The 72,089-nt window shown below is 38.3% G+C and overlaps 2 protein-coding genes across 2 annotated transcripts in view; one reads left to right on the top strand and one right to left on the bottom strand.

Moving 5' to 3' along the window:
- The window catches only part of LOC124597181 (proteoglycan Cow), a gene marked incomplete at its 5' end in the record, with an annotated part of 285,759 nt that extends 279,180 nt beyond the window's left edge, over positions 1–6,579 (top strand). Inside the window, 4 exons of the mRNA XM_047135921.1 lie at positions 1,484–1,709; positions 3,284–3,541; positions 4,554–4,691; positions 4,776–6,579. Of these exons, the coding sequence (XP_046991877.1) occupies positions 1,484–1,709; positions 3,284–3,541; positions 4,554–4,691; positions 4,776–4,894 (741 nt within the window). The remainder of the gene's footprint in view (positions 1–1,483; positions 1,710–3,283; positions 3,542–4,553; positions 4,692–4,775) is intronic.
- A 21,600-nt stretch (positions 6,580–28,179) lies between these two features.
- On the bottom strand, positions 28,180–55,050 carry LOC124619224 (alcohol dehydrogenase class-3). The gene is made up of 8 exons (XM_047145454.1): positions 54,895–55,050; positions 52,849–53,092; positions 42,058–42,155; positions 37,196–37,318; positions 35,982–36,198; positions 34,000–34,266; positions 28,819–28,957; positions 28,180–28,385 (listed from the first exon to the last, which is right to left on the bottom strand). Exons 1-8 carry the CDS (start codon positions 54,913–54,915, stop codon positions 28,361–28,363), a joined length of 1,134 nt encoding a protein of 377 aa, XP_047001410.1. The 5' UTR covers positions 54,916–55,050; the 3' UTR covers positions 28,180–28,360.
- Between the last annotated feature and the right edge of the window lie 17,039 nt (positions 55,051–72,089).

Raw genomic sequence — 72,089 nt, 5'->3', positions numbered from 1 at the left:
TCACACAATGTTTAAGTACTGTAGCTCTTTTTCTCACGGTCCATACACCAAAAGATATTCATAAGGTGAGAATAAGCAGAACTAAGTTCTTTGGTTGGTTCGTTGGTGCAAACATTCCAGTCTGTTTCCCAACTGGACACAAAGGAATTTTAGGCATAAAAATCATTAATCAAGTAACTATTTATATTTTTCTAAGGCAATTGCACCTCTTCTTGGGCCGCATCAGTAATTTCGGAATTGATACACTCACTTTGCAGTGGATGAATCTCTTGATGGTGTTTCGAGCTATTAACGACGATTATTTGCAGGTGAAATGTGTTGTACATAATTGCAGTGCACAATAATAGCATCCATGTCGACTTCGCCTCCTTATCTGGCATTCAGAGTGGGGGTTTGGAGTTTAATACTAAAAGGTCTTTACCAAGCTGCTGGCATAAATAAGGCAAAAATTTGAAAGCAAATTAAAACTTATCTTGCTAATTGCCACTCTTAGAAATTATTTGGTTTTCTAGTCAGCGACTGAATATTCCTGTCTGCAGAAAGACAACTGACATTGTTTATTGAGCACAAGCAGCACTGCTCATTGGGAACAGCCTGTTTTTCTTCCAATATGTAGAAAAGTTGTTTTGGGGTAGCCATCAGTGTAACCCTGCAAAATTCACTCTTGTAGTAATAGTAAGCAGCAGTGGTGGTTAGCAATATAAGCATTAATTTTCTTTAGAATTCGTGCATTATTTATGTCAGCCATAACTGGGGAAGCAGCATATTTTAAAGACTTAACATCCAAAGTGCTTAAAACTTTGTTATCCACCAAAATGGAATTGTTAAAGTTTGCCACTTGGCAAGAAATATTTCTATAAGCACAATTTTTTTGTAGATTATGAGGGTCATCATAAGGATGTAAGTATCACCTAAAAATAATAAAGTTACTTAATTGTCTTTTTGTTTATTTGCAAGTACACATCTGCAGTCCTAACCGACAATGAAATCCCGTGCAACAGTACTGCAGCATGCCACTAGAGGATGTTAAAACCGACTGATAAAGTGAAATACTGTGCAATAATTTGTTTTTGAAAGCAGTGTGTTACTGCTATGTAGGGTCAATCTAAGACTTCTGCAGCCCTCAGGATTGCAATATGTTACAGTACTGTGAGTGTGAGAATTGTAATGCTGTACCACAACTGCAGATGTGAACCTTCAGACAAGCAAACAAAAAGTTAATTAGTTTTTTTTATGTGATAATTATAACACACACACACACATATATATATATATCTATATATATTTAATACAACATCTGTTGGCTTTGCTTTTAAACTGCAAAAGAGGCATAATGATCAGATTTTCCTATTGCAATGTAAAGAGTAAGATAGCACACTCAATTTGTGATACAGATAATTTTTCAATAAAAAAATTATTCTTAGAGAGTCCCTATGAGTGGTTTCATTTGACACACCTTAAAAGTATGTTTGTATATTTTCAGGACAGCTACACTGCTACAAATCCCCCATATTCCGAGGATAAGGAGCGCCAGCGTGGCTACAATGAAGTCCTTGACACAAAACCCATGCTGATTCCAAGTCACACTTCATCCTGGAACAAGGAATGTCCACCATCAGCTCTGCAGGCCATGGGAAACAGACTGCTTGACTGGTTCTCAGTTGTTATGACAGAGACTAAGCGCAGGCGTTCTCACAATAGGAGCAAAGGTTACTTTACTTTGCATTAATATGTTACTGTGTGAATTTGTAATTATTAATAAGCTGAGGAACACTTGATACATGAGAAGCACATAACTTGACATATCTCACTTCACTAATAGCAGAAATGTATAGGGGTTGCACAAAAATATGGAAACACCATGAGAAACATGAAGGAAGCTCCATAAGCTGGGAATTACAGGATGAACTGAAATTGCAGAACCACTCATCAGTGATGCAAATGCCAGTAACAGAAAATCATATTGCTGAAGGCATAAAACCTGGGCTGTGGGGAATGAAGACTGCCATTTTGTTGGTTCAATCTTCTTTCAGACTATTTCCAATGTTTGGCTGTGTTTACATCCCAAGGGGTCTGGTGATGCTTTGGGCAGCCACAGCATCATATTCCGTGGTCCCATGGGTATTCTTGCAAGGTCACACCACTGAAACGGATTATGTGACCATTTTGGCTATCATGTCTATCCCTTCATACAATATTCGTTTCCCCATTGTGATGCTGTGTTCCAGGACAACAGGTTCCCTGTTCACACAGCTCACCTCATGCAGGACTGGTGCATTCGAGGATGAGGATGAATTGTCACATCTCCCTTGGCCATCACAGTAACCAGATCTCAATATTATTTAGCCTTTGTGGTTGACTTTGGAGAGAAAGGTGTATGATCAGTATCCACCTCCAACATTGTTACCTGAACTTGTCATTATTTTACAGGAAGAATGGTATAAGATTCCCTTGAAAACTGTACAGGACTGTATGTACCCAGTCTGAGATGACTGGAATGCTAATGCTAATGGTTTTTCTGTGCCATATTAGACATGATAATGTGTTAGATTTTTGGTGTTTCCACATTTTTCTCCATCTGCTGTATCTCCCACATATACCTTAAGTTCTTAACTCTGGTTTTGAACAGTAATGGTAAAATAAATAACTTACAGTGTGAAGGCACTGATTTTCCTAAAATGTGTTTCACTGCTAATGACAACAAAAAATGGAAAAAGTTTTATTAAGATCCAGACCGTCACTCTAAGGCGGATAGTCATGCACATTTAACAGAATTGTAAAATGAAGTCAGAGAGAGAAAGAGAGAGAGAGAGAGAGAGAGAAAGAGAGGGAGAGGGGAGAGAGGGGGGAGTGGGGGGGAGGGAGGGGTAGAGAGGGAGGGAAATAGAGAGGGAGGAGGGGCGAGGGGAGAAAGGAAAATCAGGAACAAATTAGGGATTGTTAGTAAAATAGGGACTTCACCAGAGACTTTAGTTGGGGGCTGTTTCTACACTATGAAGTTCTGAATGATGGTACATGGGCATAGTGCAGGAGCCACCACCAACTTGCTGTTATTTCACAAGAGGTACACTTTAAAAGTCGTGCACTGTTGTTTATTTACCTGAAATGAAGCTGCTGCTAGGGAAAGTTAAAGAATGCTTTCTTTGTTCTTTTAGATTTCAGTGTGGGGAACTATTTGTTGTAATTAGTTCTGATGATATTTTCCTATTTGTTGCTTTTCAAAATGAATCTGTAGCTTTTCTGATAGTAATAATTGCAATAACTCTGCTCTGCATTCTTTCAGCACATTTCCCCAGCTCATGCAAAACAGAAGTTCGATGGATGTTCCAACATCTTGATTTGGATGCCGATGACCAGCTGTCTCTCCAAGAACTTTATGACCTTGAGCATGATCAGAGTGAACGCTGCATCAAACCATTCCTAGATGCTTGTGATTCTGACCGGGACATTTTTGTGTCACCCAGGGAATGGTGTCACTGTTTTGATAAAACTGATCGGCCATGTGCTGCTGTGAAGAGGAGAATAAGCCCCGATTTACTCGGTAAACTTATGACCTCTTATTGGGTATATCTGGACTTGTTAACCTATTAAACTGTGTAGTTGCTGTTTATTGTTGTCCAGTTTGTTTTTATATGTTTTGGAAAATTAACAAATTGTTTAATAATCAATTGATGGGTGCACCCACCCCCATACAAACACACAGGGGTGTGGATGGATTATTTTATGACTGAAGATGACCATAGAAATGTTCAGATTGAAATATCAACAATATTGTGAAAATAAAAGACTGTTACATATGAGGTTTTGGCCAAAGCCTTCTTCAAAAAAGGAATGAACACATTCACACAAACAAGCACACCTCACATGACCACTATCTCCAGTCACTACGACTATACATTCTGTCCGTAGCAGCTGGAGGTAGCAGTTGTGTGTAAGATGGGCTTGCTTTTTTTTGTGTGTGTGTGTGTGTGTGTGTGTGTGTGTGTGTGTGTGTGTGTGTGTGTCCCCTTTTATGATGAAGGCAGCTTTGGCTGAACGCTCATGTATAACAGTCTTTTTGTTGTGCCTGACTGCAAACTCAATGTGTCATCTTTACAGTGAGTAGCAATGTGTCTTTTTCATAATATTGTTGAGGCCATAAAAAGTTGACAGTGGTTTTTCTTGTAGTTAAAATACTGAATATATATATTCAACACAATTTTTGGAAATGCCATTTGGTTTGTCTCTATTGTCGAACTGAGATATAAGCTTGAAGAAATGGTGAGCATGAGATAGCTGGGACTTTCAGGTATGCACGTCATTACGTGTCATCTACCAGTTGTAGGTGAATGACAATAATAGTTCACAAAAATGAATAATCTGTAGCTGAAAGTTCTTCTTTTCAGAGGGATTTTTCTTATAAGTCTTAATCACTAACAATTTTCACAGAGAATCTCCAGAAGGAATTCTGTAAAATTTTAAAATATCAAACTTGCTGAGATATATTATTAATATCAACTATGATTGTATTGTACGTAGCATGGCATTAACACTCATTCTTTCATTCATTTTAGGAGTTTATATACCAGATTGTGATGATGAAGGCTATTATCGCTCTACACAGTGTCACACTTCAGTTGGTATGTGTTGGTGTGTTGATAAACATGGAGTTGAGAAACCAAACACTCGTACAAGAGGAAAGCCCAGTTGTGGTAAGGCCTCACCTATTTACAACGCACTGGAGTACAAGTTGTATTAGGTGCATCTAACTTAATTTGTCGTTCATTTATGTGCAGAACCCCCAGTGCAGCGAAACAAAAGCAGTCCGACAGAGAGTGAAGATGATAATGATGACGAGGATGATGACACAGAACAAGATGTTGAAGGAAGTGCTGACCAGCCACTTGATTTCTAGACCTGTCCTACTGCACTGATGACAGGCAAACTCAATCATACATGTAGCACAACACAAATGTATAGAAGCAGTTACATACTTCAAGTGTATTTAAAACAATTTTGTGTTATAAAGAAAAACTATATTGTGGTGGTGCCCATCATCATAGATCTGTCTTGAAGAATCATCCTTTTTTTCCAAAATGAGAGACTGTCCCTCACTCTCCCCTTTAACTGGGACTTGTGCAGCACTACTATATAACTTGCTTTAACACACAGTAACAGTACCAATAAGACTATGAGAAACTGTTTGTATTTGCTCATGATGTAATATAAAATGAATATTTGCTTCTGAAAATATCCATTTTATAACAGTAACTTGAAAGTAAATCTTAACCATAGCTCCGATGAGAAATTAACACATTTACACAAAGTACGTAAACAGTAAGCAGGCTTCTGCACAGGGAACTCAGTTGTTTTGTGCCACTGAGTCAGAGTTGTGGGTACTCTGCAAATGTTTTCAGAGAAACCTTTTTTTGGAAGAAGAAACACACATAGGAAATCATTCACATTATGTTAACAAAAATTATAAGAAAGCTCTCTATATATGTGTAAAATTTTCAAGCTTCAAGCATTGTTGCTCTGAGTAATGATTATGTAAATGTATGGTATACAATACTGGCATTTATTCTAACACAATTTGTAACTCATTGTTGTGTGTCTATAGATTTGTCTTTGGTAGTCATATCGTGAAAGTTTGGGTAAAAGAATGGAGAAGTGTTTCTTTCTTTGGCTTTTGATCAGTTCATGCACAATACCTAATACATGAAAACCAGAACATGAGGCAAAGGTCTCCACTTTGTTCAAGGATTACTTTTAAAAAATCAGAACTATTACTTCATTATATACCTTAGTATCATATTTTCTTACCTGTGCTCAGTTCCAAATATTTGGGGAAAAAAGTATTTTCTGTACATGGTATTAGGAAAAAGATGTGATAATGAAGACATACTTTGATCATTTAGTTGGAGTTCTTCATCTAGAAAGGAAGGATATGTTAATCCATTATATAACATTTTTAAAGTGTAATTATGTTCAAACATCTTCACTTCTAGTGCATTTGTCTTAATAGAGTAGACACAATTTTTATTGTTTGTTTATACTTTAGTTACCTAAATTTATAACAAATTCTATTATTTCATAGCTTTGAAACAAGTCTTTTCAAAAAGTTGCTTAGGATGTTTATACTGTGTAGGTGGCAGTTAGAATATGAAGTGTAAGAGAAAACTATTATTATGAAACCTTCAAACAGAAGTGTTTTTATGTCTTAGAATAAATGCTACTTGTTCCATGTAAATAACCCTTGAGAGAGTCTGAACTGCTTTTTGTCAAGCCTGAGAATATTTCTTTCTGGTAGGTTGCCATAATATTATAAGACTAGTGTGAGTAGCAACTAAGTTAGACATCAAATTAGGTTGAGTATACTGAAAGTTTAAATTATACTATGTACTCATTTTTACATTAAAAACATTACTCTTTAATTTTTATCAAACTGATGCATTTACAAAATTATTTATAAGCTGTGAAAGAATTATCTGGCAATAAGTCATCAATATCCAGCATCTATTTGTCCATGCTGAAATAGAGCTGGCATTAATTAACTCATGTATATGTTTTCAAAGATAACAATAAAAAGCCTTTAAAACATTCAGTTATTATTTCTGATAGAAATTGAGTATGTCATTCCAGAATGAAATCATGTTTTTTCCCATATGATGTCCTTCATCTAAACTAATACATGATTAAAAAAAGCTCTGGATGGGAACTGTGTAGAAAGTTCCTCACAAATGAGTAATCCTAGCTGACAGTGCAGCTGTTACATATTATATACCAGATGTCACCGGTTCCAGGAGCCTACCTTATATCTTCAGCACTCACCTTTAAGCTGCAGGTGGCAGTAAATGAGCAGCACCTTGTAATGATTCAGAACAATCAACTGCTTCTATGAGATTTCTGCTGTTTAGCCAGAAACCATCACATAAAGGAAGTAAAGCAGGATGCAGATTTTCTGAATTAAATTTTAAGAAATTATTTTTCTTTTATTATACTGCAGTCTTCATTTAAATTACAACACCTATCATATATAAAATGGAAGCGGAAAGTCCAGGCTGGAATATAAAAAATTATGAAAAGAACAAATTGCGTCACAGTTCTGCCTTTAGGCATATTTAAAAGTAGGAAAAAATATTACCTAGCTTTTGGAACTGTTAAATCTATTCCTCTTTCATCCATGAGGGGAAAGAAACTAACAGCTCCAATTGCTGTGACATAAATGAACAGATTATGCAGATACTGAAGATTCTGTACAGGGTTATGATCACACTTACTGTAATTAAAATGTCTAAAGATATGGGGACATAATAAAAGAGGGTCTGCATGTGTTCCTTTGGAAAATCTTTCCAGGAGGTTTGCAGCACTTCTACAAATCATCAGCAGTTGTCACTGAAAGGCTGTGACATACAAGTTTCTCAACAATAGTGTCCCAGATATGTTTGTTTGGTGATGTCAGGCGACAATAGAAATCAAGGAAGCAGTGGTAAACTGACATTCTTTCAAGAGAGTGTGCATATTTCTCACTGTGTGTGGCTAGTCATCTAAAATATGGCATGAGAGCTTCCCTGAGGGAGGTTTAGTAACTTAGGCTCTAAAAACCCCTAAGGTAATAGTTGTTATTGTTTAAAGAGTGCCCTCAGTACATGGACCTCTAACTCACATTTTTATCCAGGGGCACTCCAAGAAACCGAGTGAGGTATTACAGTGGTTAGTACTCTGGATTCGCAGTCAGAAGAATGACGGTTCAAACCCGTGTTCGACCATCCAGACATAGGACTTATATGATATTCCTAAATTGCTCCAGGCAAATACTGGGATGGTTCCTTTGAAAGGACACGGCTGATTTCGTCCCCCATCCTTTACACGAGCCGAGCTTGTGCTCCATCTCTAATGACTGCATTAAACTCAATCTTTCTTCCTTCCTTTGCACTCCATTTATTTTTATACATAGATACATATTTTTTCAGCACATATCAAGGAGGGAAACCTGTTTGAATTTCAGACTGGGTTTTCTACGCAATTGTTTGCACTGTACAATAGTTCCAACAGCTTCGGAGAATTTGTGTGTGCTACAAATTACATAACGTTTTATGCATGTAATCGTATCCTCAGGTGTCTTTATTTTTCTGGGGACATCATTTTGCTTCTCGTCATCTTCCCTTATTTCTTCGTGATCATCTTCTGTGTTGCAGATCTCTATTGTCCGCCCCCAGTAGCTGAGTGGTCAGCGCGACAGAATGTCAATCCTAAGGGCTCCGGTTCGATTCCCGGCTCAGGGACTGGGTGTTGTGTTGTCCTAATCATCATCATTTCATCCTCATCCAAAGTCACCGAAGTGGCATCGAATCAAAAGACTTGCACCCGGCGAACGGTCTACCCGACTGGAGGCCCTAGTCACACGACATTTACAGATCTCTATTAAATCTGTTGCTGAAGTAAAAGTGGGCTGAGTTAACAGAAAGTCATCACTTCAAATGTAGTCATCTGCACTTTGTGAAATGTTTGGAATTCTAATTAATTTAGCAATTGCCGCTACACTTTTCTGACCATCTATGGTCACAGAAGCACTTTGTTCTTGTTCTCCAACCCCATTTTGTTGAAGCACTTGGTAACAGTTTTAGGTTTTATTTCCCTTACTGCCAATCCAGGACAGAAACTGGCTGTACAAGAGCAAATGCACTTTTACATTCTTCAACACCTATAATGGGATTTGAATGTGTAAATAACCCCCTGGTCCTTGGATCGTGTTAGGCTGGTTGAACATGGAGGAACCAAGACAGTTTCAGGTTTGATAACTTGACTTTCAGGTGGCAGGTTGCAGTGTCTTCGTAAAGAACTTGGCGATTTCCTTTTTTTCATATTGGTGCTGAAGGAACCCAGCCATTCTTCCTGAAGACCACTTACCAGCCATGTGTTTTAATTGCTTCAGGATGTGATTAGAAGGAGCTTACTGACACCTACAGTTTTGAAGCAACACAGTGTTGTTGACTTTCCAATCGCCAGTGGCTTCTCCGCTTCACCTAGTATTTTTCCACACGGAAGTACAGTGAGTCCTTCCTTGATCATTTTGCTGCTGGTGCGCTTTTCACCTTGAATTGCTAAATATTTTGAAGGAAATGCGTAATAAAACAGTCCCATTTCATGAACACTCAACATATCTTTCAGATCATAATTTGCAATTAGGTTGTACACTATTGTCTAACATTTTGTTGCTACACTTTCCTGCACATCCCTAGCATCCCCACACTCTTCACTCCACACGATGTTGCACCTAGCTTTCAAACTGTTCAGCCATTCTGTGGATGCTTTAAACTCAGTATTTCCAAGCTCTTTAGCTACTTTCAGAGTCTCACTCTGCAATATGAGTGCAGACAAACGTAAATTTTTGCCCGCACACTTATGAACCATTCCCACATGATCTCATTAATTTCTTCATTTCCTGTCTTCTTCATCTTTCTTTTTATTTGCCCATTCCCTTTTACCCTGTATCTAATCCTGGTTTCTTAAAGCAACATAAATTAGTGTTTTACTGCATTTGAAATGCATCATTATTTCGTGCACTCATCTTGATTACGTTAATCTTTTCGTTAAGTATTAGTGGCACATACTTTCTGTTTATCTTGTTATAACTTTAAATGTTACTAGTCACTGAAACTGGCAGAAAACAATGCAGGTAGTGCATGTTTTGGAATGCTTGATCTTGCTAGGTAAAACCATTGTTTAACAAAACAACAAACACCTTTTTCGATGCAGATTGCAGCAGAGTGTTCGTAGGTGTGCAACAATGTTTCAATGTGCAGCCACTTTAGAGAATGAAGTTATTCTGTTTCACTGTGGATTGTACAGTATTCAGATGACCTTAAATGATGGATACCACTTTATGCAGCAGAAGTATGGGCATGTACGTTCATCCTAGGTATTCTGAAAAACTTGCCAAGCAATTTATAGAAACTCAGATTTTCTAATCAAGACTCTTTGTTAACTACAATGTTGTTCTAGTAAAATTATGCATCTTTGGGAGCAGAAAAATCAGGGCTACAAGACAGCGACACCAGATTTTCGAAATGATTATATTCTGATCCGAACATTTTCGAAACCACTAATTTTGAATAAAGATAATTTTTTAATTACATAGTTTTCAGAAAAGAGCAGACGTTCTTTAGAAAGGAAAAGAAAAAAAAGAGGGCTTTCTGATAAGACATGTCAGTCACAAAACAAACAACTGTTAGGTAGGCCAAATTTTCAAGGGGATGTGGTTTTCACATCAATCTTTCATGAAATAAAATGTTTCTATATGAGTTCTTCATATTATTAACATAAGCAGTGTGTAAATTACACACTGAAACACCGAATGGTTAATGTTCAGAAAAATACACCGGATATTTTGTATGAGCTTTATTTATGGAATAGACAGCAGGAAAGCTTTCAAAATAAAGCAATGTACTAACAACAAACCATATGCCAAATTTAACATCTGTGAAACAAGAAATCCTCAATGACAGCCGTCATTAAACAACTCAAATTCACCATTTTATGAACAGGACCATTTTATCACAACACAAGATACAGGAATGTGACAATCTAACACTCCTCTACAAAGAACCTCAGGTGACTACTTCCTTTAATGACATGGGCATTCTAACTCCAGCCTTAACTCATCATATGATGCACAGCCACAAGCTAGTAGATAAAATAGCAATCAACATGTAAGGAAAAAATATAAACAAAGGATGTGAACCAATCTGATATCACACTTCGTTTGTTACCAGTGTTTGTGAGGTACCATCACTGAGACAGACTATGATCATTCCACTGTTATGGTTGGGTTCCCCCTCCACCAATTCCATGTGGCTAGTGTTGATCTTTCACATCTCATTTTAAAATGGTTCCGTTAATATAATTCCATATCTGAGGAGTGCAAATGACACACTCAAATTCTTATGAGCAAGTTTCCAGGGATTTCATTTCACAGTATGTATCTACAAGAGTATTACCGAAAAGGGGAGATTGTGACCTTTGGATCATGAATTTACTTCAAACTATGTGCATATCTAGTGGTATTTTAAGACAACAGAATGTACGAGTAGTAAGGTGTACTACTTAAGCAATTTCGAGAAAATAGCAAGAGAAGTCATCAAATATGTACCGATGTGTTGTGACTTTGAGTGCGAGATGGCAGCAGTCAAGTCATTACCATGCAAGCTTCATAATCAGTAGTCTGTTGGATCATGTCCTTCAAATCATTTTTGTTTTTTTTCTTCCCCGCAACACTGATCCTATTATCATACATTTATGACATTTTAAAGATATAAGAATGAAAACACATGGATATTTGCATGGACTTTTATTGAATTTTCATTGGTATTTGGCTGTTTACTAATTTTAATTATTACAACAAATATTACATTTGCAATAATCAGGAAGTAAACAACCCAGTGCATAAAGTTTTCCTGAAAATGTATACCTGTTCAGATCTATAAAATCCCTTGTACCTGCAATCGAGTAAGGTCTACAGAATTGTTTTACACCTGGATGCTTCAAGCTGCAGATACAGAGACCAGCCCCATTCAGCAGTTAACATGTGTAGCAGTGAGACATTGTTAATGTGGCACGATTTTTTGAAAAATCATATAATTTACATTTTACTGCAAAAATGGAGGTGGCTCCCAGCTCTTCAGATGATGAATGCCATGAAGATTCAATGCATAGCCCATTACAGTTGACACAAGTCAGTGAAAAGAAGTGTTCATGTTCTGTGATAGTTTTCTTCAAGAAGTGGACCTTATTGATACAGAATCATAAGCAAAAATTTCTGCAATGCAGTGGCGACTGAAGAAAAACTTTATCAGTCTACTGTCTAGGACAAAAGCCACTTATTGAAGCGGAAGATTTTCTCGATGATGAGAATAAGCAGGATACATTGCACTGGAGACAAAAATAAAAGGAGTGAGATTGGCAAAAGAACAACCCTTGCGGCATCTACAGACTCTACAAAGTTCATGCAAAAGATGTGCTTTTTCATTTTTATACTTTTCAAATGTCATATGTGAAATAATAAGACCAGTGTTGAGAAAAAAAATATGCATTTAACAAGAGAGAGAGAGAGAGAGAGAGAGAGAGAGAGAGAGAGAGAGAGAGAGAGAGAGAGGCAGCATTGAGAGGGACTTGATCCAGCGATCCACCAATTATGAAGCTTTAATGGAAATCACTTGAATGCCACCATTTCGTGCCCAAAGTTGCAATGTACCTGCCGTATAATCAATGTGCAAAACTTCTCTTGCAATTTTCTCAAAATTGCCTAACTAATACACCTCACTACTTGCAATTTATGTTGTCCTAATGGACTACAAGTAGTGTACAAAGTCTGAAGTAAATCTGTGATCGGAATGTTGTGGCCTCTTCTTGTGAGTCACAGTCTTTGCAGCACAAATTGCTTCTGTATATCATGTCATCTAGTGCTTTGCTTTGCAACAGGATTGAGCGGTCTCTCTCACAGTACACTTGTTGGAGTATGGCACTCCACTGATAAGCACAATGATCTCAAACATTGTGAAGTATAGTACTGGCCATTAAAATTACTACACCATGGAGATGACATGCTACAGACGCGAAATTTAACCGACAGGAAGAAGATGCTGTGATATGCATATGATTAGCTTTTCAGAGCATTCACACAAGGTTGCCGCCGGTGGCAACACTTACGACATGCTGACATGAGGAAAGTTTCCAACCAATTTCTCATACACAAACAGCAGTTGACCGGCGTTGCCTGGTGAAACGTGATTGTGATGCCTTGTGTAAAGAGCAGAAATGCGTACCATCACGTTTCCGACTTTGATAAAGGTCGGATTGTAGCCTATCGCAATTGCAGTTTATTGTATCGCAACATTACCGCTCATGTTGGTCGAGATCCAATGACCGTTAGCAGAATATGGAATAGGTGGGTTCAAAAGGGTAATATGGAACGCTGTGCTGGATCCCAATGGCCTCGTATCACTAGCAGTCGAGATGACAGGCATCTTATCCGCATGGCTGTAACGGATCGTGCAGCCACGTCTCGATCCCTGAGTCAACAGATGGGGACGTTTGCAAGACAACAACCATCTGCACGAACAGTTTGATGACGTTTGCAGCAGCACGGACTATCAGCTCGGAGACCATAGCTGCGGTTACCCTTGACGCTGCATCACAGACAGGAGTGCCTGCGATAGTGTACTCAACGACGAACCTGGGTGCACAAATGGCAAAACGTCATTTTTTCGGATGAATCCAGGTTCTGTTTACGGCATCATGATGGTCATATCCGTGTTTGTCGACATTGCGGTGAACGCACATTGGAAGCATGTATTCGTCATCGCCATACTGGCGTATCACCCAGAGTGATGGTATGGGGTGCCGTTGGTTACACGTCTCGGTCACCTCTTGTTCGCATTGACGGCACTTTGAACAGTGGACATTACATTTCAGATTCGTTACAACACGTGGCTCTACCCTTCATTCGATCCCAGCGAAACCCTACATTTCAGCAGGATAATGCACGACCACATGTTGCACGTCCTGTACGGGCCTTTCTGGATACAGAAAATGTTCGACTGCTGCCCTGGCCAGCACATTCTCCAGACCTCTCACCAATTGAAAACGTCTGGTCAATGGTGGCCGAGCAACTGGCTCGTCACAATATGCCTGTCAATACTCTTGATGAACTGTGGTATCGTGTTGAAGCTGCATGGGCAACTGTACCTGTTCACGCCATCCAAGCTCTGTTTGACTCAATGCCCAGGCGTATCAAGGCAGTTATTACAGCCAGAGGTGGTTGTTCTGGGCACTGATTTCTCAGGATCTATGCACCCAAATTGCATGAAAAAGTAATCACATGTCAGTTCTAGTATAATATATTTATCCAATGAATACCTGTTTATCATCTGCATTTCTTCTTGGTGTAACAATTTTAATGACCAGTAGTGTAGTATTGCTATTTGCTTCATTGTGACAAACTTTTCTTTAAACATAAATCTACTTGCTTTTAAGACCTGCATGTGTGAATGTGTCACACTCATCAACAGTTTCACACTTGGCCAATCAAAAAAGAAACCATATATTGCCTACTGTCTTCATTCAGAAGATTGGTATAATGCAGGTCTTCACACTGTTATATATTGGGCAAGCCTCTTCATCTCCAAATAACTACTGCAAGCTACACCCGTTTGAATATATTTACTGTATAATATTCTTATACAACCTTTAGTCACCCTCTACAATTTTAACCCCCCCTCCCTTTCTGACTCCATATTAAAATCTGTTCCACAATAAATAAGGAAGTCTGTCAGATATTTCAGAACACTTAAGATTTGATCAATGCTCACCTCTTCGCCTGGTAAAACATACAGCAGATCGGTTCATTGACTGTCTTCAGTTCTGTTATGCAAATATAGGTGTGGCATACTGGAGTTTGTGCACGACAACCAACTGACACTGGTAGGTTGTCTTGCAGTAGTAGTAGTAGTAGTAGTAGTAGTAGTAGTACTAGTACTACATTTCCATTTGTTGAAAGGAATTATGCCGTGACTTGTCCTCTCTCCCAGATAATATTCCTCCCAAGGATGCATAATCCAGTGAGGTCACTGTATGTACACTCCAACTAAAATAACTCTGACATTTCAGTGCATAGAATGGCGTTGAGTGGTGGTAGTCAGCCAATCTTAGATCTTTTCCGAGCACTATGTGCTCATTGTGTTGCCTGTTTTGGAGGGTACATGCAGAGCTTTGTATAGCATTTCTGGTGATTGCATGATGGTAACGAGAGTATAATGGGACTTCACACAATACTAAAGAATGTGTCAAAATGTGTACCACATGTTCACTGCTGCTTCCACCAATTCATTGCTAATTTCCTCAAGCTCTTATCCCTGGTAGAATATCGTCCCTTTCAAAGACAATATAAATGAAGGGTGGTAACCTGAGCGAACTGGAGCAGTGAAGAAGTCTGTAGCTCAAATATCTAATTTGCTTCAGCACCCTCTTGCTCACTTGTAGTACTTAGTACTGCAATAGACAGTGAATTTAGTAAGTTTATCACAAGTGGGGCAAAACACAGTCTCATCAAGGTGGTCCCCAGCTTAGGCTCACTAGTGAAGACTTACTGCATTGTTGTGGTGCCGAATTATGACACTGTAAAATATTTTGAACTTATAATCTTTAGTACACTGTAATTCTGTCAGACACAGCAAAGGACTTGCAAGAACAGTTGAAGAGAACAGAGAGTGTCTTGTCAGGAGAATGTAAGATGAGTATCAACAAAATCAAAACAAGGGTAATCGGATGTAATTGAATGAAATTGGGTGATGCTAAGGGAATTGAGTAGGGAATGAGACAATAATAGTAGTAGATGAGTTTTGCTATTTGGGCAGCAAAATAACTGATGATGGATGAAGTACAAATGTAAAATGGATACTACATCTACATACATTCTCCGCAAGCCACCAAAACAGTCCATGGCAGAGGGTGCCCTATACCACCACTAGTCATTTCCTTTCTGTTCTACTCACAAACAGAACGGGGGAAAAATGACTGTGGATACGCCTCCATACAAGCCATAATTTCTCTTAACTTGTCTTTGTAGTCCTTATGTGAAATGTATGCTGGCAGCAGTGCAATTGTTCTACAGTCTGCTTCAAATACCGGTTCTCTAAATTTTCTCAATAGTGTTCCTTGACAACAACATCGCCTTCCCTTCTGGGATTCCCATTTGAGTTCCCACAGCACCTTTGTAAGACTTCCATGTTGTTCAGACCTGCTGGTAACAAAAGTAGCAGCTCACTTCCGAGTCACTGTAATGTCTTCCTACAGTTCAACCTGGTGCAGATCCTACAGCCTTGAGCAGTACTCAATAATGGGTTGCACCAGTGTCTTATAAACGGTTTTCTTTGAAGATGAACCACACTTTTGTAAAATCCTTCCACTAAACCAAAGTCAACTATTTACCTTCCCTACTACAATCTTAACAGGGTCATTCCATTTGATATCACTTTGCAATGTTATGTCTAGATATTTAATCAATGTGAATCAGGCATCATACAATCAATGCTGTATTCAAACATCTGCATTAAATTACATTTTTCTATGTTTAGAGCTAGTTACCATTCATCACAACAACTAGAAATTTTGTGTGCCATCTTGTGTCCTCCTACACTCACTCAACAATGAAACCTTACTGAACACCACAGCATCATGAGATTTCTGCGCACCTGCCAAATCATTTGTGTGTACAGAAAATAACAGCAATCCTATCACAATTTCGTGGGGCACACCTGATGATACCCTAGTCTCTGATGAACACTTGCCGTCGAGGACAACATACTCACTTATTTTAGTCTTTGAGCCATTCCCATATCTGGGAACCTATTTCGTAAGTTCGTTCCTTTCGTGGCAGTCTGTAGTGCAGCACCGTGTCAAATGACTTTCAGAAATCTAGAAATATGAAATCTACCTGTTGCTCTTCATCAATGCTTCACAGGATATTGTGGGAAAAGGCTGAGATTAGCACAAGTGATGCTTTATAAAACAATGCGGGTTCATGGATAGAAGAAGGCTTTTTGTTTTAAAGAAATTTATTACGTTCAAGTACAGAATATGTTCAAGAATTCTGCAGTGCAACTGATGTTAAGGATATTGTTTGGTAATTTTGTAGGTTTGTTCTTTTACCCTGTGCTGTTTTCCACTCACATGGGATTTCATGCTGGGAGAGAGAGATTCACGATAAACGCAAGCTAAGTAAGGGGCTAATGCCTTAGTGTATTATCTGTAAACACACAATGCGATTTCATCCAGACCTGGCAACTTATTTGCTTTCAACTTTGTCAAGTTGTTCCTCTGCACCAGGGATGCTTACTACTATGTCCTATATGCAGAAGTCTGTATAATGGTCAAATGACGGCAATAGTAAGAAAATTTCTGAAAAGAGAAACTTTTGACATCTAATACAAATATAAAGGGTCGGGAAGTTTTTTCTGAAGGTATATATATGGAATGTAGTGTTGTACCAAAGTGAAATGTGGATGGTAAGCAGTTCTGGAAAGAAGACAATAGGAGCTTTAGAAATGTGGTGGTACAGAATGCTGGTGATTAGACAGGTATATCAAATTGATATTTCTGACACAACTTGACCAAAAGAAGGGATTGGTTGATAGGACATATTCTGATATATCAAGGGAATACCAATGCACTGATGGAGGGAAGAGTGAGTGGTAAAAAGTGTAGAAGAAGACCAAGGTTTGAATACAGTAAGCTGGTTCGAATGGATCTAGGTTGCAGCAGTAATGCAGAGATGAAGAGGCTTACAAAGGATTGAATAGTGTTGAGAACTGCATCAAACCAGACTGAAGATAACATAGACAGTACAATCTTTCATGTATTCTGTTCAATAATTTTGGAGGGAGGAATTTGTAGTCTTAGGTAACAACTAACTTAGGGTCTGTGGAAAGTACCACAAGATCTGCTTTGGTGTGGAACCAGATGCTGTTATTTCTTGTGAACAATTTGTGAAGGATGCACTTGTGGGTGGTCACTCAAGAAACAGGGATGAAATTTACTTCAGATAAGGGCCTTTAAGTCTTGTGGCTCTGCAAACTTCCCGGCGTAGTAATTGATGATATTCATAACGTCGTCTTGACACAATATTTTGGCAGTGCACCCGGCCACCATCTTCAGATAAGTTAGTTGTTGCATTAACGGCTTTCTTCTCAGTCTACAATAACAAATGATGACACCTATTGACATATTGTGATTAATCTCAGAACCAGACAACTGGCTGATACTACTTTGGCAGTATTTGAAGAGGGATTAAATTCTGCCCCTACACCAGAAATGTTCCCACTACAGAATTCATTTCCACGCTTGAAAAAGCAGTGTCCAGGTTCCCTGAGGATCTAGCATTCTAGCTGATGAAGTTAGGCGAGAGATCTTGCATACATTACATCAGGTGCCATCCCTGCAAAGCAACATCTTGCTTGACAGAGCACGATCTGATTCATCAGAGAAGACCAGGATTTAGTAATTCTACCAGTCAACAAGGGCAATTCAACTGCTGTTCTTTCACGAGACAATTATTTGGGTAAAATGGATCTTTTACTTGCAGATTTGGCATACTGAAGATTATAGAATGACCCAACTCAACGTGTAAAACTCAAGACATTTTCACTTTTAAAGAAGAGTTCATTACCTGATGATGTTCTTAAAAAAACTTTGACCTGGTGTTGCAGTCCTGCCGCCATTATCAACCTTGCTTGAGATACACAACTAAGGGGGTTACTCTTCAGCTTACTGTTAGCAGTTTGGGTGCTTCTACTTACAACTTGGCCAAGTATTAAGCATTCATTCTCAGTCCCCATGCCAGAAAATGCGAACATCACATTTCCTATTCTCTGGTTTTTACTCAGCATTTGAAGTCTGTGTCTCAGTCCTATGGATTTGCTCGTTAATTTTGATGTTTCACTTTTCACCAGAGTTCCTTTTTAAGATTCCTTGTAACTAATTTATGAAACATTGGATGAAGAAACAACTAAGCTTTTTTGTCATGTGGTGACTTTGACATATTTTTTTTAATGATAAATACTTCGAAAAAACTGACAGAGTGTCTATGGGGAGTCCCATGATCCCCTATTGTCGCCGACAATATGTTTATGGTATGGCCACATGGGAGGGGTGCTCTGGATAGTTTCCTAGATCATTTCAGTTTTCTACACCCCATTATTAATTTCAAGATGGGAGTTGAAAAGGATGGAAAACTTCTGTTTTTCGTTGTCTTGGTCTACAGGAGGGATGATGGGACATTAGGCCACAGTTTTTATCATAAACCTTTGTATACGGACCAATATCTTCACACATCTAGTTGTCATCCTTCATATCAACACAACGTGTTGCTACATACATTGGTAAAAAGAGCTTATGCCATCTCAGATACAGATAGTTTGACACAAGAACTGGATCATCTAAAAGCAGTGTTCAAGCAGCAGAATGGTTATACGGACAATCTGTTCCATCATGCTCTACAGACTGAACCTTAGCAGGAACCAATGGAAGATACAACAAATCGGTGGTGTTCTTACCTTTCACAGGAAGCACATCTTCAAAAATAGGAGTTTTAAATAGATTTGATATTAAGAGTGTATTCTGTCCACAGCTAAGGCTAGAGTGTTGCTTGCCTCAGTTAAGGATGATTTGAGTCTGAGGAAGCCCGATGTCTACAAAATTCCCTGCCACTGCAGGAAAGCCTATATTGGACAAACAATTCATACGGTTCACGATCAATGCGTGGAGCACCATGACCACATGCTTTTATTCCAGCCAGAAAAATCTGTGGTTGTGGAACATTATCTTACTGAAGCACACAAAATGTTGTATGATGAGACACAAGCGGTTGCCTCTGCATTGCATCAGTGGGACTGTGTAGTGAAAGAAGCTATTGAAATCCAGTTGACAGTATTATAGACAGACATATGGGGTAGCCATTAAGTAAGAGTTGGAACACTGTATCAGTTGACATTAAAAAATAATGGTCTTTGTTTCAGTCATCAAATGGTGTCAACGGTGTCTGATATTGATTTACCATTTCTGCGAGTTTTCACCACCGGTGCGCTGAAGTGGACAGTGTGCGCTGAAGTGCTTTGCGCTAGAGTGGGGTTATGTCCACAGATGCGCAGAGGACCTACAGACAGTGTATAAAGGAACTGCTGCTGCAGATTGATTTCACTTTCAGCGAGTGACAGCTTACTCAGCCGAAGATGGCGGCCAGATGAACCGTCGAAATATTGTGCCGAGATGACATCATGTTCCGGCTGGAGACCTGATATGAATATCACCTTTAAGTCTTTATACACCATGAGAAATTGCAGATGCACAATAGTGCCAGCTTGCCAATTTTGGCACAGAATTCGACTACACAGTATTTTAGTCACTTGAGTCAGAGAAAGCCTTCAGTGGTACCATGAAACTGATTGACATTCAATGTTATTATGAGTTATCAGTCACTGTTTACACTGTCCACTTGTGTGTCCAATTTATTTTAGCCAAACGTTAGAAGAGGTTAGCCTGTTACAAGTTAACTGAACTCCAAATAGATGTGCCTATTGACACACAAGAGAGATCATAACTTCATTTATAATGCATATGATTTCCATCCAATCCTGTACACTACACGGAACAAAAAATGGGCATGGCTGAAACAGGAGCCCATTATATTACTGAATGTACATTACTGGCTGCACTATGCAGTTGAGAACCGTTGGGGCCCCTTAAATGGGGGAAGCCTGCACTATACATTGGAGGCTGCTACTCAGGAGGCTGACAATGTTGAGTTTTTACACCCTCCATCAAATCCAGATGACAATAGCTGAAGGAAACCCATGAGTATCAATGCACGATCCAAAGAAATGCTTTAAACAGGTGCCAGAATTCGAAGCACTCATGAAAAACAGTGAAGCTCACATAATACTAGACATAGAAAAAGCTGGTTGAAACCTGAAATTTATAGCAGTTACATATTTGGGAAAATTTAAATGCATATCAAAAGAACAGGTAAATAGGAAATGGAGGTGGTGTATCATCACAGTGCACAAGAAATCCACCAAGATAGAAATCGAATCTGCATGTGAGATTGTTTGGAGAAGACTCAGTCATTAGGGGTGAGCATAAAATAATAATTGGATCCTAGTATCACCCACCACTCATCTCTTGATGTAACCGAAGACCTTGGAGAAAACCTGTTCCCCAACCAGTGGAGACCTTAATCATTCAACAATTAATTGGGAAAATTACAGTATGCCTTCTCTGAGAACTATCTCGAACAGATAGTTAGGAAACTCACTGCTACTGGAAATATATTGGTTCTAATGGCCCCACATTTTTTTCTCAGAATATATTTATTGTTAAGTCACAATTTGGTGACAATATATGTCAACATGTCTTGTCCATGTCCTATTTTTCTACGTAGTCTCCATCACTTTCTATGGCCGTGCATCAACGTTGCAGAAGAGCATGTATTCCATGCTGGTAAAAGCTCTTGTCTTTTAAGCATAGCCATGTTTTCACTGCATGACTGACATACTCGTCATCTTCAAATTGTGTTCCCCGCAGATAATCTTTAAGCTCCAACAACTCAGATGAAATGGCCTTTCTTTGAATCTTGTGGTCCACTTTGAGCATTCATGGAAACCATCGTGAGCACCTCTTTGAATATCCGAGTCTCGATCATTGCAGATGCACTTCCACTGCTGACCAACAACTGTAGAGCCAATTGTCAAGTTGTGATGTGCCGGTCGGTACACATAATGGCATCTCCACGATTCAGCATGTCTGGAGCAGTGGCGGTGACAGGACGTCCCAAATGTGCCTGATCATGAAGTTCTTTTTCTGCATTTCCTGAGGCTATAACTTTCTTTACTCATCGCCCAACTGTTCTATCAACTGCAACATCGCCACACACAGCACACAAATGTTAATGGATGTTCACCATGGTCACACAAGAATTCAGTAACAGTACACTGCTTGTAATGTGAGTATATGTAGACACCATTTTGATGTACTATGGCTCTGCCAGAACGGTTTGGAACTTCACCGGCGCAAAGAACAAACATCAAATGTGAAGTACCAACAAGGACATTTGTCTATGTCTATTAACGCCTTTTTTAAAAAGTGTGGGGCATTACATATTGAACAACCCGTGTGTGTGTGTGTGTGTTTTACAGTAAACTAGGAAAAAAATCAGTAGTGTCATATCTCAGTGAGGAACTTGAAATTTTCAACACAGGGCGGGAGCATTGAGAGGAACTCTGGCTCAAGTTTAAAAGAATAGTTGACCACATGCTGGACTGATATGTACCCAATAGAACAATTGATAATGGGAGGGAACCTCAATAGTATACAGTCACTGTCTAAAGAAACAGATTGCTGCGTACTGTGTGTAAAACAAAGCGTATGGCTATAGATACAGATATGCTGAATGAAGCGCTTTGGCTGCCAGGGGAGAGATGAGTGGTGCCTTCAATGAACTATCATAGCAGAATATTGTCAAGTGATCTTTCCACAACCCAAAGAAATTTTGGTTGTATGTAAAGGCTGTTAGTGGCACCTAAGTTAGTGTCCAGTCCCTAGTGAATTAGGCAGGAACTGAAAGTGAGGGCAGCAAAGCTAAAGCCGAAATGCTTAACTCCCTTTTGAAATGTTCCTTCGTAAAGGAACTGCCCCAATGTAATGTTCATGCCACTGAATATATGAATGAAATAAGTATTAGCTTCAGTGGTGTTGAGAAACAGCTGAAATTGTTAAAATTGAGGAAAGCTCCAGGGCCCAATGGAATCCCTGTCACATTCTATACCGAAACTGCAGCTGAGTAGGCCACTCTTCTAACTACAATCTATCACAGATCCCTCAAACAAAACCCCATGCCCAGCTCTTAGAAAGAGCCACAGGTCACACTCATCTACGAGAAGGGTAGCAGAAGTGATACACAAAACTACTGTCCAATATACTGAACATCACTTTGTTGTAGGATCTTAGAACATACTCTGAGCTCAAACATGATGAGATATCTTTAACAGAATAGCCTCTCAATGCCAACCAGCACGGATATCGAATCGTCGATCATGTGAAACAGAACTCGCATGTTTCTCCCATGACATACTGAAAGCTTTGGATCAAGGCAACCAGGCAGATGCAGTACCTCTTGATTTCTGAAAAGCACTTGAGTCAATACTAGACCTATGCTTATCGTCAGAAGTACGATCATACAGGGTACCAGGTGAAATTTGTGACTGGATTGAGGAGTTTTTGGTAGGAAGGATGCAGCATGTTATCTTGGATGAAGAGACACCGTCAGATGCAGAAGTACTTTAGGTGTGCCTCAGGGAAGTGCGCTGCGACCCTTGTTCTTCCTGTTGTACCTTGCAGACAATTTTAATAGTAAAATCAGGTCTTCTGCATATGATGTGGTTATCTATAACTAAGTACTACCTGACAGAAGCTGCATAAATAGTCAGATCTTGATAAGATTTTTAAGTGGTGGAGAGGCTGGCAACTTGCTTTAAACATTCAGAAATGTAAAATTGTGCACGTCACAAAACTAAAAAACATTGTATCCTATGAGCACAATGTTAATAAGTAACTACTAGAATTTGCCAACTCTTAAAAATACCTGGATGTAACATTTCACAGGGATATGAAATGGAATGATCTTATGGGTTCATTGTAAGTAAAGCAGGTGGTAGACTTCAGTTTATTGGTAGAATACTGAGGAAGTGCAATCAGTCTACAAAAGAGATTGCTTACAAATTACTCATGTGTCTGGTTCCAGAATATTGCTCAAGTGTGTGGGGCCCAGACCAGATAGAATTAACAGGGGATATTGAACATATACAGATGAGGGCGGCACCAATGGTCACAGATTCATTTAATCCGCGAGTGTCGCAGAGATACTGAAGGAGCTGAACTGGAAGACTCTAAGATAGATGTAAACTACCCTTTGAAAGTCTATTAAAAGTTTCAATAACCAGCTTTAAACGATTCTAGGAATATACTACAGGGATTATGAGGACAAGATCAGAATAATTACTGCATGCATGAACTTCTGCATAGACCATCAGTTTTCCGTGGTGAAGTGTTGAAGTTGGTCTAGTTTGGCGGACCGTTGCTTTTGTTCGCATCGATTCTGCACTATGCTCCCTAGCAACTAGTGTGGAGAACTTTCCACCCCATGACGTTCTCACCTACTGCACCTTTATGATCAACCAATCCTGAGCCAATCATTCTTCCCACACTTCCTATATAAATTGAACAGGAAAAAACTCTAATGCGATGTACTCTCTACATGCACCTCATAGTGGTTCACAGAGTATAGATGTTACAAATCTTCTAAAACCCAACAGAAAATTTGCTCAGAGTCATTAGTAGAATTTCAGATGTGAAGAAGACAAGTTGAAATCAAGGGCAGAACAGTAACAAATGCCAGAACATTACCGAACACAGTATACCAACTTTATACTTCGGTGGTGTACTTACTGGACTGATAAGCAGTTGCACGACAGCAGGATTCGGATTGAATCCCTCTTTTGGCAGTTATTTTTGTTTTACTGTGTTAATTTGTTTGATCTACAGTAAACACAAAATTAACAGACTGGAGAGTTGACAGTTCTTAAGATTTTTTTTGGATCCCTCTTCTTCACCACTTAATACCCTATTCAAAAATATTTCACTTAAATGACTATCTGCATCCTGTGAGGAAAGGAGCCTATAAATTAATAGATCTTATTTTCTGCCACCTCCTCCTGAGCAGCTAGGGTGACATTCTGAAGGTCACCACAGGTCCTTGGCACAGGATCAGTCCAGTTTTTTCACATGGTCTCATACGTTTTCAATGGCGCTGAAGTCCATTGCAGAAAGAGGCCAATCAAAAAGATAAATTTAATTCTATCCTGCCAACCATTTCAGCACCATAGCCAACAACTGTACTCCCTGTGAAAACCTATTAATTGATCAGGATATATTGGTCTCTCGGATGGGAATATAACTTTACTCATAATTCATGTGAAACAAGCACCACAGTCGACAGGAACACATCCAGAGCAGAACTGCCACAGGCAAATGGCCACTATGAGATGGCTTGTGAATATATTTTTGGTAGAAGTTCACACCATGCAGACTGTACATTCTTAATGGAGCATCATTATTTGTCAGAAAATGATGATTTATGGAAAATATTACATTCTACCAGTCAGAATAGACATTTCCCTCAGTAAACACTAATTAAAAGAGTCAATGTCCATCACAGAGCTGTGATTTGATGCCTAGATGTTTGTTTCTAAGTCCAGCATTCTGTAGCCAGAGCCAAATCATGTTGGTCCTGGCCAGGAAAATGCAGAAATGTGTTTCAGCAGCATCACAACTAAGAAAGGATTTTGCTGTTATAAGTTTACAAGTTAATTACATACCAACCCAGGTCTAATGGGTTCATAGCCTACCCATGCTGAAGTTTTTTTTTTTCCTCTTGAATAATTAAACAAATATAAGCTTAATCTTACCTATACTTTCTGCACTATTTAAGGAATAATATAGGTAATAATACAATATTCAGTAAAATATAAGCATTATGATTATTGTTTTATATCTTTCCAAGCACTTTCTTACTGTTAACTAATTGTGCATGGAGACACTTTCATGAAAATAATGTAAGTTTCTAACTGAAGACTATTACACAAAACATGTGCATGTGAAAAATGTCTTTTAATCAGTACACATGGTGCAGAAAATTTGTGTTCTGAATGCTTTAATGACATTTATCCCTTGAAGCAGTATCAGGACAAGATTGCCTAAACGATAATATAAAAATACAAGCATTACTGTTATTTCTCAAAAAAGGGTCTAATGAGTTGAACCCTTTCATAAGAGTTACTTTTGAGTGATTCCCAGTCAGCATGTTAAAGGGCATTGAAATTGGAGGATCATCAGATGCAGTTTCCCCTTGTTGGAATTTAGTAGAATGATCATAACACCTCAGTGTGTGTGTGTGTATTATGATGATGATGATCCTCTGTAGACTGGATAATCATCTTTTAATCTTCGAACTTCGGCTAGACTGATGGATTTAATTACAAGTATTACTGTAATTTCATGAGGGAGCCCGAGCCAACCCATATGGGTTACCTAACAGTAAATGTTGATGGTTTTATCAATTTGCCACTGCAAGTATCTTCACTGATTTACAGCCTAAAAACTGTCACATCTACTATGCAAAATTCACTGTATATCATTGGCACAGAGGGATCTCGACTGTTCATTTTAACTTAATGAGGGACATTTACGATACAGAATTTGTTATGGTATGGGGAAAAAAAAACCTCAATTTAACAGTAAATTTAACCTCTGCCCTTTATATAGAAAGCATACAGCTTTATCATCCCACTACAGCAACGTTCAGTAACAATGTTTCGCTTAAGGGCTACATAGTGTGTGTATATCATACCATCCCACTACACTGACATTTAGAAAAAAAATTTTCAATTAATGGCTATGTAGTGTATCTGTAACAGCACATTTTCTTTATAGGTATGGAATACAGACAGGACCACTCTTCCATAATATTTCAAGTAACAATTCTTCTTCTATATGCTGCATTCCATTTGCACAATTGTTCTACCGGCCTGACCAGCTGCAATTTTTGTGCTGTGCTGTGCTGTGTAGTATACGGTACTGTACATATTACTTTGCAAGCCACCATACAACACATGGCAGAGGGAGCTGCATTCCAATAGTGACTTTTTAGACCATTTCTATCTACATATGGAGTAAGGGAAAATAATAATTGTCTGAATCCCTCTTCTCACTGGTTCTTGCAGTTCCTGTATGCAGTCCACGATCAGCACAACCGCACTGTACATTGCTTCAAACAATTCACATCTAAGCTCTGTGACCATCTCCACTTTGCGTGTGTGTGTGTGTGTGTGTGTGTGTGTGTGTGTGTGTGTGTGTGTGTGTGTGTGTTTCAGAACATCTCCCTAAAATTTTAGGAAACAAGTTGGACAAATCACAAATCCCTAAAACTCTCACCACATTCATTTGAACATTACTTATAATAGAGGGCAGATATGTCAGAAAACCTATCGCTGCCCTCTGATCTGAAAATAAAACAGTAAAATGTGCTGCATAGTGATCTGTACGCCAGCCTGTTCTGCTGTCAGAGCAAGAAGCTGTGCATCATAGGGCTGTGGGCTATGTGAAGATGAGTAAGGAGAAACATGCCCCACCTGTGTGGTGGAAGGAGGTACACCACAGCTGCAGTGTGGGCTTTACTACACGGAACTTATTGTCCATCACTTCCAGCGACTCATCTTCCCACTGACATGAAACTGTACCTCAATTGTGAAACAATATCATGTAGAGGGATGGCACACTGAACTTAGGATTACAACACATCTCCTTAGCTGCTATATCTGCCCTTTAGTTCCCCGCAATACCCATGTGTCCTGGTGACCAACAGAAAGACACCTCCTTGCCAGACCTCTAAGTGGAGAAAGGCATCCTGAATGTCCCGGACTACTTTCTCAGTTAGCTACAAATGTTGCAGATGCTGACAAGCACTCAGGGAGTCGGTACAGATGAGAATTTAGCAGGCATGGTGTATCTCATCTGCTCCAGCACCTTCAAGATCATAGACAATCTGGCATCAAAGACAGTGAACTGTTGACAACTGAAACTTGAGGACACAATCCAGGAAAACAACATATCAACCCAACAGTCCCCTCATTTAGATCCATCGATAAATATGGCTATATAGTTGCGGTGCTCATTCAAAATGTCGGAAAATATCGCATTAAAAACAAAAGCAGGACTGAAATGTTTCTTGTACTGTACCAAATCTGGGCCTCTGCAGCAACTAGAGTGGCAGTCAGTTAAAACCCTGGATTTGAGCCTGTACATGCCCCACACCAAGGGACTCCCATACACATTTCGCACAGATCCCAAATGCTCTTGTTGCCCGTGGACAACTGGTCACGAGACATTCCATAGCTGCGAGAGCAATGGTATGGTATGCCGGTGATTGGGAGTAGTGAGGAATGTACATGCCTGAAACACCATGAGGAGTTGCCATCGAATGGTAAGTGGGGGTTCACCAGCCTCAGCACAGACTGGTTATGGGGCCGGTCATGTAAGCACCAATGGCGACCCTGATGCCCTCATGGCGTACAGAATCAACTATCTTCCGGTAAGAAGGTCTCCCTGACCTATACGCTGTGCAACCACAGTCCAGCCGTGATTGCACAGAGGCCCTATAAAACTGGAGCAGACACATCCTGTCCACTCCCCAGGACATGTGGTTAAGATACATCTACATGTTCAGTGCCTTCTAAACAATTTTGCCTTGAGGTGCAGTAATGACAATGGCAATTTTGCATAAAAAATAAAGGCTCAGAAACCCGACAGCATCTTCAAAAGGGAGAATAGTGTCCCCACATATGCATACCAAGTAGTTCAAACATCACACAGTCATAGAAAAACTGATCTGTGAAATAAATTATAACAACATGTCCCTTGATCACACACTTGCTGTTTACCTTTTCAGTACAAAATATTTGAGCTTAAAACAGGTTTTTTTTTTTAAATTCAGCCACCAATGTGTGCATTTACATCTGTCATTAAATACATAATCAATTAAATGCATATCTTTATTTGGCTTCTTTGTATCACAAAATTGTAAACAAGTACATGCAAGTGTTATAAAAGTAAATGCAATATCCAATATGACACCAATATATTTGGAAGCACATTTGACTGAGTAATAATCTCTCCCAAGAGATGCAGCACCGGAAGTAGGTATTCACAATCCTAGTCTTCAGAACTCAACAACAGTTCGAATGCTGGAAACAGAATTACATCCCTATAAAAACAGTTCCATAGATTGTCAAGAAACAAGGTAAAGAAAAAACAGAAAATGTCACTTTAAATTGAACAAAATTAATAAAATTTTAAAATTAGTGACTGCTCATAATGACACACATTCACAGATAACCATCTACAGTTTTTATTTGCAGCATGAAGAAAATGTTCAATATTCACAGGCGTGTTAAGTACTAGTTACTTTTAGTTTTATTTGATTGAACACACTGAGGACACCCTGGAGGAAACACTACACACTTAACACTCTCAATGACAATGAACTGAAACTACAGAAAAACAATGGTGCAATATTCCATTCTAGTCAATGATCGTAATATTGCACCAATAGAGCTTGACAAAAGCATTCTACTTAGTAGCAAATACCATGAAAAGCAGAGATTAACAGCCTCTTACCTCTTTCCAGCATGTAAAAGATCAAATGCTTCATTGATTTTTTCAAATGGCAAGTTATGAGTAACAAATTCATCAAGCATAATTTTCTTGGCCAGATAGTCTTCAACAAGTTTAGGAACACTGTCCCTGCTCTTAAATCCTGTGAAATAAAAATGAGCTGCTTATAAACCTACATGAAAAAAAAAATGGTTCAAATGGGTCTGAGCACTACGAGACTTAACATCTCAGGTCATCGATCCATTAGAACTTAGAACTACTTAAACCTAACTAACCTAAGGACAGCACACACATCCGTGCCCGAGGCAGGATTCGAACCTTCGACCATAACGGTCGCGCGGTTCCAGACTGAAGCGCTTAGAACCGCTCGGCCTACATAAAAGAATCACTGTCCAAACATTTCAAATTGATTAAAAAGACTGGAAAACAAACTAGTGTAAGATAGATACTACAACATGGAGAAATGATCTTTTATTTGACTGACATTGGCACCCAAAACAGACAGTATGTATGCATGTTAACAAAATTCTTATTTATAATACTTACTGACAAAATTTGTTAATCTGGTTAATTGCCAGCAAAGTTTCTTTTATTACTCTTCAATTTTCCATGCCCTTGTTATAAAAGGAATCAACAAATACATAAAGCTTTTTGGTGAAAATGGTTTGGTAATTGATGTGCCACCAAATGTGACTGATCAATTTTATGCTTTCTGGAGACCAGACAGCATTCACACAATACAGCTGCTCAAAAATTCCTGAAGCTACCAAACTCAGTCTAAATATTTCACAGAGAATTGGTCAACTCTGCTAAAAAACCCAAGAGCATGTCATCATTCAATCAGGCTGAAAAAGTCTACAAAATTATAACAGCAGATTGGTTCGTGTTACTCACCATATGAACCAATCAAGTAGCACTGCCCTCTTCACTTACATTTAAAAAATTTCATTTTCTACAGGGACACTGACACTTGTCTACTCTATTAGAAAAATAGCTTATCTCTCTGCTGACGTCACGAGCGATTTCTGCATCGGTATCTCATTCCTCTGGCTCTAAAAGTGCCAGTTGGCCAACTGCCTCTGCTAACCAGCATGGGAACCAACTTCTCACTCCTTACTCTGCCCATACTGCAGCACTGATACACTCACTTCATATAAGTGAAATAGCAAAACTGGAAATAACGAAATTAACTCCTCTTCTGCAAAGAAGGGGCACCTTACAAGCTGCTTCTCTTTTCTCCCAAGGTCTTTTAATCTTCCTATAGGCGGTATCTGTCCCTCCCCTCACTATACATGCTTCTAAAGCTTTGCATTTGTGCTTCAGGCATTCCTGCTTAACTTATCATAACATTTTAATTACGGTCCAAGTCCATATATGCTCTGGATATGTTTTAACAGTTTACAACCTGGTTTCAAAATCTGTCTTACAGTTATGTAGTCTATTTGAAATTATCCTGTGTCTCCAAGGTCTCTACCACATATGCAGCCTACTTTCGTTAATTTTAAACTAATATTAATGATTATTAAATTATGATAAGTGCAAAGTTTGACCTGGTGGGTTCCTCTCATACCTTTCCCACAGTCCCTGTCGTTCCACTGATTTTACTTCTCTTCCAATTATCTAATTCCAGTCACCCATCACAAATTTTTCCTCCCCCTTATCTATCAGAAAAATTTCCTTGATCTCACCAGACAGTCCTTCAATCCCATGATCTGCAGGACTAGGTTGCATACAAACTTGTACTAATGTGGTAGGTGTTGGCTTCATCTACATGACTAGTCTGCAATTCACAATTAAATGCCTGACACAGGGTTCACTGAACCACCTTCAAGCTATTTATCATTCCACTTCCTAACAGTGCGTAGGAAAAATAAGCACATAAATATTTTTAAATCTATTTGTTCGAGCTGCGATTTCTGTTACTTCATCATGATGATCATTTCTCCCTAGCAGTGGGTGGAGGCCAACAATACTACTGTATGTTTGAAATTTCACATGCAATGAAAAGCACTTTCATTTTAACGATTGCCACACCAATTCAAGTATCATGTCTGTGGCACTCCCTCCTCTATTTCATGATAATACAAAATGAGCTGCCCTTCTTTGAACTGTTTGGTGTTCTCCACAGATCCATCGGATGTGGATCCCACACTGCAAAGGAATACTCCAGAAGAGGTGGCATGCAGTCTCCTTAGTAGACCTGTTGTACTTTCTAAGTCTTCTGAAAATAAATCATGTTCTTTAGTTTGCTTGCCCCACAACATGATCTATGTGATCATTTCAATTTAAGTTATTCATCACTGTAATTGCTTAAGTATTTCGTTGATAATATAATGCCACCGCTTGGTGAGTATATTTTTTACCTATCCATTTAAGTTACATTATCAATAATTATTAATTATTCAGTTGAATTTACAGGCTTTAGATCTGTGTGATTTATCACTTAACTGAAATTTAGCCAATTTCTTGTGGTACTCATGTGGATGACTTCACACTTTTCCTTACTGAAAAGCAACTGTCACTTTTCGCACAATAAAGATATCTTGTCTAAATAACTTTCCAATCGATTTTGATCTTCTGATGACTTTAAAAGATGGCAAATGACAGCATCATCTGCAAACAATCTAACAGGGCTGCTAAGATTGTCTCCTACTGTAGCAGTGCTCGCCTGCTTTTTTTCCTTTGGCGATCTTTTGTCATCCTAGGTGTCAATGCACTGCATTGCTACACTGGCTGAAAAATGGGGTTTGTAATTTGGACACTGACTACGGTAAATAATGTAGCCGACAGATGCATAGTTGTGTTTCACAGTCTTTTACTTTCACTTTTCACAACCACCAATAATACACTATTGATTAACCTTCGACATGGCTCATTAATAGGTCGTAGGTGAACATCCACATACTGCTACAATAGTTTCCTGTTGAACATCTACAAGCAGTAAAGCCTAATCACAAAGTTCACAGTTCTTGAAGAATAATCAGGTATGTATTGAGCAGACACTGTCACTCTTTTAACACACGGCCTAATTGTGCAACACTTATTACACTGTTAAGTTGATGCACTGTTGTCATACTAGCCAACACAGCTTGTCTGAAACTCGGCCATGGACTGACTGTGTCAGGACCAAACTCCGCGCCCTTATATATCCTTACAATAATAGGTGCTGAACTTACACACTGTTCGAAGTTTAATTTACAGAAATTACAATTAAAACTTAGCTCATTCAATTAACTGACCACATCGAAAAATTCCATCTTTTCAACAGTTTCTTCTACAACAGGGGTTAAGCAGAATTATTTGCTTAAATGATGAAATCAACAAATATAGTTATGTAAAGAATACTTTTTACAAAACTTAATTACTTCAGAATTAATTAAGGTCTGGCTTTGCTAACATGTTTTCGAATAGAGCCAAATAAATACTTTAAGAATACTATTAATTGTTCCTCCAAATGTTTATAACTAGTACAGAATTTATATTTGTTTATACGCCAACAATAGAATTTAAGTTATGAAACCATTACTTATTTCACCCTATTACAAAAGATATTAACTAGGCATAATCGAAATAAATTAGAAAATATATTACATAGGTAAAACTAGGCACAAAATTAGATCTGGTGTTATATTCTTTAAAACTATGGGCCAACCTTTCTCTTATGAAAATGCAGATTACACTCATGTATGTTAATGGTAATTCATTCAAAAATTAAAAACCTAATCTAAGTAGGAAGACAGCAAAACAAGAGGGAAGTAAAATTATCCTAGCTTGCTTAGTCACACTGTGTCGTTTATGTGGATCAGGATCCACTCTGGGAATACCAGATATTTCTGTTTACTAATTACTTTCCATCAATTACTACGAACTGTGATCTTCCTGATGGGAACTCGTGGATCCAGTCGCTCAATTTAGGCGGTACTCCATAGGCATGCAAACTGATTACGAGTCGCCTGTTAGAAACGGTGTCTAAAGCGTTTTGGAAATCAAAGTATAGAATCAATCTGACATCCCCTGTCGACAGCAATCATTATTTAATGTGAATGAAGACCTAGTTGTGTTTCACACAAACAATATTTTCTCAATCCATTCTTACTATTTGTCAATAAATTGTTTTCTTCGAGATAATCTGTAATGAATGAAAACAGTATATGTTCCAAAATCCTACTGCAAATCATTGTTAGTGATATGGATCTGCAATTCAGTCGAGTACTCCTTTTCCATTCTTGGGTATTGGTGTGACTTGTGGAAGTTTACAGTCTTTAGGTGCAGATCTTTCACTGAGCAAGCAGTTTTAGATGATTGATGAGTATGGAGCAACTTAATCCTCATCCTCTGAAAGGAACCTGACTACTATACAAATCTAGACTGGAGGTCTTGCCTTTGATAAGGGATTTAAGCTGTTCCACTACACTGAGGACATCTACTTCTAAGTTACTCATGTCGGTAGTTCTCTGTTTAAATGCTGAAATATTTACTTCACCTTCTCTGGTGAAGGACTTTCGGAATACCATGTTCAGTAACTGCTTTAGTGACACTGTTACCAGTGACATCATTGTTATCTCGCAGTGAAGATATCGACACCGTCTTGACACTAGTGTACTTCACTTATCAGAGTGTCTTTGGATTTTCTGCCAGCTGTAGTTTCCTCCTTGTTTTCAGCCACTCACAGTACCAGCACAACATGGCCATGTTGACTAAGGTTACAAGGGCAGATCAGTCAATTATGCAGACTGTTGCCCTTGCAAACTAGAGAAAAGGCTGCTTCCACTCTTCAGAACAACTCTCAACACATACCCCTCCATTGTGGTTGCACTTATGGCATAGCTTTCTGTATCCCTGAGGCATGGAAACAACCCCACCTTGGCAAGGATCATAATTACTGGAGTGAAAGTAGCACAGATGCAGGCATTATAATTAAGAAGTGTACCATTACTTCCAGTACATGATTAGTGTACACTTATTTTAAGATATTACATGTGCATACACTGGGAACATTTCATAGATAACTGATTTCCCCCCCCCCCCCCCTTTCAGAGACACACACACACACACACACACACACACACACACACACACACACACACACAGGTGGAATCGGGGAGGTGGTATGTATTGTATGGGGGACATATGGACAACTTTTAAATGTTTTTTTAGAAAATACAATTATGGTGAAAGAATTACCTCCAAATGCAGTTCCTTTCCAGGTGCGGCCAGTTACAAGCTGGAATGGCCGTGTGCTAATTTCCTTTCCCGCTGCAGCAACGCCAACAATGGTTGAGACTCCCCAACCTTTGTGACATGATTCAAGAGCAGCACGCATCAAATCAACATTACCAACACATTCAAATGTATAATCCAATCCTCCATCTGTCATTTCAATCAGCACCTCCTGGATAGGCTTCTCATGTTCTTTCGGATTCACAAATTCTGTGCAGCCAAATTTCTTTGCTAAAAGGAAAATTGAAGACTATTAGAAAAGTAAGAAAAACAGAATCAAGTATTTAAGGGGCTGATTACTATGGCAGAGACGAATCTCAGCAGAACAGCTACAGCACCTTCAGTGATACTGAAGCAGGAAATTGAGTTCTTAATAGCACAAACCTCGAGAAAAGCGAATTAGCACTTCCAGTGAATACACAATATGTAACTTTCCACAAGTAATTATGTGCAAAAAAATGCTGTCAGTTTTGGAATGGAGGTGACAATTCTTATGCCATTACTTCTAACATCATTTTCATCAAAAATTTAAGTGATAATAATATTTCTTATTTAAAAATGGAATCTTAACATCAGCTTTGAAACTCTGTATTACATCTTTCAGTTACACTTTTGATAGATGAGAAAACTTATGGCATAGATACCTGAAGCATTTTTTCCCCTTGGTTAATGCTTTCACAACTTTAACAAACAGCAGCAAGAAATGTAGAAGTCACAAACACTTTGAGTCCACTTTTACCCTTTTTTATTTTCCAACTATTTTCTGAGGGCTACAATACTTCTTTAAGTGGTACCCATGACTTACCCAGATCAAATTTATTTTCAAAGTATGGTCCTCTGATGATTTTTAACAACAAATTCACCAATGTGACAAACAACCAGTACAATTTTTACAACTACAATTAACCACTGTCCCTGACACATGTATTACCAGATAGGAAAATGAGGCTACCCAATGAACAGCTGTAAATAAAGAAAATGAGCCAAAGAGCTTATCATAACAGTTATCTTATATCCTAATCAGTACTAACACTGCCACTGAAAATTCTTCAAGTTCATGGCAGTTTAAATACATCTAACTGAAATCTTTAAAAAGTACTCTTTAAAATATTAATTTTCAGTGCAAAAAGCTGCAGGTGACAATTTTTTGCATCATATTAGGACAGAGCACCCTAAAAACCAGAAGTACACTTATTTGTTGATGATAGCCTGTTATCTTTCTGTAGCCCTAACAGGAAAGTAGTAAAGGAAAGTAATACTATGTTTCACACACCTACATACACACTAGATTTTAATATTTGTATGGTATTAAATGACGCAAATTATTTCCGTCACAAACTTTTGTCAACACGTATATTTAATGGATTGAATTGAACTTTGTTAAAACATTGTGCTCTTAACATTTATCATTTCAGTCAAGACTATTGCCAGGTCATCAATTTTCCAGCTCAGAATAATTACAATAGTATGAAAAGGATAAATTACTCACCATATAGGAGAGATGGTGGGCCACAGAGAGGCACAACAAAAAGACTGTCAAACAAGTAAGTTTTCAGCCCAAACGGCATTCATCGGAATGCAAAAAACACACACACACACACACACACACACACACACAACCTTTTTGGCTGAAAGCTTACTTGTTTGAATCTTCTTCTTGTGCCTATCGATACTCAGTATCTCTGCTATATGGTTAATAATGATCTATCCTTTTCATGATATTGTAGTAACTCCATCCTGGATTTTCCACTGTTCAATTTCCCAGCTCTTTATCTAATGATAGAAGTACTTGTAGGTCATCTATAGTGACAAACAAAATGGGCAACAATTTCAAAACTCATTTCCCTAAACAAAGTTTTTATAGTCTACAAACAAAACAGCTATAGCAATATATCAGGTGTGGCAATGAGTTCAGACAAGTTCCAGAGTAAGCAAACTTTACATACCAATTTCAAACTTTGATGGGTTTATATCAATGCCGATAATTCTTTTCGCACCAGCAGCACGACAGCCCATGGCGACTGCAAGCCCCACGGCCCCCAGGCCCCAGATAGCACAGTTTGAGCCAGCAGTGACACCAGCGGTGTTAAGTGCAGCACCGTATCCAGTTGGCACTCCACAGCCAAGAAGGCAGATTTTATCCATTGGAGCAGATTCGTTTACCTGCAGCACGAGTGAGCAGTCCATGTCAAGTTACGTTACACAACTTATCAATGCAAGAAGGAAATTCTTGGCAAATCACCAATGACTGTTTTGTACATGCGTACAGTTATTTTTCAACAGGACCTCATTTAGATCAATATATTTTGGCCAATGTGTTTCAGTCAGGAGATGCCATCCTTGGAAAGAGCAAACTCACCTACACATCAACTTCGGATACATTGTTATTAGCAGTAATCTCTCCATGACAAGTTTACGACGGGTGACTATTCTAGTTTATCCATTTGAATGAAATACACTTTGCATGACGACTCTAACTATCCTATAAACAATAGTATTACACAGATTAAGTTGGCACTTTAGTTAAGGAGCAAAATGTATCAACACAGAAAAAATTTTATCAGTACAAATGCAATATCTGTGCTACACCAAGAATTATTCACCTTATCCTCAGACACAAAAAAAGTCTCTAGAATGATATTATAGCCCTGATGAGGCACAACAAAGCAACTGAAAAGGAAAAGTGTATGCTTTCAGAAATAGCACACCATGGTCAGTGGACCAGTGCATGACACTATTTTGGAGATAGTTGGCAATTAAGTGATACTTCAAATTCTTTCACTGCTACAGTTTCAGTTTCATTTTTTTATGCTGTAGTAAAATTGGCATGAAGTGTGGTAAATCTGAATGTTGCAATAGGTCTGAAATTGGCATTTGAAAATTGGGCGTTGGTGATTGCCTGGGGTGACTGTAGCAAGAGGAATAATGAAACACACTATGAAGTTCTGTCATTAAGCTGTACCTTATGCACGTGAGAAGAGTGTCATTGACATGAGGACTACCTGTGATCTCCAGGAAAAATGTTGTACGTGTATATGTAGATTTTCCCACCATAAACAGATAAAAACTCTTCAGGGTTTCAAATTTTAACAAATGGCATTGCAACAAATATTTTAATGGTCAAAACATACAGATGTTACCATAATCATATAAACAATACCTTGGCAATAGATATCTCTGCCACTACAGTGTATTCACTGAATGTTGAGCACCCCATGAAATGGAACAGAGGTTTTCCATTGCAAGTGAATCGTGTTGTTCCATCTGGCATTAAACCTTTTCCCTGAAAAAAGCAAATATAATTAGCACAGAAACTGAAGAAATAAAACAATTAAGTCAATCTCACCCTCACTTACTTAGCCCCCCCTTACACACACACACACACACACACACACACACACACACACACACACACACAGAGAGAGAGAGAGTTTATTGTAAGGATTGGCAGCAACCATTAAGCGATACTGTAACACCCAAGTTCTCTTTCAAGTTTACATTTTACAGTGTACAGAAAGTCAATGAGCCAACGTCTAATAAGCTTGTCACATCAATTGGGGAAGTAAACTCATTTTTTAACATCTGTTTCTATAATCACGTCTATCCCAATTTCAATTTTTTGATGAGCTTTTACTTGCTGTTACACATCTGCTATCTTTTTAAGAACTGATGAAATTCATTACCACAAATCATTGTATAAACACTGTACTGTACATTTAATTGCCTTCACATAGATTTTATACAAAGATTTTCCTTAAAAGGCCTATTTAAGACAGAATCATGACTGGCGACTAGTCTTGGGTTTCCTACGCCTACGCAGAAAAACACTAGCACAAAATTTGTGTGTGTGTGTGTGTGTGTGTGTGTGTGTGTGTGTCAGGAGGATGGGTTGTTCATCATACCTCCTAGCTCAACCAACAAAAATAATACACAACAGACACCTTTTGTCAGCCAGGAAGATTACAGCCACTCTCTCTCTCTTTTTTTTTAAGAAACTAAAGCACTTTCTTTGTGGATTTTAGGGAACATGAAAGAAGCTAAGTACTGTGGGACAAAGAATATCGAGTGATCTGGTCTCGGGATTACTGGTTTGTGTTCTGTATGACAAAGCTTGACCACATTGCTTAGAAAACAACATTTCTGCCATCAGCTCTACAGCACCTCTTTATACACATGTGCCTTGGCTCCCAAATGCTTCAACTCCAGTAAAGAAATTGAAATTGGTGTCATGGGCCGGCTGCAGTATCAGGCAGTAGAATTTTATGCAGAGGACATGTGTTAACCCCTCTGAGATATGAAAAATCTCTTAAATATGAATTGTGATAAGGTCTAGCAGGAATGCAGATTAGGGATTTTCCTAATACTTTTCTTTATTTCATTATTTTATTTATGCCCTAATTAAGATTACTTTCTGAATAGCCTCCTGTGTGTCTCCACTGTTGGAAGTCTAAACCAATGCTACACATTGAATTTAAACTCTTTTCAGACACATTAGAAGCTTAGTTTCATCAGCCATTATGTTTAATGAAACTGATTCACTCATTTCTATTCTCCCATTCATTTCCTCTGCTGTACAGCTGCTCGTTACCATTAGCTGCCCTGCATACAAAAATTTGTCAACTGGTTCTATGGGCACATAACATTTGATTTTAGTCTTATTCTGGGTGATTGTCTGGCTTACTTTCAAACTTTCTGCATTAAATTAGTTGTTGAATTTTATCTGCATTAGAGGCAAATAAAATGTCACTGCAATTGTTCTGACAAATTTCTTTCATATGCATTCTTTTTTTAATCTTCCGCATTTAAGGATCTGGAAACTTCCTTTTGTGACTTCCCTATCAATCCTGAACTTCAAACTATTCCGATCAAATTAAACTGTAGCACTGACACTCTTCTGTATACTGACATAGGCTACACCAGTACCTCATTTCTCAAGGGTTGTCAGAACAGATTTGTTGAAAGGAGAGTTAAACGCTTTCTCAGAATCTAAATATACAAGTTAAAAAAAATGGTAATTTAAACTCAGTTCTCTAATCTGCATTTTATTCAACATGCAAATGGCTCTTTGTGATGTATTTATAAAATGAAAAATTCAACAGAGGAAATTATTAAAAATCACAGAAGAAACAGGATACCTGGTATCAACTTAAATTTAGGAATGGAAACTGAGTACTGCCAAGAGAAACCATTTAAAATAGAAATGAGTACTCTTACTTACTTCAGTGGCAAAGGGGAGAAGGTTGGCAAAGGAAGTAGCTAATCCAGAATTTAGGCCAAGTGAGATCCAGTTATCATGGGAAGGAAGGGCAGTAAAGATCTGCAAGTTTGATTAATTTCTTGAATTGCACAGAAGTGCAAAGAAATCTTCAAGTGGATGTCATTTACTGCGAAACATGGCATTTTAAAAGAAGAAATGCCACGAGATTATCAAAAGGGAAAAAATTAACACTTCAATTTTTCACTATGAGCTCTAATTACTCTTATTTTATCATACTTTTGATGGTGGGAGTCACAAAATATTTTCACATTTAGTGGAGAGCTGCCAACTGAAATTTTGTGAAAAAATCTCACAGCAATGAAAAATGACTGTTGCAATGATTGCCATGCCAACTCCTTGCCATGTTCGTGACACTACCATATTTCATATACGAAATAAACACCTCAAAATACAGTCTTTGGTTCCCCACCTGAATCATTTTCTATTTGATGGCCCTGGTTTATGTTATTCATAAATGAAATATCTAGATATTTAGCTGCACAGACAACCTTTAAATGTTTGTGATTTAACATGTAATCAACATTAAATGCAATTTTTTAAATGTAATCTTCTACAGGATGTGAGGACACATTGCTGCACCTTGACCATCAAGAAAATAGATATAGCCTCTGTGCACTCCAGCAATAATGTGGTTAAACCTCTCATCATTACAATGAGATTTGAGTTTCTCGTTTCTTAGCATGCAACGTGGCAGTAAAAGTTGCTCAGAGTCAGCCAGCGTCATTTTTGGCAGAAGCATTAGCAAGTAGTGATGAGCCAGCAAAGTGGTTTTATAATGTGTGGGTGGTTGCATACACAAAGATTAGTCAATAATCAGCACAAGAGTCAGAAGTTTTGTCCATGACTGAATCATTTATGAATGCTAGGTGTTATTAGAATCTTTTGGTATGATATTATTCTGATTCCTACTGATGCTGAGAAAGGAAATAATAAACCAGTAGCAGCACCGTAGTCTGTTGTACTTTCTGAACTCCCTCCATCCATAATTAAATGTCATTAATTAAGGAATGTCAGTGTTGAAAAGGAGATGTGTAATTCTCAATACTGTGAGGCAAGTGGTGCTTCACAAGGAAGTCCCTTTTTACTGCTCAAGGTCAACTCTAACCCTTTGCATCATGCAGATATCTTGTCTAAATCATTTTGTAATTTGTTTTGACATCCTCATGATTTTACTAGATGGTAATTGATGGCAACATCTGCAAACAATCTGCTAGGGCTGCTCAGACTGCCTCGTAAATAATATATACAGATTAACGCCTGCAGAGAGCCTACGATGATTCCTTCGGGGAATTCATATTGTTTTAGCTTGTTTACCTTATCAAATTGTTATACCTGTAGTACCTTCTCACATCCCTTGATGACATTTCTGAGAAGTGGTACTTACTTCAGCAGATTCTATTCTGTTCCTATTACAAATTGTTTTAAAATCTTGCCCTCTCTCTCACTGGTCAATTTGGTCAACGTGACGTTTCCTCCTAACTTTTGTTTTGATACCTGCAATTTCTTGTGCTGTTTATTAAATTTTTGCCCTTTTCATCTAACTATAAATTTTCAAAGATTAACTGTTGGTAATCTTTCAGTCCATTATGCTTTCAATTTAAAAGTAATTTAGGACAATCACATCCTGCGAAAGTCCTTTATTCTTTGATAAAATAGAGTCCATTTCAGTTGTTGGACCTTCCTAAAACCATATTCATTTTACAAAAAACCAATTGTCTTTCTCAGGTACAGGTACACAAGTTGCCAGGTATGTACCACAGTCAAAAATTTCTTTAGTCGACTATTATCACTATTCTTCCACTCAGGTCAGAATAATGACACTGAATTCAGAAGTAATGGTATGGTCTTTGGCAATGGCAACCATGCTACACATCAGTCTCCCATACCCTAAGAATTTGCTACATTTTGGCTGAGCTATACTTGTTGCAACCACATGCCAAGTCTTACCTGAGTCAATTTCAGAGCCTACGAGTTATTAACATACTAAAGGAGTCCTCAAGTCTCCAATGCAGCCTTAACTACAATATATTTATTGTTTTTTATCAGTACAATTAACTGCTTGACTGTATCACAGTCAATATCTACTTCAAACATTGCCAACAAATGCAATATTTCAAACTTCTTTTTTTTTTATCTGAACCCTATTTACTGTAGAGATGAAAACTAGATGATAACTGCATACGAAACTTGGGTGCTGACACAAAGGTGTATTTCAATGGTTTACTATCTCTTGGCATACAGATTTTTGCTCCAAGCAAGGAATATATCCTGCAGTTAACGAAGTCTGGCACAAATTCTTTGTCTTTATTTACAGTTTACGATCATTGTATGCATGGCAACAAAAGGAAAGTTGAAACCAGTAAACAATTTCATATAGAACGATGATATTTAACAGAATTATCTCTTCTGGAGTATGAAGGATGATGTGGATATAGATGCAGCTTGCCAAAATTACTACACTTATTACTCAGTTTTTTGCAGAAACGTTCTGTAACTTCAAGGGAGTCTTTCTAATAATATACACATCAGATAATTTTAATGTACAACAGTAACCTTGCAAACAACAAGAAAGATAACTTAAGTATTTGCGTAATAACTGCAATTAACTGAACAAGTGCACTTTACATAGTGCTATCCACAATTTTCTTTGAGGCCACCTCCAGCATCATGACTTATGTAACCGTGACCAAAGCAAATTTTTAAAATTCTTATTTCACTAGAAAAACAAAAAAAATTAAGTTTACCTGTGTCAAGCGTATTTTTGAGCACAGATTTGTCCTTGGAGAGTTACAGAACTTGCAATCTTTACATTGTGGAATGTACAGGGGCACTACATGATCACCTGAAATAAGAGAAAGATTTCTTTCCAAATCATTGCCTTAACAGACAATCTGGAGAGCTAATGAGAAACTAACTAGCTGCCACTGTATTAAGTCACTTCACAGCAATTATATCCCATGTGTAATTTCATCCTCGCTTTCACATCAAAAACTGATGTTGCTGTAAGTTTTAGTGGTCCTTCAACTGCAATACTGTAAGACACAGCCCCATAAAACAAGTATGAAAGATCTTATCTCGCTTACTCTGTCTTCTGTAAGAAACACAAACAAAACGAAGCTAAAATTGCCAACATGTTCCATAACAGTTTCCAAATTTATGGAGTTTACATTGCGTAGTAAGATTTAAGAGTGCCATGTTGTAACAACTTGGGATATGATAAATCTGTCATATCCTGCATAGATTACACTGAACCAATGGATAGAGAAAAGGTGAATACAAGAAGATTATGCAAATTAGCTTGCAACAAAATTGAATTATCTATAGTGTAGACTAGGCAATACATAAAATATAAAAAACAGCAGAGAGATTAAGCTGGTGATATATTCCTAGAATGTGTTCTTTACTTGTGTATTCTTTCTTTCTTTCGTTTGTCTTTCCAAAAATGCCAAAATTCTAAATTTAATTGTTACATACTGAGTTATATCACCACTGAAACAATTATCCTCAATGTCAAACACTTTTCAAGAAAATCATAAACACTGACCACAAATGTAGTAGTGTACTATGCATTAACAGTATTGCAGTTGTGTCTTAAGTTGCAGGGGATTTTTATCTAGTCACCAACACTAAATTTTTATCAAAGCGTCAAGTCTTTTACTTTTTCAGACAAAGCCTGTGTGTAACATGCGACATGGCCAAACCGGCTGTCCCCAAAGGAAAATTATTTAAAGCGACGTATTCAAGTTAGATATCTAAGTTACTCATCTGTCAACTGTCACCCTTGACCTGTTGCATAAACTGATAAAGAGGAGCAAAGCAAACAGGAGTATGATTTGTGTAAAACAGCCAACCAGTTGCAACAAGATTTAAAATCTTGTTGAATCCGGTTGGTTGTATTATACAAATCATATTATTGTACAGTTGCTGTCTCACAACCTGTTTAAAATTGTTTGAAAACAGGAATAACTGCAATGAAAAAGTCATGTTAACATAATCATTACATGCTGTTATGCAATGAAAAATTTATAAACAGAATAAAATTATTGTAACACAAGACTAATTAATAAATAAAATAACATACAAAATCATAGCCTAACATGAAAGGTTCTTCAACTGTTTCGATAGAATTACTGATAACTGGCAAAAATATACATGTTCTGGGCTACAACTGTGTGTTACTTCCAAATAACAGTATATAACAGCTTAAGAGAACAAAACTAACAAACACTGCCCAAAGAGGCCTTGAAGGCTCAATGGTATCAACCAGCCACTGCATCATCCTCAGCCCTTAGGCATCAATGGGTGTGGATACAGAGGGCATGTGGTCAGCACACTGCTCTCATGGCCTTTGTCAGTTTTCGTGACCAGTGTCGCTATTTCTCAATCAAGTACCTCCTCAATTGCCCTCACAAGGGTTGTGTGCACCCCACTTCCCAACAGTACTCGGGAGACCCAGATGGTGACCCATCCAAGTCTAACCGTGCCCAACAGTGCTTAACTTCGGTGATCTGGCGGGAACTGGTGTTACCATTTCGGCAAGGAAGTTGGCAATAGTTTATGAGACAAAACTAAAAGCCTGAAGCCATCTGTTGAGACGTGGAAGAGCCTCGACAGTCAACTGAATGTGTAGCCCTATGTCAACAATACTGAGTCTGCCACTTGCTAACTACTGAAATTTACTTTTTACTATTATTACATCATGATCCCATTGGTGTGAAATCAGTTACCACTATGTCCAAATGAATTACATCAAATACAATGTATGTAAAAAGTAACTATGTATCCTGGCACAGCATATTTGCAGGTGTACCAGACTCTACATGATACTTCTGCTTCTTGCAGCTACAGCGGAGTCTGTTTAACTACTAGTATCCCCTGAGGGAGATCAGTTTATGAATAAAAAAATATTATTATTAACACACACCTCCTGCATATTTCAACGTGATTTCATTGGGTTACCGGCTTACTTATTTTGAAACTTTTTATTGTGGTGATAATCTCTGTACTAGAAATTATGAGGAAGGTCTGTACTGAACCAAACACATGCAGAACAATGTTTTAGCTGCTACAATGTACGGCTATGGTAACGGCAATTTTTGAATTTCATTTTGGAAACTGATCTTCCTTCTTTTTGTCCATCATTTCCCACTCATGCTTGTATGCTGTTACAACTCTAAAAGTGAAATGTCAAGTGACACTGGATAAACCAATAAGCAAATGTGCGATTATGTCCATCAGAATCACTGACAGTTTCTGCAAAACATACAATATCAGCACATTTGTGTACTCATCCTGCTGTCTGCCATGATTATTACAGATGATATTTTACACAGTTTAGCAATTAATAATGTCTTTTACTTAAACATGCTTCCTATACAATGAAAAAGTCCTAATAGAGGAATTACTGGTAGTGGCATTTGAATATGTCTCTCTCTGTATCTGTTATAGTTATTTAGTTACTGCCACTGCCAAATAGTGCTTTACTTCTTTTACAGTATTTTAAGAAAATACAGAACATTATTAGTTACATATGAACTGTATTAAGAATCACCTATTATAAAGAAAACACATAAGCAGTAAAATGTGCAACCAAATGTTTGGGTAACATATAAGTTTCTGAGAAACAGCCAGTGAAACAGATGAACATAGCCTTACTTTTATATTTGTTTAGTATCATTTAACTTGCAGTGACACACACAGACATTGAATCTGCTGATGACAGTGAAACAGAACTGAAGCAGTCATGCAAAAAGAATAAATTGTGTTTTGTTCAATGCATAATCCTGCAACATATTTTTTTCTTTGATCTACTTTTTCCATTAGATTAATTACATATTCTGGAAGCACGACGCTCGTTCAGACTACAATCACAATGGAAGAGGAAGGCTGATGGGAAGGAGAGGCAGTGGAGAGAGGGGGGTTAACATTCTATTGAGGATGAATTCATTGAGAAGGCACTCAAGTCCAGATTAGGGGGAGTAAGCTGCCTGAGCCCTTTTTCAAGTAAAAATCCTGCCATTTGGAATAAATGATTTAGAGAAACCACAGAAACCTAAATCAGGGTGGCCGCACTGGGATTTCAACCAATGTCCTGAATTCAGCTTCAATTCACTAACTACAGTATCACTTTATTAAGTAACAATGGCTGTTGAGGATCTCAGAAAAAGGGACATACAACTAAGGTAAATCAGTATATAAGGACATAATGTTTGTTTAAATCTTACAGGTACTGTGACTTCAGACAGGGGCAAAATATTTCAGTCTGAATGAGGGAAAGTGACTGCAAATAGTCTCCAATTTACTAATTAAAATCAAATTTTGATGGCAGTCTTAATAAACACCAGTTGCTGGATCTGAAAAATAATCTATATGTGAAGCAAAGCTGCAACATTTAACCAAAGTTATAGAACATTTCTGACATTCCTGAAGTACAGAATTTCACGGCAAGACAGACATCAGAGAAAATAAGTGCTATTATTGATCCTGTACATCCCATCAAGGAGTACAACAATGAAGGATGTGGAACGAACCAAGGTACACACAAGCAAGAGAAAAGCAACATTTAGAAGACAATATTTAGTGCAGGTGGTACCCCACAGCTCTTAAGTATTTGTGGAGATTCATTAAATCACTCCTGCTGCCAAAATTTATTTCTGACCTCTTATCATTAGTAGTGCATACACAAAAGTTACAAGAAATAAATTTCTTATTTGAGCAATATTTCATTCATCTTCAATATTTATTGCATAATATATCAGCTGCTGGTGACAACACAATATTTAGTTCCTATGGAAATCAGGTGATGATGACGGAATATGTTAAGAAATCAGACAAAATAGATGGGTTTTGCTATTTGGGGAGCAAAATAACTGATGATGTTCAAAGAAGAGAGTATATCAAATGTAGACTGCCACTAGCAAGGAAAGCATTTGTGAAGAAGAGAAATTTGTTAACATCGAGTATATAGATTTAAGTGTCAGGAAGTCTTTTCTGAAAGTATTTGTATGGAGTGTAGCCATGTATGCAAGTGAAACATGGGCGATAAATAGTTTACACAAGAAGAGAATAGAAGCTTTCGAAATGTGGTGCTACAGAAGAATGCTAAAGATTAGATGGATACATCTTGTAACTAATGAGGAGGTAAAGAACAGAATTGGGGAGAACAGGAATCTGTGGCACTACTTGACTAGAAGAAGGGATTAGTTGATAGGACATGTTCTGAGGCGTCAAGGGATCGCCAGTTTAGCACTGGAGGGCAGCGTGGAGGGTAAAAATTGTAGAGGCAGACCAAGAGACGAATACACTAAGCACATACAGAAGGATGTAGGTTGCAGTAGGTACTTTGAGATTAAGAAGCTTGCACAGGATAAAGTAGCATGGAGAGCTGCATCAAACCAGTCTCTGGACTGAAGATAACAACAACAACATGGAAACCTTATAGCCTAAGAAACACTCCTGATTTATTATACCTGCACACCATGTTAATGTCAAAATTTAATACTTTACAGAATTTATTTACAACTAAACCAGCGTATTTGAAAGCCACTTTTCAATGAACATTTTACTTCTTCAAAAAACTTTATACTTCAAAAGTTATTCATACTGTGTTTAAAATTTTTGGATCTTAAACTCTTGCCACTTAATTCTTTTCAATATCGCATGCGACAGTTTCGTAGCCCTGGTTTTTCTGTTCCTGAAAATGCGTATTTCCACTAAAACAATCTGTTTGTTTATTACTCTGATTGGAAAATTTCACTTCCTCTAAACTTTTTGGCGAATGTTGGTTATCACAGTGGACATTAACATGGCTCTCCCATGAAATAATAATGTTAATTTTGTCATTTAATAATTATATCAAATTCACTTCCTGGTTGGTTGATTTGGGGGAAGGGACCAAACAGCCAGGTCATCAGTGTCATCGGATTAGGGAAGGATGATAAAGGAAGTCTGCCTGTCCCTTTCAAAGGAACCATCACAGCATTTGTCTGAAGCAATTTAAGAAAATAACTTCAAACCTCAACAAGGATGGCCAGATGTGGATGTGAACCGTCGTTCTCCTGAATGTGATTCACTTACTGCCTGTTCTTACAGCAGGACCTTTTAATTTTCCTGGCTTTTATGTTAATACCTAAAGTGGAATATCTTAGTATTTTACTATTTTAAAATTTCTGTAATACACAAGTCTATAAATAGGGGTTGGGCACATAGCATCAGGTAGCCACTAAGTGTCAGCTTTTAGTAGTAGTAGTAGTAGTAGTAGTAGCAGCAGCAGCAGCAGCAGCAGTAGTAGTGCAAAATGTCACGTCAGTCATGCTTGCATGGCAATAAGAGCATACAACTCTAAGTGAATCTTTATTATATAAATTTCATTGAATCTCAATACATGCACAAATGATTCATTGATTTTTGCCACTTGTGAAAATATTGGACATTCTACAAGGCCATGTAGCTTACAGACCTTTGCAAAGATATAGACGTCTTATAGTTTTAAAAGCTGATCATCAAAATAAACTGTGTCAATAAACAAGAAGAGAACCACCACCAAGATTAAAGCAGAATATCTACAAAATGTGCGAGGCAGATGTTTGTAAAGCAGGTCGGTAAGTTACAAGTGGTGTCAAATAAAATATAAGCCATCCCGCATCAATACCATCAAAGGGAAACACAGCAAGGAAATTGGACAGGAGTTTAGCACTAGCGAAGGGATGTGTGCTGAGAGGAGGGGATGGAAGGACAGATGGAACAGAGAATGAGAGTGACAGGAGAGAGAAAAGTGAGAATGCAGATTAAGACTCGGGGTCAGTAAAAACTGAGGCAAAGAGGACTGTGAGATCAAATGACTATTCGGGGAAGCGTTGGGTATGGGGTCCATACAGAATGGAACATGAAGAAACCATCAAAGCTTTAAGTACGGTGTGTTCAACAGCTTGTTTTGCCATTGGATCATAAACTTTGCTCTTGACATTCATTCATATGATCAACTGTTTCTCAACTTTATGTTTCTGGAGTACAGCCAATAGCCTTTTTTTGTACCACACACACTTTTTCATGTTGTCACCAGCCAGACATCTTTAGGTGATATGACAGATTAGTCAACTCTTTGTCATTAGAATATTGATAATCAAACTTCTCGTCAAATGCCTTGAAAAAACCTTGATGAATATAAGAAATCCTATGTGTTTTAGTACACTCCACAATAAAATTAAGCGACCGTCAAGACAGATCTCTCCACAAACAAACCACAAATTAATGTCGGGGGCAAATTGTTAGGGGAAGGTACAACACAGACCCTACAGCGTGACTCGAAGGAACCTCAGTCCAAGTTCAATTTTCACATTTCGACAGCTTAGTTAATTTTACTAAAACAGTATTTTGCTCATTGCAGACTGGGCTCTCAGTAACAGATGTTTGTTTATCCCACATAATAGCCACTGTTAGTCAAGAATACTACACGGTAGGCCTCACAGCAGATTGTATATACGTGAGGATCTGCATGTTATATTTTTTGGGTGTATATCACAGGTTTGCTAATGTGGATAATCTGATTTACAGTCCGCCCCGGTAGGTGAGTGGTCAGCACGACGGAATGTCATGCCAAGAGGCCCGGGTTCGATAGCTGGCTGGTCGGAGATTTTCCTCTGCTCAGGGACTGGGTGTTGTGTTTTGTTATAATCATCATCATCATCATCATCACCATCATCATCATCATCCTCATCGACACGCAAGTTGCTGAAGTGGCTTCATCTAAAAAGACTTGCACCAGGTGAAGAGTCTACCTGTCGGGAAGCCCTAGTCACTCGACATTTCATTTTCATCTGATTTACACATTGACACTAAGCTAGGTTTTCCCTAGTGATGGTATGTTCAAACAAAAAGCAAAAATCTTGTCACTGTCATTCAGAATGGGAAACTGATTACATTTTTACCCAGGTAAAGGACAGATGTATCTGTATATTGTGACACGCATGTGTATGCATACTGTGCTATGCAAGTGCAAACTTCACTTCAACACCTTCACTCAGGGACTGAACAGGAGTTCCCACAGGATTCTGCTCCAATTAAAGATGTAAAGCAGCTAAAATCCAAATTTAATGCTCAACAATCAACTTTTTAAAACCACTGAATTAGAATGAAGCAGCTTCTGAGGAATCATTCTGAGCATCAACAATTACTGCACAGAAGAAACCATAGGAAGATGGTGACAATCAAAACTTCATATTCATCATTTGATAGTTTCAGAAATATGATTTAATTAAAATTCCATTTCACTTTTACTAGAAATGATGGGTGATCAACAAATATAAGATTTGTTGTAGTGTTGTTATTTCTATCCCAGTTTCTTTTGATAGGTCAAAGTATGATTTAAAAACAGTATGGTAGCCCAGAATCTTCAGAAGTTTGGTGACCACTTGTTTACAACCATTGCAGATGGTTCTAGACAGAAATTATGATTGTACTTTTAATATAGGTGAAACATTATTTTACTCGGGAATTATACATGCAGAATAATTTGTGGCAACTTATCCCTGGCTACAGAACACTTTGAGAAAGGGGGGGAAGAGGGGGATGCGATGGGTGGATGGGAGGGGCTGATACAGTTTCAGAGAATAATTTAACATTTCTCAACAATGTGGTCAAGTGAAAACATACTTGTGAAAGATACTATTATAACAACAAAACTTTACCTGCTGTCAACCAATGGAATTTACCAAAGAATGCTCACCTACTAGGTTAGACCTAAATGATGCTACGAAATGAGCAACAGAGATGGTGCAACATATGTGCCAAAATATGTCAAAGTAAAAAATCATCTCTTGTGCAACTTTATGAATACAATAATTACATGCCCTCATGGCAGTATAGATATGTCTCAAATTTTCTTTAGATTGGATATTGACATTTATGCTGGAGGAGGTTTTTTCACGATTTTGTGGTTTGTGTTGGTAGTTGAAGTTCGTATTTACTAGTTTATGGTGGTGGGTATCATGGAGGGTGTAGTAGTTATCTTGGTCTTGTTAGGTTTTGATAAAACTTAGTTCTGCTACTTGTAAGTTGTTTATGTCGCTGTCTTCATTTGAGTTACATAGATCAAGTGAAATTTGTGGTGCTGTGGTTTCTAGTTGGTGCAGGTTCCTGGTATAATTGTCTTTGCGTGAGATGTATACATCGCGCGAAATGTGCGATACCAACCGAGTGTTTTTTTTTCTCTTTTCTTTTTTTTTCCGCTGGGCTGATTGTTTGCACGTGCACCCTTTCTGAGCGAATATTTGTGTGGAACGGTGTTGTGATTGTTGCTGTCACATACATAGTTTGCTCCTGAATCTAACCCCCTACTTCACACAGTTGTCCAGTTACTTTCATTTTATCACTTTAATTAAATATTCTGCATGTTGCTAATGTTTGTTCATGGGTGTAATGAGTAACGTTGTAGTCACCACATTGAACATTCTTGAAGTAGAGGTGTTTGCCCTCCGGATGGTGTCAAGTCAAAGCACATGGGTGGTATCCCAACTTTCAGTAATCCTTTACTCATTCCTCAAGTTTCTGGTTTTAGCTTATACACTTAACAGTAAATAAGCTCTCATTTAAAACCCATTTGTAAAGTTTACTACACACACCCCTAAGTGCATTTTTACCTTTTTCATTTCCTTTAGCCACTGTAACATTAACTGTCTACATACGAGAGCAGTTCAATAAGTAATGCAACACTTTTTTTTCTCGGCCAATTTTGGTCGAAAAAAACGGAAATTTCTTATAGAATATTTTCAAACATTCCCGCTTCGTCTCGTATAGTTTCATTGACTTCCGACAGGTGGCAGCGCTGTACGAAGCTGTTAAAATGGCATCTGTAACGGATGTGCGTTGCAAACAACGGGCAGTGATCGAGTTTCTTTTGGCGGAAAACCAGGGCATCTCAGATATTCATAGGCGCTTGCAGAATGTCTACAATGATCTGGCAGTGGACAAAAGCATGGTGAGTCGTTGGGCAAAGCGTGTGTCATCATCGCCGCAAGGTCAAGCAAGACTGTCTGATCTCCCGCGTGCAGGCCGGCCGTGCACAGCTGTGACTCCTGCAATGGCGGAGTGTGCGAACACACTCGTTCGAGATGATCGACGGATCACCATCAAACAACTCAGTGCTCAAATTGACATCTCTGTTGGTAGTGCTGTCACAATTGTTCACCAGTTGGGATATTAAAAGGTTTGTTCCCGCTGGGTGCCTCGTTGTCTAACCGAACACCATAAAGAGCAAAGGAGAACCATCTGTGCGGAACTGCTTGCTCGTCATGTGGCTGAGGGTGACAATTTCTTGTCAAAGATTGTTACAGGCGATGAAACATGGGTTCATCACTTTGAACCTGAAACAAAACGGCAATCAATGGAGTGGCGCCACACCCACTCCCCTACCAAGTAAAAGTTTAAAGCCATCCCCTCAGCCGGTAAAGTCATGGTTACAGCCTTCTGGGACGCTGAAGGGGTGATTCTGTTCGATGTCCTTCCCCATGGTCAAACGATCAACTCTGAAGTGTATTGTGCTACTCTTCAGAAATTGAAGAATCGACTTCAGCGTGTTCGTAGGCACAAAAATCTGAACGAACTTCTCCTTCTTCATGACAACGCAAGACCTCACACAAGTCTTCGCACCCGAGAGGAGCTCACAAAACTTCAGTGGACTGTTCTTCCTCATGCACCCTACAGCCCCGAACTCGCACCGTCGGATTTCCATATGTTTGGCCCAATGAAGGACGCAATCCGTGGGAGGCACTACGCGGATGATGAAGAAGTTATTGATGCAGTACGACGTTGGCTCCGACATCGACCAGTGGAATGGTACCGTGCAGGCATACAGGCCCTCATTTCAAGGTGGCGTAAGGCCGTAGCATTGACTGGAGATTACGTTGAAAAATAGTGCTGTGTAGCTAAAAAAGATTGGGGAATAACCTGGTGTATTTCAATGCTGAATAAAACAACCCCTGTTTCAGAAAAAAATGTGTTGCATTACTTATTGAACTGCCCTCGTACTTTACTCCTTGCTATTTTTGTCCACCTTCTTTCAAAAATCAATCTCTCAGACACAAACATTCTCCACGCCACAACTTGGCACCACATTTACTTGCAATCTACACACTGAAAGCCACTGTGAAATGCATAACAGATGGTACGTCCCAATGTACGAGTTGTTATAGTTTCTTCTCATTCTAGTCACGTATGGAGTGCAGGAAGAATGTTTGAATGCATCTGTGCGTGCTATACTGATTCTAATCCTTTCCTGACAATCCCTATGTGACCGAGACATAAGGATTTGTATTATATTCTTAGAGTCACAATTTAAAGCCAGTTCTTTAAACTTTCTCAGGACACTTTCTCGGTATAGTTTATGTCTATCTTTTTTCAGATTATCTCCTGCCCCCTTGGACACAACTTTGTTACATTTAAATTGTACAGTTTGGTCTGGATATAAGTCGTTTGTTAGTGTTTAAGTAAGCAAAAGAAAATAGGAGGATGAAAGAGTTGTCATGAAGAATCCTGCTTACCTGGCTTTACAGAGGTCACACCTTCACCAATGCTTTCCACAATGCCTGCTCCTTCATGTCCAAGAACACATGGAAAAGTGCCTTCAGGATCATGACCATCAAGAGTGTATGCATCTGTGTGACATATCCCTGTTGAAGTTATCTTTACACGAACTTCACCAGCTTTTGGAGGGGCTACTTCTATGGTTTCAATAGACAGTCGTTTCTTTTCTTGCCAAGCAACAGCTGCTCGGCATTTTATAACCTACATAACGAAAAATTTAAGTGAAACTTGAATAAGTGGAACAACCCTATTTATTTAAAAAGTACAGGCAAATGAAGTGTTAAAATGAATATGATACATTAATTAAAAAGAAATATTCAGTTGGTTCGTTTTAATTTTGTAACAATGTTAACATTTTAGTCACACTACACTGTACTGAAAACCTTACAAATGGGTACAAGTACTAAATACATAAAATGTTCAAGACTTAGTGACATTAACAAGAAATGGATAATCCACAACTAAATATACATTTTGGTCAACTCCCACTGTTTCTATCTGTTTTTCTACAACCGCAGCACTTACTAAGAATGATAAAATGTTTCCTCCATAGTGTGCCCCAAGGATTGCTCGAGAGGTATGAGGGCTAAAACATCTATTGTTAAACTTTTCTACTGATGCCACACCTTTGATAGAAAATTAGAGACTTAGGAAATTCATGGGAAACCAAAAGAAAAATGGCTCGACAGGCACTGAATCACTAACTGTCTGAAATAGTGATTCCTTAGGCCACTGTGCAGTGTCAATTGCTGAAACCATTCCAGTATTTTCCATCAGCCATGTACCCCAGGAAGTTGATACTCCTTCATTCATTCACAGATTTTATCTTAAGCAGTGCACTGTAACAATATGCAGGGTACTTCTCAGAAGTCAAAACAAGTAAATTTGCATTTCCTAAACAAAGTAAACAGAAACATACTTTCCAAGCATAAGGCAATTCTGCAGCAATACAATGACGTTACACTGTACAACTATTTGGACAGTTGGTCTACTTTGATACTACCAGTCTTCGATGCACCACACACATTTTCACGCAGATCACGCATGATACACTATTTTTGTGTAGGCCTTTAGTAGTTATTCAAAGTTTCTACACATTTTTAAGAACTTGAAACTGAATGCACAGAAACTATGTGCACTTTTCAAGGACAGAGGAGCACAATCGGAGCCAGGTGCAATAATGTAGGTACTGGAAGGGAAATGTAATAATAAAACTTTATTATAAATGGCGAACATAGCTGCAAAAAGACAATTATGATAGGTATTTGTGAATTGTTGCCATTTCTACTAATCACTTCCCTGTGCTATGACCATCAGACAGCACATTGCTTCAGTTAGTTGCTGAAAAAGTGCATGTAATGTGTGAGATTTCTCTGGGAGTAGAGAATCTACATTTTTTTTTGTCAGGTCCTACCCAATATTTATGGGGTTCCTCATTTTTACCTTAAAATTGAAAAAGAATGGGTTTAGTTTCATCAGTATATCAATTGCGCGTTCCCGAGAAAAAAGTAATTATTTAAACAACCATTTTCAATGACCACAAGAGAAATCATATTCGCTGCATGTTGTCAGGCCATAGAACATGAATTTTAAACGCAGTATTTCAAGAGGCTAAGGGGAATGCTGCTTGCATTTTTCAGTAAATATTCTTTGAACCGTATTCTAACACAACGCACCATAGCAACCGTGAAACGCATTGCCGTTCTAGCAATCATAACAATTAAATAGAAACAGAGGGGGGGGGGGGGGGGGGCATATTTCTCCACTGACGGAATAGTGTTGAATCTAATCTCCAAGACTTTGTTTCTCTTTGCTGTAGGGGCATGGAAGGTTTTGAATTCCCAAATCAAAACATGGTTTTCACATTAAATTCACTGATCTACACAAACTGCTTTTTTTACTGTCTTGTTGTTTTAATAGTTAAGTACACTTATTTATGAAGAGCCGGTATGTGTCTTGACAGTTATCACCAACGGTTGTTAGCAAAATTGCAGGCTCTTTACCTGTCCGGCCGTCGATGCCATTTTCAGACCACGCGTAAAGTCGGTGGATCGATCTATGTCCCGCTTAATTCAGCACTCTCTTTTGCTTTATCATTTAATACAAGACTACAAGTACTTCGTCAAGGTTATCGCACAGGGCACCAAGCATACTCATTAACAAACCTTGAAAGATATCACACTACGGAACTTCAAAGTTTTTGTCCAACATCGCTACTAGCGCCACTATATATACTCTATGACTGGCGCCATAATTCATGATACTTTCTTCAGATATTTACGTTTTGTAGGCTGATGCCTCTCTTTCCTTTGTTATACAAACTTTTAAAAGTCTTTAATGACATACACTTGCAAGAGGAATATGTAAAAAGGTCTTATACCTAACAGCTTATATAAAATTCTTTTTTATGTTTCTTTTACAAGTTAAATGTGAATGTTATATTACCTTACATTAATAAGGATATATAACAATTTGTATACCGAAGTATAATGAATACCTACACATGTGAGTAACATGTATTGTACACTCGCAGCTTTTATGAACAATTAATGGGATTAAGTTACATATTTTCATGCACAAGGCACCGTGAGACAGAGGAAGCAGTTTTGTAGCATGTAGGAATTCATAGATTTTTTAAGCATATGCCGTAGTTGAGAAACACACACGTCTGACTAATCGGTTGTACTGTTTTGTTCGTGCATAGTACACTTTTTTTTTCGTTTTTGCACGTACAGTCTCTGAAAACCATTACTGTACGAAAATTAGCACAGGGTTTGTTTTGCAATTGGTGACTGAAATTCATACAGTTGGAAATTCGGTTGATAACAGAAATTAAAGAAGTCTTTTAAAAAGAATTGTATCAGTTAATTCTTACCAGTTGGCCTCTCCTGCCTGTCATTACACGTTTCAGTAGTATGTGCCTGTGCTTCTCAAAGTCCCCACATTCAGATAATATGTGGTTCAAATTTTGGTTACCTCCTGTGCATGGACACATGGCCTCATTGGTTAATCGGAATCTGTGATATTAAGACTTCAGTTTCCCATGTCCCATTAACATGGCTGTGAAATTAAGAGATAATGGTAATTTGATCACCACTCTGGCGTACTATTGGAAAATATACTTCTGTAGTGATGCCCATTTGTTCAGAACTACTTTTGTGAGATGTGATTCATGAAGGTATTAGGATGTTTGATTTTTGCTAACCCTCCTGTGATCTTGATGCCTCCTCTGCCAGCTAGTCTGCAAGTTCATTTCCATGTAAGGATGTTTGAGCTTTAAGGGAACTTGCAGTGCTTTATATCAACAGTGTTAAATTTTGTTACTTCACTTCCCTGTATTTCAACAACATCTGTAGCAATGAAAATGACTCCTTCACAGGTCATTACATATTATGTTATTAGTGTACTCAAATAAACTTATTGCATTTTAGCCACTGGTTTGGGAAATAAAGTTCATCAACCATACGGTTAAACTTTTAAATGATTTTTTGTACTTTCTCCAAAATAATTTCAATTGTACTTACCATTTTGTTTTTCTTTTGGTTCAGTCGACTCAGTACATGTATGTTGCAAATCCCTGAAAACTTCAATACTTAACTCCAAGTGGTTCCTGAGATTTAGAGAAAAATGAAACAGAAAGTGTAGTTTTGTCAGAAAGGGCTCCTCTAGTTTGAAATGACTAAAACTTATTTAATATACAGTATGTTTTATTTTTACTAACTGAATAGCACCCTGTACCATTATCTTGATTATTTTCCAACACTTTCACCCTCTTCCCCTTGTGGGCTCCCTAATGGCCATCTCTGCTGCATACTGTGCTTTGTTGATGTGAACCTTGTCCATATGTTGAAGTTCTCTGATGCAGTTTACTCCAGGATTAATTCCCACACATTATATCACTTTCACCCTACCAATGTAGCTGTCATTAAAAGCAATAACAGCACCATAGACTCTGCCATCCCACTTTAGTATATTCCTCCTGAAGAATCAAACAATGGAAAATCCAGAATGGAATGTAACAATATTAGAGAAGGAAAGTTATTACTCACCATGTAGCGGAGGTGCTGAGTCGCGATTGGCACAACAAATAGATTCACACAATTATAGCTTTCGGCCATTTAGGCCTTTGTCAGTAATAGACACACATTCACACACGCACACACACACTCAAGCAAACACAACTTGCACACATGTCTGCAGTCTCAGATAACTGAAACCACACTGCGAGCAGCAGCACTAGTGCATGATGGGAGTGGCGACTGGGTGGGGGTAACGAGGAGGCTGGGGTGGGGAGGGATAATATGGTGGGGGTGACAGACAGTGAAGTGCTGCAGCTTAGACGGAGGTCAGGAAAAAGGCGGGGGGGGGGGGGGGGGGAGGGGGGGAGGGGAGGAAGTAGCGGAAAGGAGAGAACTGACGGCTGTGTAGTGCTGGAATGGGAACAGGAATGGGGCCGGATGTGTGAGGACAGTGACTAATGAAGATTGAGACCAGGAGGGTTACGGGAATGTAGGATTTGCTTCACCTGGTCCTACTCAACCCAACAAGCCACCTTCCTCAGAGATGGCTACGTCAGTACCTCCGTCCATATCAAACCCACTGATCACCAGCAATACCTCCACTTTGACAGTTGCCACCCATTCCATACCAAGAAGTCCCTTCCATATGGCCTAGCCACCCATGGTCGTTGCATCTGCAGTGACAAGCAGTCCCTCTCAAAATATACCGAGGGTCTCACTGAAGCCTTTACTGACCGTAATTATCCTCCCAACCTTGTACAAAAACAAATCTCCCATGCCTTATCTTTCCAGTCTCCCACCACCTCCCAAAGTCCCCCCAGTCTGGCTACAGAGGAGCATTCCCCTTGTAACTCAGTACCATCCGGGACTGGAGCAACTGAATTACGTTCTCCGCCAGGGTTTCTATTACCTCTCGTTGTGCCCTGAAATGAGAAATGTCCTGCCTACTATCCTTCCCACTCCTCTTACAGTGGTATTCCACCGTCCACCGAAGCTTCACAATATACTCGTCCATCATTTCACAACGCCTGCTCGCAATCCCTTACCTCATGGCTCATACCCCTGTAATAGACCTAGATGCAAGACCTGTCCCACACATGCTCCTACCACCACCTACTCCATTCCGGTCACTAACATCACCTATCCCATCAGAGGCAGGGCTACCTGTGAAACCAGTCATGTGATTTACAAGCTAAGCAGCAACCACTGTCATGCATTCTGTGTAGGCATGACAACCAACAAGCTGTGTGTCTGCATGAATGGCCACTGACAAACTGTGGCCAGAAAACAAGTGGACCACCCTGTTGCTGAACACGCTGTCAAACATGATATCCCTCATCTCAATGACTGCTTCACAGCCTGTACCATATGGATCCTTCCCACCAACACCAGCTTTTCTGAATTGCGCAGGTGGGAACTTTCCCTGCATTACATCCTACGTTCCCATTACCCTCCTGGTCTCAGTCTTCGTTAGTCACTGTCCTCACTCATCCAGCCCCATCCCTGTTCCCATTCAAGCACTACACAGCCATCATTTCACTACCACACGCAGCCTTTTAATTTCTTTTTATTTCTCTCCTTTCCGCTACTTCCCCCCCCCCAACTTCTCTCCCGCCCTCCGTCTAATGGTCGAGCGGTTCTAGGCGCTACAGTCTGGAGCTGCGCGACCGCTACGGTCGCAGGTTCGAATCCTGCCTCGGGCATGGATGTGTGTGATGTCTTTAGGTTAGTTAGGTTTATGTAGTTCTAAGTTCTAGGGGACTGATGACCTCAGAAGTTAAGTCCCATAGTGCTCAGAGCCATTTGAACCATTTTGAGGCCTCTGTCTAAACTGCAGCACTTCTGTGTGTGTGTGTGTGTGTGTGTGTGTGTGTGTGTGTGTGTGTGTGTGTGTGTGGTGTTTTTATATATTACCGACAAAGGCCTATTGTGTGAATCTTTTTGTTGTGCCTATCGCTACTCAGCATCTCATCCTGAAGAAATCATTTTTTCATATGTGAGTCCTTATGAGATTGTGGAAAGACTCATTTGGAAACAAAGTGTGCCCATGTAGACACTTCAATAATTCTGGATGTGCTAGGTCTCTGCAAATGGGCTTTATGACTTCTACTAATACTGCTAGAATGGAATGTTAATGGCTCTGTGAAGTGGCTGAGTACTGTACATTGTGATACTTACACCGTGAATATGTTTTGGGATGGCTAAGTTCATTCCAGGATTGGATTGTCATCTGTTGACAGTTTCTGGAGGAAAGTATCCTGCATCATTCTCAACAAATCATCAGTGTTTTCCTGACAGCCATCCCATAGTGCTGTTGTAATTCATCAGTAATTTTGGGCTCTAGATAAGCATTATAATTTTACTATCTGATTGTTTCTTTTTCCTCAAATGTAGTTTCAAATTCCTCAGTCTGGTGCTCATTCTCTTCTGGACATGATGCACATATTCCAGTTTTGTGACAATCTTATCACAGTAAGACTGAGTTGCTGCTACAATGTTGCATGATTTTGCATCCCCATCATCTAAGAACTTAGTGTAACAAACAACAGTTTCATTCATGGACTGACTGAACTTGTTTTTATTAGTTGCAAAGGCCTTCATATCACCACTTGTTCCTTCATAGTTTCTATCAAACATATAATATAAAAAGTTATGATACTATTTTCAACACCACCATCAACAGACATAATGTTATTTCGCATGTACAGTACTGTAACCTGCAGCCTTCTATATAAAAAATTACTGACTTCATTTGATCCTAAAGTAACACATGTAAAATTTTTAGAGTTGTAAACAGATGCAGATGATATTTAAAAAGTAAAAACAAACACTAGTTAACAAATGATTTATATACCATTTTATCAAACAAATTGCAAATTTTATAACAGCATTGTTAAAGTTTCAGGATTGGCGAGGAAGGGAAAGCAGTGTGTACCCCTTGAGGTTTAGAAGTCAAACATGTTTTAAGAGCATGGTTGTTTAATGCAGTGACAAAGAAAGGCAGGCCTAGAGAAGCCGCCGAAACTGAATGGGCGATTGCCCAAGAGAGCAGGAGAGGAGAGTGTCTGGTCGGGTCGGAAGCTGCCAGCAGAAGAGAATGGACAGCGTGTCCGCTCCTGGTGGCTGGCCACAGCTCCACCCCTATGTGAACATCTCCAACCCTCCCTACTGGACAGCCAAATTGTAGACGCGCAGTTCGGTAGCGTTACCTTGTCAGCATGAGTTTAGCTACTGATGGTTCAACACGTGACTTTCAAAGTGGTTCTGTCCAGTAACATGGCTTACATGCTGAAACTAGCCGCCAGGCAGAAGGCACTGGCGAACATCAAGTGAAAAATAAAAAGTCAAATTTTTATAATATTAAATCCATTTAGTAACGGCCCCCCTCTGTACAGCATCACAGTACAAAAATGTTAACCTGTGCAATGTCTAGATTCCAGTTCTTTTTTTTTCCAATTAGGCTTTTGTAATTCATAGAATGAAGGCTTTCACAGCAGGTGTTCTCATCACTTAACACTTCTGGCCTGAGACACTGTGCTCGATACATAAGACTCCCCCTCCCCTGACGTTTCGCCTTCAACTGTGGAAGGCATCCTCCGAGGACAATCGGCGAACTGCCTAACATCAGGGGAGAGTCTTATGTATGAACCACGGCATCTCAGCCCGAAAGTGTTAAGTGATGGCTTTTGTAAATGTTTGTTTTCCTCATATAATGCAATGTCGTTATACTGTCAGTCTGTATTACTGCCTCTCTTTGTAAGTCATCTCTAATATTTTAAGAAAAGTCATTAAAATGTTCACAAGTATGTATGTCCTAACAGTAATTAATAAGAATCAAGCTAAAAGGGATACTATCAAACAGAATGCAGAACTCACAGTCAGTGTATAAAAGACAGTAACAATTAAACTAAATGACAATGTTTTAGCTGATAATTCACAAGTTGAGTACTTTTAACACTCACTTCCTAAACGTAGCAGCAAAAATAGGATGAAATGGTTCAGTTGAAGCAGCATGAGAAGATGTTAAAAATGTCATTCCACAATATCCACAATACATTAAGCAACTAGAAGCAGCACCAGCATCCTTCACTGAAATTAATAGATTAATAAAAATTCTAAAAATGAGCTCATATGACACTGAAGGAATTTCATATGAATTCTAAGAAGTTGTTTTAACTTAGCAAGTAATTTTCTTAGTGATACACATAATGCATTACTAGCACAGGGAAGTTTTCAAGGCAGATCAAAATGCAGTATGCAGTTGTTAAACATCTTCATAATAAAGGTAACAAGAAAAATTTAACAGTTTCAGATTCAAAGAGACAAAATGTACCTAGCATAGCACAGTTTGGACTCCAGAGGGGTTGATAAACTGATAATGCTATTTATACATTCACTTATGAAATATTGCAAGACTTAAATAATAAAATAGTGCTAGTTGGTATTTTGAGTGATCTTTCCAAGGCATTTGATTGTGTAGATCATGTTACACTCTTAGAGAAACTCATGTTTTATGGAATTGATGGTTTTACACACAGCTAGTTTGCCATGTAATGCTCACAGGGAGCATCCTCTAGCATGCAATATTAATGTGAAGCACCCTCTGCCCTGTAACAATCGTGAGAAGCGCCCTCTGTCATGCAACACTGGACAGAGCACCCTTTACCACACAACATTCATATGAAACAGCCTCCACTATGCAACATCAGTACAAAGCTTTACAACGTGACAATGGTAAGAAGCTTTCTCTGTCACACAACATTGGTTGGAAATACCCTTTCCCACATAAGATTCTTTGGAGCACCCTCTGCTCACAGCATTGGTATTATGCACTTTCTACCATGCAAGTTTGGTGGGAAACATCCTGAGCTACGTAGCCTTGGCAAGAAGAATGCTCTGCCATGCAGTATTGGTAGAAAGCACCCTGTGCCATGTAATATTGACAAGAAGCATGTTGCGCCACATCTGATTGATATTTATGTATGTATTGAACTGGGGACCTACAAACGATGGAGATACTTTGTCCCTGCCATAGCCCTCGGTGGTACACAACCCCACAACATGCTACAGCAGTCCACTCACCCCACTGCCACCCCACACCGAACCAAGGGTTATTGTGCAGTTCGGCCCCCAGTGGACCCCCCCCCCCCCCCCTCCTTTTGGGAACGTCTCATTCCATATGAGTGTAACCATAGTCCCCAATGTGTGCCTGATGGAGCAATTATGGTATACGTGTGGAGACAGTGTTTGCGCAGTAATCACTGACATAATGTAACTGAGGCAGAATATGAACCAGTCTGTATTCGCCGAGGCAGATGGAAAAACCACCTTAAAAACCATCCACAGGCTGGCCAGCACACTGGACCTTGACACTAATCCATCGGGTGGATTTGTGCCGGGGACTGGCATGCCTTCCCACTCGGGAAGCAGTGCGTTAGACCACACAGCTAGCCGGGTGGGCTAATCTGATTGGAACTAAGCTCCCACTAAAAGTAGCTAAATGTGGATAGTTGGATATCACTGAAAAGTAGCCAAAACTAGCCATGGCATGCTCTGTTTGTCGCCTTTTCATTTGTACCAGAAACTCTAGCCATAGAATATGCATAATGAAAATGACTGAACAAGTATGAGTGTGAAAATACTCCTACCCAAAGATGGAGAAAACATTCTTATAGCTGACATAGCAGGTGTCTGTCAGCTGTCTCACACTAACAGAAATCACTCAAACCCAGAGAGTGAAAATGAAACATTCTTATGGTTACATGCTGACAAAGACTAGTTTCATTAGGTTGTTTCATTAGACTGACAAAACTGATTAAATTAAAAATGTCAACTTGTCAGTCAGTTGTTAAAGCCAGTCTGTACATGCTGTGGAAGAGAATTTCAAAAAGTACTATTTGATTCATCAAAACATTCTTTATTGATGTGAAATGATCAACACAAGATTGGAAGCTGTATTCCAGAATACACAATAGACAAATTGAGTGTGGTGCTAGAAGGCAAAGACTGCAGCTGTTTAACATCAATGCAACACCTATGCAATCAATAATACCAAAAGGCACCAAGAATATTGTTGCCACAAATTATCTCAGTCCTTTACCGAATCCTGTGAAAATTTCACACAGCTCAAGGTGGTAGTAGAAGTGTAGTTTCTGTGAACTTTCACCCACTGAGAAGAGCAAATAGCAAGCTAGTGTCAGAAAAATTGGAAAACTATTACTGCACAGATGTATGTGAGTGCACGGAAGGTTTGAATGACAACACTGCACAGTTTATTTCAAGGGTATGGAAAGAGATGCTACTGAAGAACGACATAGGACAAGTCTTACTACTTAAACATAAGCTTGTGTCTAATCCAACAGAGAGAACTGTGAAGGAAGGAGTGTATAGAGAAATTTGAAGGTGTCATAAACAGCTTTCCACACAATGCAGTGGCATTTGTGCTGTGTGAAATTCTGCACAGTCAGCTACCTCAAAGGATATTTTCGAAGATTTTAAATTATTCCCCAGTCACAGATCGAATGTGGGAACAAAAGATACTACTAGCCATCAAACAATTAAGTGAAAATCATGATAGCTCAGTGTGATTCATTAAATATGAAGTAGGGGACCTTGTGTTAGTTAAACTCACATGCTGTTTACTGGATAACTGGTTTCAGCACACTAAAGGTGGCATCATCGGATCTGCGAAGATATAACACAACTGGTTTGAGGGAGGGCTTACATGAGTTACACTATATACATTATTATTATTATTATTATTATTACAGTACCACATACCTGAATGTAGATTAATATTTATAAACCATTTGAATATAACAATACATGAGGCAGACCAGCTGATATGAGATCATTGTCACAAAAAATGAAAAACAACTGCTCTCATGGTGATTCTTTTCCATAAGATATGTAAAACCGAAGTCACAAGATAAAACTGTTTGGTGCATGACCGCTGCTTAACTGACAACGGTCGGCATCACACTGCCCTATTCCGCGCAGGTATATCTGCTGCGATTCTAGTGGTTCACAACCGGCCACTAGATAGCGCTGTCTAAGCAGTGCACATAGCCCCATGGTATAACCACTCATTACTACTACTACAATACTACTTTACTATTACTGCTAATCAAATACCCACGAAAAGAACACTTTTGCATACACTTACTGTGCATACTATACATACTTTGCATACTATGCATACTATACGTACTATACATAATATACAGTACGTCAATTACAGAGTAAAAACATCTGAAGCAAAGGCATTATCCATATTAGCGCCATACAAAACTATATATTATAATTGACTTTTATTCATATATGGAAGTCAGGAACATACACATTGTAAGCTGTTCATAACACGATTTAGATACTATGTGACGAGTGATTAAAACCTGTGTGCTGGGCTTTAACTGTCTGGGCACTACGGTCTTAGGTACTGTAAGCGCTAAAAAAGTACTGACTTGCTATAAAAGGCTCTCACCATCTATACACTCATTATGAACATAAAACGGACGGAGTATGAAAACCTGCAAAGGCACATGAAAGTAAGGAATGCCAGGTCAGAAACAAACCAAGGGGGCATGGGAAGAGGGGAAAAAAAAGAGACATGCGCACCAAGATGCACAGCCACTCCACGTGTGCTCCCATCGGGATGGCACTCGTTCTGTCCATTCAACTCACCGAATGAGGAGTGATGGAAAACCATATTACTACGATACCAAGAAAACACCTTTTCTGGCCGGTCATACACAAATATATCTGTAGAATATAGATGGATTATAATTGTTAATCTACATTCAGGTACGTGGTACATTACTAATAACAATGTATATAGTGTAACTCATGTAAGCCCTCCCTCCAACCTGTCATGTTATGTTTTCACAGATCCGATGATGGCACCTTTAGTGTGTTGAAAATGGTTATCCAGTAAACACTATTTAAGCAATCTTGGCTTTTGAATTATTTCTACAACAGAGTGACCGCCCCACAATGCACTGTGTGTTCACTCCAAAACTCACATGCATTCAAGCAAGGTGAACAAAGAGGTGAGAAGTTTCATCATGAGCAGAAGGGTTAATATTGTACCATGGACATTGAATGTCTGAACACTGCTGAGCTGTAAAATTTTCACAGATGATGCAGTTATCTACAACAAAATACAGTGTAAATGAAGCTGTGCAAACATTGAGTCAGACCTTGATAAGATTTCAAAGTGATTGACTGATTAACAGCTTGCTTTAAATGTTCAAAACTGTAAAATTGTGCTCTTCACAAAAAAAAACCTATGAATATAATATTATTGAATCACAGCTGAAATCTGCTAACTCATACTTGGGTGTACCATTCAGGAGGGACATGAAATGTAACTATCACATAAGCTCAGCCATGGGTAAAGTGGGTAGCGGACTTTGGTTTACTGTTAGAATACTAGAGAAACACAGTCAGTCTACAAAGAAGACTGCTTACAAATCGCTTGTGTAACACGTTTTAGGGTCATTCCATGTCAAGTCACCCAGGCCTTGACACCAACCATGTCAGATTTTGATGAAACTTGGTAAATTACTTCTTTTATCATCCTGAAAGCACTTGTAAAATTTTTTTGCTCAATCTCTTATAGTTTTTTTTTTTATAAATTTTTAAAGTTTTTTGATTTGGCTTTGTTTCAGCAGTTGGAAATTGTAACTTAAACGTGTCCTCACAACTAAAAAAATTTGTATATTAAAGAATACTCAAGATATCAGTATGAAATTTTGGAATAAGTTTGTGTATTATATCTAAATGTAAAAAAAAATTACCATAAAGATATATTAAATTCTTCCAAATGAAAAAAAATTTATAAGGGTTTTTTTTTTTTTTTTTTTTTTTTTTTTTTTTTTTTTTTTTTTTTTTTTTTTTTTAGCTAACGGATGTTTAGTTTTACAAAAACTGCAATATCTAGAGTCTCAGACCTGATAGAAAGCTCAAATTTATTTTAAAATACTCTTAATTGTATAGGCTATTAGATAAAAGAAAAATTATGTTGGCTTTTTAACCTGTTTAATAGTTATCTAATTTTTAAAATAATATTAATTATATTTAAAAAAAAATGCCGAGTGACTTAGACACTTAAAATAAGTTTTTGTCTTCTTGGAGTAACAATGTACGCTTGGATTTTGTTTTGTTACTCCTGTGTTTTGAAGTAAAAAATTATTACAGTGTTAAATAGTGCTTGGATAGTATTTTATTAAGTTTATTCGAACTCTCAGTAAGTACTGTTGCTTAGTTTACAGAGATTCTTTTCCAATATCCTACAAAAGTAACCAGAACAGTAATCAGACCAAAAGTGAAATCAGTATGTCAGATATTCAAACCTGTAGTGTAGGGTTATTTAAAAAATCTGACTGTTTCCAAACATCCTACACACCTTCAAAAAAGTTACAACCGGTATCAGAATTGAGTGAGGAAGAAAAAGACTGGATCCACTTATGATCTGGAATTAATCTGTGTGAATTTAAGAATATATGTTCACACCACAGCTACTACTTTTTAAATGTTTTTGAAAAGTATCAAACAACATGTGTAGACCCACTAAAAAAACACAAAAAGCCCATCAAAAAATCGTTGAGAAGTGTAGGCTTGGATCTTTCTAAACAATTACTGACAAAAAATATTAGCACAAAACCTGGACAAAAGCTTTGCTCAACATGCCGTAACTTTTGTGAGGAAAAATTAAGAGTTGAAGTCAATGAAAGTGAAACAGATGATGAAGTCATGGTTGAATTAGAATCATTGGAATCCGATAAAGCTTCATGGCTTGTCAGAACAAAGTAGAGGGTCTTATTTTAAAAGGAAGGTTAGCAGTATTGAAAAGACTGAAAAAAAGGCGGTTTCAAAAGCATTAAAATATGATGTACCAAGTTCTGATGATGACGAAGAAGATAAAAGTGTGGTTGAGAAAGCAAAGGATTTTGATGTAATGATTTCTCTTATGAAAGAGAAGATTTCATCTGTTGGGAGGTCTAGAAAAATCCAGATTCTGACCTTGGTTCCAGATTCTTGGAGTCATAATAAAGTGGTGAAAGAATTTAATGTAAGTGAGTACATGGTGCGACAAGCTAGAAAGCTAAAATCTGAAAAGGGTATTTTGGAAACTCCTGGTCCAAAAAAAGGTAAAACTCTTTCTGAAAATACAGTAAGACTTGTAACAGATTTTTATGAAAAGGATGAAAGTTCCAGAGTGCTACCTGGAACAAAAGACAAAGTAAATGTTCAAAAAAAAATGTGTACATGCAAAACAGACTCATTTTGTGTAACTTGAGAGAACTCTATTATTCTTTCAAATGGGAGAATCCCGAGGTAGAAGTAGGATTTTCAAAATTTTGTTTCTTGAGACCTAAATGGTGTATCCTTGCTGGTGCTGCAGGCACACACACTGTATGTGTATGCAGTATCCACCAGAATGTTAAACTATTACTGGATGCTGTGAAAATTGAAGAATCTTATAAAGACCTAATTAAGATGCTTGTGTGCAACACAGAAAACCAAAACTGCATGCTACATCATTGCAACAGCTGTCCTGCAAATACTGCACTAACAGAGTGCTTAACTGAAAAACTAAGTGAAGATAATGATTTAGAAGAAGAAATTGTAATCAGTCAGTGGGTTAACACAGACAGGGCAGAAATGATCAAACAGTCTATCAGTGCTGAAGACTACATTTCTTTATTGGTTAGGTCACTGGAAAAGCTCACCCCACACTCGTTTATAGCAAAATCCCAATCAGCAGCCTTTAAAAGATTGAAAGAAGACCCACCACCCAAAACAGCAATTATTGTGATGGATTTCAGTGAAAATTATTCCTTTGTTATACAAAATGAGATCCAAAGTTACCACTGGAATAGAGGTGGTTGTACTCTACACCCAGTTGGAGTTTTTCTAAGAAATGAGGAAAACAATGTTTTTGTTTCCAACCACTGTTTTATTAGTGATGACCAAGAACATGACACTGGTTTTGTTAACTTTGTACAAAAAGAAATTACAAAGTGGCTGTCATTACATCATACTGACATTGACTCAGTTCACTACTTTACAGATGGTTGTGCTGGGCAGTACAAAAATAGAAACAGTTTTAAAAAATTGGACTAAACACTTGAGAGACTTTAATTTGAAGGCCCAATACTCTTTTTTTGCAACAAGTCATGGGAAGTCAATTTGTGATGGCCTAGGAGGAACCATTAAAAGAATTTTAAGGAAAACCAGTCTACAGCTTTCAGACAAAGAACAAATAATGACAGCAATCGATGTGTATAAGTTTTGTGAAAAAAATATTGAAAACATTCATTTTCACTTTATTGACAAAAAAGAAGCTGATTTGCTATGGTTAAAACTAGTTTTCAGCAGCCCGAACCATTCCTGGAACTAGAAGTTTTCATAACTTCAAACCACTCCCAACAAACAACCTTGAAATTAGAAGGACTACAGATAGTGTAAAACCCTCCTTAGTCTTTTCTTTCCATTCTTCTTCTGATTGGGTTCGTGTTGAACCATCCATAAATTGCTATGTGGCTGCAAATTAAGATGGTAACTGGTACTTTGGACTGGTAAAAACAATATTCAATGATGAAGAAGATGCAGAAATTCTATTTCTACATCCTTCAGGACCCACTGCATCATTTTATTGGCCTGAAAGAGAAGATTCCTGCATAGTGCCTTTGGAGCACATAGTCTGTGTAGTAGATGCACCTCAATCAAGAATGTATTACTTCAAAAAAGACTGTATCAAAAGAACTGAAAGCTCTTGGATGAAGTGGAGAAACAGTTCGAATCAGCATTAATGTTTATTAAAAAGACAAAATTACTCAAAAAATTCAATGTTTCAAGCAATCAGTTGGGTTATACATAAGTGCCGTAAGTAAACTATCTTTGTACATAATTCTAATGTAATCTACTATAATTAATAAACATGTTAAAAAGCCATCATTATTTTTGTTTTATCAAGTAGCCTATATGTTTAAGAGTACATTAAAACAAATTTGAGCATTCTATCAGGTCTGAGACTCGAGATATTGCAATTCTTATAAAACAAAACATCCGTTAAAAAAAAAGAAAAAAATACATATATATAATTTTTTTCATAGAAAATATTAATATATTTTAATAGCATCATTTTTATCTTCAAATATGTATAATAAATAAACTTGCTGCAAAAATTCCTGATGTTATCTAAAAGAGTTTTTAAGATAAGCAAATTTAAAGTTTTGAATACAAATTAAACTGACCATTTCCGAAGGTTCAGAAAACACAAAACATAAAAACTTTAAAAATTTATAAAAAAAACTGTAAGAGATACAGCAAAAAAAAAAAATTGCAGGTGTTGTCAGGATGGTATTAGAACCATTTGAGCCAAATTTCATGAAAATCTAAGGAGGTGGGTGTAAAATTTATTTTTTATTGGGTGATTTGATATGGAATGACCCTTTAGCATATTGCTCAAGTGTGTGAGACCCATACCAAATGGGACTCGCATGGGATAATGAACAACATATACAAAGAAGGGCAGCATAAATGGTCACAGGTTTGTGTGAGTCACAGCAGAGTTTCACTGAGATGTTGAAGAACTGAGCTGGCAGATTCTTGAAGGTAGATGAAAACTATCCTTAGAAGGTTTATTACTAAAGTTTCAAGAACCAGCTTTAAATGGTGACTCTCGGAATATACTGAACTCACCATATGGTTCCCTGAGGTTAACATTATATTAATTCCAGCATGCACAGAAGTACTTAAACAATCATTTTTCTCACACTCCATATGTGAATGGAATGGGGAAAACCCTGATAACCAGTACAGTTGGATGTACCCTCTGCCATGCATTTATCAGTAGTCTGCAGAGTATAAGACGTAGATGTAGATGAAGGAGCCGCAAAATCTGGTAAATTAGGACAAACTCCTCATGAAGAACATCTAGCTCCGTCATTGTGAAAAGGCATAGTGACTGCAATGCTCAGGCACTACAACCACTATGTATTGTAGTACAAATCTGTAGTATAAATTACTAGGTGGTTACCAGGTCTTTTGTGCACTGGTAGTTTCTACATAGTGCATAAGAATGTATTAAGTTTTGACTGACCATTTCAGTGTTTTTATTTATTTATTTTTAATTGATGGCATGATGATGCTTATGTAGAATGATGTTTCGTGTGTTGTTGATAAATTTTCATAATCGAGGAGATTTTACATTCTGCCTGTACTTTGTGTACATAAAATGTGTTTCCCATACGTATTTTGAGGAAACCAGGTGAGTACAGTTTCGGTTTTGTAACATAGAGATTAATTACTATCACAAGTTTGTGTAGTAATGCAACTCTGCCATGTACACAGGCTCATTTGCTGGTTTTCTTATGCTACTCAATTTCACTTCTTCTTGTTCAAAAATCTGTTGAACAGACTGTAACATGCGGTTCTCACTGATGCCATAAAATATGGGATATGATACATGAGGCAAACCGCAACTCAATGCAGATACAACCTGTATCAGCGGAGTGCATAGAAATATAGTGGAAGCGACTGAACTGGTTCACACTGGGACGATAGCGATACAACACTGGTAAGTACCTCTGATGATGTACTGCACAGTACAACACGGAGTGGTTGTTGGTCCATGCAACTTGCTGCGTCATTTCAAGTTATCCTATGTGCCTTTTTTTTTTTTTTTTTTTTTTTTTTTTTTTTTTAGACGAAGCTGCGTCCATCTCTGTAATTAATTTCTCATTACAAATTTTATTTTTCGCATAAAATATTAAGAAGCACTATTCGTTGACTTGCACATGTTCTCCGATGTGCAGTCTTTCTCATTTGATTCTGAGGAAATTATTCAGTTAAAAAATGAGCTTTTTTATATAACAGCTTGATGATGAACTGGTTTTGTTTCCGTTATTGCCCATAATTATTGTGATACATCGAAGGAAAGTAAAATATGACACGTGTTTTGAAAAGTTTGCAGTGAAAAATATAGTCGCTAGCTAGTTTACGTTTGGTGCATTTTATGGTACACAAAATGTAGCTAACATACGAAAATTGTTGTTAATTATGGAAGGAGAGTTATACCTCTTTCCCTTCTTGAGAAAATACGTGAGAAACATTGGACGTTTGCGACTGCACTGGCAACTAGGCACCACACGCGAGGCTACTACCGCCTGCTGTGGACTGCTACATGGTGTGTGGGGCTCCTCCGTGTTTCTCTTTCTCGTAAACTGCCGGCGAAAGTCGAAGCTGTAAATGGGAATACGAACTGAAGTGAAAAGGCGCCGGGATTCATCAGCTGATGATGAGTTGATATTTTTACAGCCTATGCTTCCTGATTCTAGGAAGCTTTGTGACGGGCATAAAAGAGAACTGACAGTTACATCCCTGTTTACTTCTGAATGAGCACCTGAACGAAGCTGAGAAAGGCACATCGAGATTTTCCTTATCAGCATGGGCTTCTTCCGTTTCTTCACTCATTGTCTTCCAGTATGCTGAGTTCACCACCCATTGCTACACCATCGATTGCGACTAATCTCTCTATAAATCCTCATATTTTTCTTCTCACACCCAAACCAGACACTCAGATCGGTGCCAAACGTTGTGTGTGCATGGAGTATCAACAAAGACTCCGATTTAGTTCGTGCTATGTTCTGTCGTCCACTAAACCATCCGTAAACAGTAATTAAATGTAACACCAATGCTACGGAGCAAAGGAAAAGCGTATCTGTGAATGGTTGGTTCAAAGACCTTGTAAAAAATAACTAGACTCACTGATAGCGCTGCAGTCGCGGGATAATTTGAACCTTCGGCTGGACGCCATTATAGTGGTTGTAATCTGATGTGTTGTGTGGTACTGTTGTTTATGAAGACCCTGAGTCAACGTTGTATATTTGTTGGGACGTACATACAGTATTTGTTACTCGTAATTCTACTGTCTGTACGTTCCAATCAAAAGAAGTACAATGGTGAAGAATCGTGCAGCGATTAATTGTACAAATAAATTCGAGAAAGGAACGAATATTACATTTCACAGGTAAGTGAATATTTTAAGTTGTTTTTTATGTCAGTGCACTTGTTTAATAAATGTTTTTGTAACACGGTATTAGTATAATGTCTGTGCATCTATTTGCAGGTTTCCTTTCTCAAAACCATAGCTGTTACAAAAATGGTTACAC

The sequence above is a fragment of the Schistocerca americana genome, chromosome 1 (genome assembly GCF_021461395.2).
Source record: "Schistocerca americana isolate TAMUIC-IGC-003095 chromosome 1, iqSchAmer2.1, whole genome shotgun sequence".
In the NCBI taxonomy this organism is placed as follows: domain Eukaryota; kingdom Metazoa; phylum Arthropoda; class Insecta; order Orthoptera; family Acrididae; genus Schistocerca; species Schistocerca americana.
The sequence above is the reverse complement of the archived record's forward strand: the minus strand, read 5'-3'. Positions and strand labels throughout refer to the sequence as shown.

What these genes read in the sequence shown, in the direction of transcription:
- LOC124619224 (XM_047145454.1), bottom strand. Translation starts at nt 54,915, where the DNA reads ATGGCATCGACGGCCGGACAG. An exon ending in TGGCATCGACGGCCGGACAG is followed by an intron (nt 53,093 to 54,894) that starts GTAAAGAGCCTG and finishes TTCGTTATGTAG; the next exon opens with GTTATAAAATGCCGAGCAGC. An exon ending in CAGAGATATCTATTGCCAAG is followed by an intron (nt 36,199 to 37,195) that starts GTATTGTTTATA and finishes CTCGTGCTGCAG; the next exon opens with GTAAACGAATCTGCTCCAAT.